This window comes from Oculina patagonica, chromosome 4 (assembly GCF_052425735.1).
Source record: "Oculina patagonica isolate OP01 chromosome 4, crgOcupat, whole genome shotgun sequence".
In the NCBI taxonomy this organism is placed as follows: Eukaryota; Metazoa; Cnidaria; class Anthozoa; order Scleractinia; family Oculinidae; genus Oculina; species Oculina patagonica.
In genome coordinates this window covers 8,955,892-9,023,015 of record NC_135761.1, presented here as the reverse complement: position 1 = coordinate 9,023,015, position 67,124 = coordinate 8,955,892, and the positions used below count along the sequence as shown (strand labels likewise).

Here is a 67,124-nt window from a genome sequence, read left to right as displayed (position 1 = left end):
TACTAAAATATAGTTTGCTTCGAGAACGAAACAATCTAGTTGTTAAATTAATGTGATTTACCCGTCAAAACATCTGGCCAAGTGATAAGTTTATTGCCGAGGAAAGGTATCGAGATACCCCCTGAGGCACTTTGTTATGAGTGTCACGCGATGATTTTAATCTGAAATAAATACTGGATACACGAATAACAAATTCAGAGTTGCTTACAGACGGAAGCGCTTTTGAAATGAGTAATAATGCCGTATAATCCAGACATGAGCCTGCTCGATTCCTCTTTGCTTTGCGAGTTCTTGACAGACTGTGATCTCCCTGCAACTGTTCAAATTGTCGAAGGATACGATCATGAATACGAGGAACAATCGTGGTCTCAAGGCGAAATTGTTTACTTGCACGCCATGAAGGATGTACCTCAGGTTCTAGCTCTTGACAAGAAAGGAAATCGCTTTTGTATCCCTTTAAACTACCCGGAGAAAATATTTGAGAGTATTCCGAACAGATGCGGCGACGAGTACAAAACTGTTGAAGAGCTTATTGCTGAATTTCCGAAATATGTTCGCTCGCTTGGGAACATATCTCGAAGTGGGGTCAAAGTCGGGGACATACTTCGTCTTGTAGAGACATCACCAAATGCTGCTGGCGTCATGGAGCTAAAGTGCTGGGTAAAAGGATCAACTCGTTCAATAACCCTCTCTGGTGACCAGGTTGGACCTTTTGAAACTCTTGAAGACATTAATCCGACTACTATGCGAGATGTCATTGATCAACACCTCCTTCCTACACGAGTGCGAGTTCGAGTTGGAACACAACCACTCGGTGAAACAAACATAAACAAGAGGACGATGTTAGAAGGACTTGTTACTTTAAAAGAAATAGTACAGGAAAAAGTTTTAATAGTTTCTACCTTGGTTGGAAAGGATTTAAGAGTTGTGAAACTTCCGATTGACTTGGAATTAAGAGTCCAAAAAGAGAGTTTAAACCTTGACCAAAAGCTGTTCACCGAAATTTGTCTACTAATCGAAGAGAAAGTGAAAATTGAGTCGACAATCTTAAGCGGAAACGGAGAAGCATCTTGGAACTTTGATATTGCAGATATCAAACGAGACATCGAGGAACCACAAGCTGACGACATCTACGAAGAGCTTATTCCTCCTGTTCCACCTAGAGCACCATTGAAATTAAATGAATCAAACTTAAAGCAAAATACAAAATTAAAAACAACAGACAGCGAAACTCGATATGCTCCATCTCCCAAGCGAAAACCTCCAAAAAACACTGCAAGTTCTGAAGTTCAAAAAGGAACTGAGAAACCGGGTCCTCCTCCTCCAGTTGCCAAAAAGCCCAATGTACACAAAGAGAAACCTCATCAATCAATTCCGCCATTGGCAATTGCCAACACAACAAACACCACGCCACAAAACATCGAACAACACAATGAACCCCCAAACTCAGAAGTAACATCTCACCACAACAGACCTGATGAGGCAGGAGACCACACCGGATGTATCAGTGGTACCCAATCTGTTTCACCTTCTAAGCTAAAAACTGCAAATAAACCTATCAAACCTGCTGTTCCAAAGGAAAGCGCGAAACCGGTTTCCTCTCCACTTGTCAAACCGAAACCAAATGGCTCCAGGCAAAAAGCACTAGAACGGGAACAGCCACCAAGCTCCCACCACTGCACTGCACCACCAACAGTAATAAACAACAACAACGGACCTGATGAAACAGAGGAGTACTACGACAGTATCGAGAATATTCAATTTGCTTCACCTCCAAAGGCAAACTCTCCAAGTAATTCTGTAAGTCCTGCCGTTTCGCTGAAGGAAAGCTTGAAAAGCGCTCCTCTTCCACACGGCAAACTAACGCCAAATGTGATCAAACAGAAATCAGAAGAGAAACAGCTGCCAAGAGCCCAGAACCCTGCTCCGCCATTGCAAAATTCCAGCAGTTTCAAGACATGCGAAAGTAAAGACAACCCAGACAACCCAACTAAGTTGACTTCGCAAAACGCCGAATCACATAGTAAAGCAGAAATGTCAGCAGTAAGCGAGCGACTTGATAAGGCAGAACGCGATGCTGGAGTGGTGCAAGACAAAGGCAAAGAACATTTGAAGGACATCTCGGTGTCCGAAGTCTCCGGATGGCTAATGAAGCTTGGCTTAAGCGCGTATGTGGATAGATTTGTGAAGGAGTCGATTGACGGCAACTTTTTACTAGAGCTGGATACGGAAATGATGCAGTACCTTGGAATTTCAAATCCATTGCACAAAAAGAAGCTCATGATGTTTATCCAGAAAGGTTGGACTCCAAAAAAATAAGCTAAAACTTTATTTGTTTCACTGACATTGTTTTGTAGAGAAAAATCAAAGTTCTTGCTGCACCGATGTTAATTATGCAGTTGGCATTCGTAGAAGTTGGTTGTTAAAAATATTTAGATAGCGCTTATCCAGGCCTGCTTTAGGCGCTTTATTGACAAAGAAAATGTTGACAGTTGTGTTTGAAAAAATCTATTCTGGGATAATAATTGAAAAAATCTATTCTGCACAATGCCGAGTTAGCTATCTTTTTATATCGTACTGCCAGTAGCTATAGAGATCATAAAGCCGAATTACTAGGATTGTTTCGGATTGTTATTATCTCAACAACTCATCCACTTATTCAATAATCATTGAAGTTCCACACAGTGCTAGCTAAATTTTTTTCGTTTCAGCTCACTTAGTTCGAAAGAAATTACTGAATTAGGCAAGAATTGTCATATGGCCGAATGGTCATGATAAAGACGGGGGGAGAGGGGAAGGGCGAGGGTTGATGGGTTGGGGGAGGGGGTGTAGGAGAAGCGGAATGACAGTAGAGGTGTACAATATATGTTTGATCAGACATGATTTGATTCAACAAAACTCTTTCTTATTGTGGTTTAACAACAAGATCGTATGGTTTATTTCCTCAAGTAAAAGATCAGACAGACACAAAATTTTGATGAGGCAAAAAAAAGCGTGAGACCCCCGGAAGCAATATTTTGATTGACGTACGCGGTCAATATTGAAAGGCTTAGATATAATTATGGTACCGATTGGTCAGTTGACAAAGACGTTATTGCGCAGCATGGTGGACCGCTGTTGCGGAACGTCTTGACTTTTGGACTGACTTGAGAAAATATCTGTTGAGGTTTAATTTACTTTGAAGGATCCTGAGAAGCTGGTAAAGCTTTTTTGATTATTTCTTGTAATAATGTGCGACCTATAAATATGACCAAAGTTACTGTATATACTAAACAAGGAGAATGTATGTTCAGTATAGTTTGTCCATTGCATAATAATGTAAAGTAAGCTAATTATGCAGTTGAAACATCAGTTTTTTTCAAATAGGCTTGTGTAATCGTATCTAGCTTTGAGTATCATTTCATTAAGTTAACTTTCTATCCGCAATTTAGAGATTATTAAATCTATATTCACCTTGTTTTTACTTAATTACAAGTAGCAACACTTAATCTAAGTGAGGATGATTCATTTCCAATTGCTTAAACACAGCTTAGTAAGTTTTCTGATGTGTTATTAACTTGTACTATAACATTTCTACTCTCTACAGATATTCCATTACCAATGGCAATATGCATTCAAATATGTTTATACGATTTATCGACTTGAACTTATCAGCTAGGAGATCTCAGTTGCAATACAGGAAATAAATAGACATGCTGCATAGCTGAACAATATAAAGAAAGAATTAAAACTACACTAAAATAGCTAGCAAAATATTCAGTGAACTAGAAAAGTGGTAGCCAAAATAAACATTGTAAATGAAATTCTATAGAAATTGAGGAAGTAGGGTAACACTTAAACTGTACTTCATTAGAAGGTTTTAAACTAATAAACAGATTTCACTTACGACATAAATGTATTTTGTTTACTAGAAACACAAAGGTATATCTGGGTCGCTAATAAATCATATTTGGAAGCTGTTCACAAACTAAAATGCAGATATATCAACAAAACATTTAAGAGAATCCAGAATTGGAACCTATACGCTAATCTAATATGTGAATGGTATTTTTAAACTATTTTGCCTACGTGATAAAGAAATCAAAGGCATACATACAGTTTTCGTCAGAAATCACTCTTTTAAAAGACGTTCACAAGGAGATACATTGAAAGGTATAAACAAAATGCAGAAAGTTTTGGCTAAACGATCAAACACTTTTATCTAGCATCATGTTGAATAAACTTGGCTAATCGCTTAGCCGCGGCCCTAGTTCGAACACTTTCATTCAACACTTAGAAGAAAAAAAAATACTTTGATCATTTTGCTAGGGCAAAGACAAAGCGAAATTAAATTACATCTGTATATGCCAAATTAACACAAAAATCATCGACTGAAGTATAACATAAGAAATTGTTTGCTGATCGATAGAGACACCGTACATCAACAAGGTCTCTTTTAAACGTGTCAGCATTCGTAAGTCTTCTAAGCCCTGATAACCTTTTACTCCTGACAAGAAAATAGGCGGAAGAAAGGTATATACAGTCTTCACTGTTAATGCTAGGATGATATCAGACCCGAGAAACAGTATCTGCAGACTGTACGCTGGCCATGCCATACTTCAGACAATGGTCGAGACCGACGAGACCGGCGTGTTGGAGCAACTGCGGCTTGAGAAGTCCTGGATTAATTGCCTGTGAACACGCTCTCTGGTCGAGGATTAGGTGAAAACCCTTCTTCTTCAGATTGGGAGCCTGCACGCAGGCTATGGATCAACGATAGGCAAAAGGGTCCGAGGGTAGTTTAAAGAGGTCTTTTTGAAAATATTTCGAATAAGGCTTGTTAGAGATTTTCTTCTTTAAGTTTTACCTCGGTTGCGCTTTTCTTGCTGACGTTTGGGTGCGTTTTCACTGGTTATCTTTATAGCGGCTAAGTGATTCAACTCGACGAGGGCGAGGTGGTGGTGTCTCGTCATCAGCGTCAATATTGGATGGGTAGATTTGCTCATTATGTATCGGTTCAACAAAGATATAATCTTCGTCAGAGTCACAATCTGAACTAGGGTATGTATCTTCCTCGTCATCTTCTACATTATATTTGCTGTCTTCCTTACAATCATGAGGTGATGCCCCTTCATAATTGGATGGGCCTTCTTTCGGTGCCTCTAACACATCGTCATTCATCAGGTTTTCATACGTTGGAACAGGCCTGCGATTTGGCTTAGGCTTGGGTTTTGGTGGCAGAGGCTTTACGCTTTCGTACTCATGGTCAACATCCACCACAGGGTCTTCAGTGGGTTCTTCAAAAGATTTACAACCATTTTCATAGAGGTTTACCTTTGTGTGCTCAGTTCCGTGGTGGATTTCTTCGCAGATTCTGTCATAGTCTTCATTGCCTATCACAGCTTCACGTGCAGGACACACATTTACATCCATATCTATTGGGATCGTTAAATCTGCGACCGGTGTCATATCGACGTCACGAAGTGTTGCAATAATTGCTGTCGGAGTGCCCTGTTGAAGTTCTTGTAAAAAAACTGGGCCGAGTGACTGGAAGTCAATGTTGTTGCTGTTTGCATCTTGTGTCGTGGTGTCGCAGGATGAAGTGAATTTCACTCGAACAGGAAGCTCAAACGAGTGCAGGATGTCTTCGAACTGGACTGGTTCTCTACTGGCTAAGGGTTCAAAAGCAGCTTTGACATTGAAAGGAAGATTCACAAGGTACTCAGTCCGGCCATAAAACACACATTGTAGAAACTTTACATGGTTTTCTGTGACGGTCCTTCTCGGTTCCAAGATGTCTCCTGCTCTAATGCGCAACGAAGGTGAACAAGAATAAACTTTAGCGACACGAATGAACTTGAAATCAGCCGAATGAGTCCAGGAATCCACAACATCTTCCACGCTGTCATACCTGTCCTGGCATAGTTTAGGAAGTATTTCAACTTTACAGGGACTATTAAGTGGTAGAAGATACTCCTTGTGATTGGCGTCTTTTACGATTAGGTTTTGAGTTCGTTTTATGGAGTGTAGCATAAGAATGTCATCTGCTGAAAGTGTCTCACCATCGTCCTCGCTATAGAATCCGTCTTCGACTTTTACCAGTTGTGGAAGATTGTAACGGGTTACAAAAGTCTTCAGGGTACAAGGTTGATCACTCCAGCCGATAGTTTCAGTCTTAAAACCTTCCATACTGCAAACTCGTCAAGTCAGACAATAAAAACTAGGACTCGGCTCATTCACGTCAGTCATCTGTGAAGATGGCAATGTATGCGCATTTTAAAATTGGTAAACAATTTTTATCACGCACTGGTGATCAGTAGTCAAAACAGTACTGTTCTAGTTGCAAGTCGGGAGAGAGAGAGCTACGTTGTTTCACTGCATGTGCTCGGTCATGGTTTTAGTTATGAAGTAGCACTGTTATGCCTAAAAAGAGTGGCAATACAGAATTATGCCGTACTCAACATTACTCAGTTTAATCAGTTAACGAAATTGAAAAAACGTTGCCAATAATAATGTGCTAAATATTGATCCTTTTTTCCCATCTGTCTCGTAATGAAATTGCTGAGAGGATAGAAAGATGTTTTAGGTGTTTCTTTGTTTCGATGGAATGCACGTTTTCATGTACAAGATTTACTTGTAGGTGATAAATAAGTGTGAGTTTGCCAGCTAATATCAAGATCTGTATGAATTTTGATCACGTGACAAATATACTCGAGATAACGCAAGGTGAATACTAAAATATAGTTTGCTTTGAGGACGAAACAATCTAGTTGTTAAATTAATGTGATTTACCCGTCAAAACATCTGGCCAAGTGATAAGTTTATTGCCGAGAAAAGGTATCGGGACACCCCCTGAAGCATTTTGTTATGAGTGTCACGCGATGATTATAATCTGAAATAAATACTGGATACACGAATAACAAATTCAGAGTTGCTTACAGACGGAAGCGCTTTTGAAATGAGTAATAATGCCTTATAATCCAGACATGAGCCTGCTCGATTCCTCTTTGCTTTGTGAGTTCTTGACAGACTGTGATCTCCCTGCAACTGTACAAATTGTCGAAGGATACGATCATGAATACGAGGAACAATCGTGGTCTCAAGGCGAAATTGTCCACTTGCACGCCATGAAGGATGTACCTCAGGTTCTAGCTCTTGACAAGAAAGGAAATCGCTTTTGTATCCCTTTAAACTACCCGGAGAAAATATTTGAGAGTATTCCGAACAGATGCGGCGACGAGTACAAAACTGTTGAAGAGCTTATTGCTGACTTTCCGAAATATGTTCGCTCGCTTGGGAACATATCTCGAAGTGGGGTCAAAGTCGGGGACATACTTCGTCTTGTAGAGACATCGCCAAATGCTGCTGGCTACATGGATCTCAAGTGCAGTGTACAAGGAACAACTCGTTCAATAACCCTCTCTGGTGACCAGGTTGGACCTTTTGAAACTCTTGAAGACGTTAATCCGACTACTATGCGAGATGTCATTGATCAACACCTCCTTCCTACACGAGTGCGAGTTCGAGTTGGAACACAACCACTCGGTGAAACAAACATAAACAAGAGGACGATGTTAGAAGGACTTGTTACTTTAAAAGAAATAGTACAGGAAAAAGTTTTAATAGTTTCTACCTTGGTTGGAAAGGATTTAAGAGTTGTGAAACTTCCGATTGACTTGGAATTAAGAGTCCAAAAGGAGAGTTTAAACCTTGACCAAAAGCTGTTCACCGAAATTTGTCTACTAATCGAAGAGAAAGTGAAAATTGAGTCGACAATCTTAAGCGGAAACGGAGAAGCATCTTGGAACTTTGATATTGCAGATATCAAACGAGACATCGAGGAACCACAAGCTGACGACATCTACGAAGAGCTTATTCCTCCTGTTCCACCTAGAGCACCATTGAAATTAAATGAATCAAACTTAAAGCAAAATACAAAATTAAAAACAACAGACAGCGAAACTCGATATGCTCCATCTCCCAAGCGAAAACCTCCAAAAAACACTGCAAGTTCTGAAGTTCAAAAAGGAACTGAGAAACCGGGTCCTCCTCCTCCAGTTGCCAAAAAGCCCAATGTACACAAAGAGAAACCTCATCAATCAATTCCGCCATTGGCAATTGCCAACACAACAAACACCACGCCACAAAACATCGAACAACACAATGAACCCCCAAACTCAGAAGTAACATCTCACCACAACAGACCTGATTTGGCAGGAGACCACACAGGATGTATCAGTGGTACCCAATCTGTTTCACCTTCTAAGCCAACACCTACAAATAAACCTATCAAGCCTGTTGTTCCAAAGGAAAGCGCGAAACCGGTTTCTTCTCCACTTGTCAAACCGAAACCAAATGGCTCTAGACAAAAATCAATAGAACGGGAACAGCCACCAAGCTCCCACCACTGCACTGCACCGCCAACAGTAATAAACAACAACACCGGACCTGATGAAACAGAGGAGTACTACGACAGTATCGAGAATATTCAATTTGCTTCACCTCCAAAGGCAAACTCTCCAAGTAATTCTGTCAGTCCTGCCGTTTCGGTGAAGGAAAGCGTGAAAAGCGCTCCTCTTCCACACGGCAAACTAACGCCAAATGTGATCAAACAGAAATCAGAAGAGAAACAGCTGCTAAGAGCCCAGAACCCTGCTTCACCATTGCAAAATTCCAGCAGTTTCAAGACATGCGAAAGTAAAGACAACCCAGACAACCCAACTAAGTTGACTTCGCAAAACGCCGAATCACTTAGTAAAGCGGAAATGTCAGCAGTAAGCGAGCGACCTGATAAGGCAGAACGCAATGCTGGAGTGGTGCGGGACAAAGGCAAAGAACTTTTGAAGGACATCTCGGTGTCCGAAGTCTCCGGATGGCTAATGAAGCTTGGCTTAAGCGCGTATGTGGATAGATTTGTGGAGGAGTCGATTGATGGCAACTTTTTACTAGAGCTGGATACGGAAATGATGCAGTACCTTGGAATTTCAAATCCATTGCACAAAAAGAAGCTCATGATGTTTATTCAGAAAGGTTGGACTCCAAAAAAATAAGCTAAAACTTTATTTGTTTCACTGACATTATTTTGTGTAGAAAAATCAAAGTTCTTACCACACCGATGTTAATTATGCAGTTGGCATTCGTAGAAGTTGGTTGTTATCGTATAGACCGAAAAAACAACATCCAAGCCTGCACAATGCCGAGTTAGCTATTTTTTTATAACGTACTGCGAGTAGCTATAAAGATCATAAAGCCGAATTACTAGGATTGTTTCGGATTGTTATTATCTCAACAACTCATCCACTTATTCAATAATCATTGAAGTTCCACACAGTGCTAGCTAAATGTTTTTCGTTTCAGCTCACTTAGTTCGAAAGAAATTACTGAATTAGGCAAGAATTGTCATATGGCCGAATGGTCATAATAAAGACGGGGGGAGAGGGGAAGGGCGAGGGTTGATGGGTTGGGGGAGGGGGTGTAGGAGAAGCGGAATGACAATAGAGGTGTACAATATATGTTTGATCAGACATGATTTGATTCAACAAAACTCTTTCTTATTGTGGTTTAACAACAAGATCGAATGGTTTATTCCTCAAGTAAAAGATCAGACAGACACAAAATTTTGATGAGACAAAAAAAAAAGCGTGAGACCCCCGGAAGCAATATTTTGATTGACGTACGCGGTCAATATTGAAAGGCTTAGATATAAATATGGTACCGATTGGTCAGTTGACAAAGACGTTATTGCGCAGCATGGTGGACCGCTGTTGCGGAACCTTTTGACTTTTGGACTGACTTGAGAAAATGTCTGTCGAGGTTTAATTTACTTTGAAGGATTCCTGAGAAGCTGGTAAAGCTTTTTTTGATTATTTCATGTAATAATGTGCGACCTATAAATATGACCAAAGTTACTGTATATACTAAACAAGGAGAATGTATGTTCAGTATAGTTTGTCCATTGCATAATAATGTAAAGTAAGCTAATTATGCAGTTGAAACATCAGTTTTTTTCAAATAGGCTTGTGTAATCGTATCTAGCTTTGAGTATCATTTCACTAAGTTAACTTTCTATCCGCAATTTAGAGATTATTAAATCTATATTCACCTTGTTTTTACTTAATTACAAGTAGCAACACTTAAACTAAGTGAGGATGATTCATTTCCAATTGCTTAAACACAGCTTAGTAAGTTTTCTGATGTGTTATTAACTTGTACTATAACATTTCTACTCTCTACAGATATTCCATTACCAATGGCAATATGCATTCAAATATGTTTATACGATTTATCGACTTGAACTTATCAGCTAGGAGATCTCAGTTGCAATACAGGAAATAAATAGACATGCTGCATAGCTGAACAATATAAAGAAAGAATTAAAACTACACTAAAATAGCTAGCAAAATATTCAGTGAACTAGAAAAGTGGTAGCCAAAATAAACATTGTAAATGAAATTCTATAGAAATTGAGGAAGTAGGGTAACACTTAAACTGTACTTCATTAGAAGGTTTTAAACTAATAAACAGATTTCACTTACGACATAAATGTATTTTGTTTACTAGAAACACAAAGGTATATCTGGGTCGCTAATAAATCATATTTGGAAGCTGTTCACAAACTAAAATGCAGATATATCAACAAAACGTTTAAGAGAATCCAGAATTGGAACCTATACGCTAATCTAATATGTGAATGGTATTTTTAAACTATTTTGCCTACGTGGTAAAGAAATCAAAGGCATACATACAGTTTTCGTCAGAAATCACTCTTTTAAAAGACGCTCACAAGGAGATACATTGAAAGGAATAAACAAAATGCAGAAAGTTTTGGCTAAACGATCAAACACTTTTATCTAGCATCATGTTGAATAAACTTGGCTAATCGCTTAGCCGCGGCCCTAGTTCGAACACTTTCATTCAACACTTAGAAGAAAAAAAAATACTTTGATCATTTTGCTAGGGCAAAGAGAAAGCGAAATTAAATTACATCTGTATATGCCAAATTAACACAATAATCATCGACTGAAGTATAACATAAGAAATTGTTTGCTGATCGATAGAGACACCGTACATCAACAAGGTCTCTTTCAAACGTGTCAGCATTCTTAAGCCTTCTAAGCCCTGATAACCTTTTACTCCTGACAAGAAAATAGGCGGAAGAAAGGTATATACAGTCTTCACTGTTAATGCTAGGATGATATCAGACCCGAGAAACAGTATCTGCAGACTGTACGCTGGCCATGCCATACTTCAGACAATGGTCGAGACCGACGAGACCGGCGTGTTGGAGCAACTGCGGCTTGAGAAGTCCTGGATTAATTGCCTGTGAACACGCTCTCTGGTCGAGGATTAGGTGAAAACCCTTCTTCTTCAGATTGGGAGCCTGCACGCAGGCTATGGATCAACGATAGGCAAAAGGGTCCGAGGGTAGTTTAAAGAGGTCTTTTTGAAAATATTTCGAATAAGGCTTGTTAGAGATTTTCTTCTTTAAGTTTTACCTCGGTTGCGCTTTTCTTGCTGACGTTTGGGTGCGTTTTCACTGGTTATCTTTATAGCGGCTAAGTGATTCAACTCGACGAGGGCGAGGTGGTGGTGTCTCGTCATCAGCGTCAATATTGGATGGGTAGATTTGCTCATTATGTATCGGTTCAACAAAGATATAATCTTCGTCAGAGTCACTATCTGAACTAAGGTATGTATCTTCCTCGTCATCTTCTACATTGTATTTGCTGTCTTCCTTACAATCATGAGGTGATGCCCCCTCAAAATTGGATGGGCCTTCTTTCGGTGCCTCTAACACATCGTCATTCATCAGGTTTTCATACGTTGGAACAGGTCTGCGATTTGGCTTAGGCTGAGGCTTGGGTTTCGGTGGCAGAGGCTCTACTTCTTCGTACTCATGGTCAACATCCACCACAGGGTCTACAGTGGGTTCTTCAAAAGATTTACAACCATTTTCATAGAGGTTTACCTTTGTGTGCTCAGTTCCGTGGTGGATTTCTTCGCAGATTCTGTCATAGTCTTCATTGCCTATCACAGCTTCACGTGCAGGACACACATTTACATCCATATCTATTGGGATCGTTAAATCTGCGACCGGTGTCATATCGACGTCACGAAGTGTTGCAATAATTGCTGTCGGAGTGCCCTGTTGAAGTTCTTGTAAAAAAACTGGGCCGAGTGACTGGAAGTCAATGTTGTTGCTGTTTGCATCTTGTGTCGTGGTGTCGCAGGATGAAGTGAATTTCACTCGAACAGGAAGCTCAAACGAGTGCAGGATGTCTTCGAACTGGACTGGTTCTCTACTGGCTAAGGGTTCAAAAGCAGCTTTGACATTGAAAGGAAGATTCACAAGGTACTCAGTCCGGCCATAAAACACACATTGCAGAAACTTAACATGGTTTTCTGTGACGGTCCTTCTCGGTTCCAAGATGTCTCCTGCTCTAATGCGCAACGAAGGTGAACAAGAATAAACTTTAGCGACACGAATGAACTTGAAATCAGCCGAATGAGTCCAGGAATCCACAACATCTTCCACGCTGTCATACCTGTCCTGGCATAGTTTAGGAAGTATTTCAACTTTACAGGGACTATTAAGTGGTAGAAGATACTCCTTGTGCTCGGCGTCTTCTACGAGCAGGTTTTGAGTTCGTTTTATGGAGTGTAGCATAAGAATGTCATCTGCTGAAAGTGTCTCACCATCGTCCTCGCTATAGAATCCGTCTTCGACTTTTACCAGTTGCGGAAGATTGTAACGGGCTACAAAAGTCTTCAGGGTACAAGATTGATCACTCCAGCCGATAGTTTCAGTCTTAAAACCTTCCATACTGCAAACTCGTCAAGTCAGACAATAAAAACTAGGACTCGGCTCATTCACGTCAGTCATCTGTGAAGATGGCAATGTATGCGTCTGTCTGAGAATGCCGCTTTGATCGCAACCTCTATGACCCTTTTAAGCTTGATTGATTTTCCTTTATTACTTAAGTACATTGTACATTATCTGATGGGCAGGTGACGTGACCACAGCGCGTTTCAGCGCTGAAACGCTGCTGAATCGGTCACGTGGTTTTTTAAGGCTGTTGTTTTTCACAAAAGTGAAAGCAAAGTCATTACCTGTCGTTATTCACTTTAACGTGTGGCTGACTCCTTTCTAGCGTATTTCCCGCCCCCTTCTGTGCCTGTTGCCAGGATTTTCGTGGGTGCGTTAGTGCGGCGTATGCGCGAGGTTGTAGGGGAGGGGAGGGGAAGCGAAGGGGAGGGGGTTTGGGGTAACCTCTCCAGCCCGAAGAAGTTTGAAAGCTTTTAGAGCTTATTTTAGGACGGAAATTTGCGTTTTAAAAATCGCTGGGTTTCTATGCGGACGGACACTGTGTCTGAACAGCTAAAAGTTGTTTGGAGCATACAAGAATACCACATGGAAAAACTCTCACAAGTCCTTCAGTCGTTTGACAAACATTAAAGGTCTCTGCGCATTCTCTAACAACGTAAAATACAAAACAACCCAACAATATGGGCTTACACTCGGAAGGACTTTTGCGTCTGAGTTTTATGGGACATTATATTTGGGGTGGGGGGGGGGGGGGGGGGGGGGGAGGAGGCCTATTTCGATATATAATAATTCTTACGTGGCTTCGAAGGAGAATAAAACAAAAGAAATCACATCGAGGTCCACAGATAAAAAAATATATTTTTTATTTTTTTTCTTCGGTCAAGTTAGAATTTTGCTGTTTTGACATTCACCTATAATGAAACAAGATTTAAGTACATAGCAAACACGGCCAGGAGACGCGTTAAAATCGACACGGTGTCTTTGGACAAATTCCACCCACTTATTTCGTACTACCGGATTAGATGAAAATTGGTGCATGTCGATTCTATCTGTGTAAGAGTTGTTCTTACAACTAGTGTTTTTTCTGCGCTCCTGTAACGCAGTATCTTCCGCCGCTTTTCTTTTTACTTGAACTCGCTGTACTGCTTTCCGCACTGTCGTCCACGTTGGTTTCGAAGGCCAAGGCTAAATGATACCATGCTCAACTATATGAACTTGAGATTCTTCCGGCTTTGTGAGTATCACATGAAAACGTAAAGGGGACAAGGCCTTTTTTATTGGTTTAGAAAAACATACTTACAGCTACGAGACTTATGTATTTACATTCGGCGGAACTAAACTGTGAGTGGTATGAACGCATGTGAGCCGTTATGGCGTTAATTGACTCTATTGTTGTAACGTATATAGGGATTGATAATCGAGCAATGTATGTATCTCAGCTCTCGAACTTTACAACTTTTGTTTTATACACTTTTGTTATCTTTGTACTTTACCTTTAATAACCCCCAAAGGTTCACGCGCCTGCGTTTGGTCGGGGAGTACTTTGCAATTTTCCCCAATAGGTTTTTGGGTTTTTGTACCAGGCGGCACATAGGCTTGTAGTCCGAGTAGTGTTTCAGTTATGTGTGTTTGAGCAATGTACTTGATGAGGACGGCATTAAATACTCGGACATATAGTACGAGCTGCACACCCGCTTTGTTTGTTTTATGGTCGTGATTATAAATAAGAATACAGTAGAACCCCGGTAACTCGAACTCGGATAACTCGAACAACCCCGCTAACTCGAACTAACTTCCATTTCCCTTGGATTTCACAACACTTTTCAGTCATTTTTACCCGGTTAACTCGAACTCGGATAACTCGAAAACCCCGCTAACTCGAACTAAATTTCGTTTCCCTTGATCAAAATTTGGGTCAAATTTACCCCGATAACTCGAATTCCGGTTCTTGCAACTCACCACGGTGGCCCATTGATTTATAGAGCAACGAACCGATCACGTATTTGACAGCCATTTGCCACTCTTATCATAAGAATTTATGATCATGTTAGAGTTTCTGATGAGATTAGTTTAATTTGCACTGTACTGTATACTGAAGTGCTGAAAAATCAGTTAACTTTCAATTATTAACTTGGCAAATTAATTATTCAAATGACCCCGATAACTCTAAACCCCGCTAACTCGAACTGTTTTTCGTTTCCCTTCAGAGTTCGAGTTATCGGGGTTCTACTGTACTTCTTTTACAACTGTAACCGTATCATTTCATTTGCGCCATTTCGTAAGCCTATAAAAAGGCTGACTGTTTCTTTAAAAAAATATTTCAGCTAAAATGACGACGTAGAAAGTAACCTTGCATAATTTATTTCCTACATGCATAATTAAATAGGAATCGCGTTTTGAAAATTTAGGAAGGATTCCCTGAAACGTTAGATGTAGAGAAAATCTATCTATGGATGGAAACTATTCAATAGATAACTTCCTTTTTAGCAGGGCAATTCTTTCATCTTAACAAACACCGTTTCTAAACAGAAGCCCTATCAATCTATGACCACCTGTCATAGGTTAGAGCCAAAATGGCTAAAAATGGTAAGGAAAAAACTGACAATTGCAAACTTTTCAATATGGAAAAAGCGTTTCGAAAATAACTGGTTATCATATTTCAGTTTCGAAACTTTTAAGGAAGACAACAGCATTTGTTTCAAAAACGACTCGTCGATCTTGACAAGAAACCAGTTTCATTTCGAACGGAAGTCGAGTTGAGGCAATTTAACAGTAAGAAGACTTAATAGCTCCATGGAGTTCGTCTTCCCTTCACGAGGCAGCGTTAGCATGCAAAGCTTAGGCTCCGGTCACTGAAGAAGAAGAAGCGTAATATTACTAAGACATTAGCAGGTACCTAATTCCACCGATGTGCGACTTTCGAATGATTAATTCCGTTTCAGCAAGTAACACTGGCTCATACTCACTGAGAGATTTTCTAGATAAGTTTACTCTCCCTCAACTAGTGAAGGTGCAGGATGGATATTACGACGAGTTACAGTGCACAACTATTGGAGCGGATACTGTCTACAACTTGTTGACGATCGAAAGCGTCGAAACTGTGTTGTTTGAAGACGCAGAAGGCGAAGAAAGTCGTATTCCGCTTGGCTACCCTTGTACTGTGGAACGGGTAGCAGAAGAGAGATTTCAACAGAAGCTCAGGCTTCAAGACCTGGGCCATGATAGCTCGGCTATAAAATTCGTGCGCGTTATTGAGACCGATCCCAACTACGAAACTGTCATAAAGAATGGCGACAAACTCAAGATTAAAAAGAAAAAGTCTCGTGAAAACTTTGTGGCTTTCAAAAAAGTTAGCGACAAGGGGAAACCTCTGTTGAAAGTTCCAGCGAGTTGTCAAGCGAAATTTCAAGCGCTCTGGGACGGTGAAGAGTTACCACTTGCCAAATTTGTAAAGAAGAATAAGCTCCCCGTCTATGTGAGATTTATTGATACAATTACAAACGAGGATACTGCGGAAAAAGAGGAAATACGCGGACCTTCAAAAAGAGATTCTTACCCAGTTTTGCCTGAAGGTGTTGTCAAATTGAAGGGGATTCTGGCAGACTCATTCGTGACGGCTACAACGGAAGTCCAAGGCGTGACCTCAAAGTTCTCATTTCCCAAGACGCTACCGATCAGCGTCGTGCCTTTAACAATGAAAGCTATACCTAAGTCACCGGATGTTTCCTTGAAGTTTATATCGACGAAGAACGAAGCTGGTAACGATATCAAAGAATTTCTCGACGACGAAAATCAGTATGAAGACATGTCTGGCTTCAAACCACTGCCAAGCTCGTCTCAGCCAAAAAGAGGAGTTACATTTAAAGGAGACAGCGAAATCAGTGGCAAGTGCATGACAATCGCACAGTTGGGTCACGACGGGTTAGGAGCCCGCCATAATACTTATTCACCGGTGCCTCCCAAAAGAGTGTTAAGAAGCAAAAGTGTGACACTTCCTGGTAAAGGAACTGTTTTATTACAAAGGACTAACAGCGAATTACAACTACAAGCAAACGTCATGGACAGCAAGGAACACGTTTACGACGACTTGAATTTTAGCGCACGGCCAGAAGCGAAACACAATCCTTTGTTAATGGAGAGAAGAAGAAGCGACTCGAGCACTCATCAAGTATCGAAACAGAATTTAAACAAACTGATGCACGTAATGGATCAAACCTCGGAAGATTCTGAGAGCTGTCAACATCAAGGTGAAGTGGTTTCGTTGAAGATTTCGAAAATGTCCCCGACCTTAATGTCATGCACGAAGATGAAAACGTTCGGAAGGAAGGAAAAAGTGGCCGAAACTGAAAGTGCTCCCGGCGGCGCAGACAATTTTATCGTCCAGAGCTGTGCTAGCCAATCACTGAATAGGAATCCGTTGCCGCAAACGACAACTTCGTCGGCAAAGAAAAACCTGTTTTATGGCTCTGAGGAGACGGAGTCAGAGACAACTGTTGCCTTAAACCAAAACATCTTGCTTGTACCGAAGGTGACTCGTTCAAGCGGTGATGCACTTCCATCAGTTCCTTTTAAACAAGGAAGTTGTTCAGGGGGATCTCAATTGTCCAGCGGGGATCGTCCAGTGGGCACTAAACCGGAGGCAAACGGAAGACATAGCGTTAATGGTATGCGGGTACTGCCAACCAGCACAAACAAAACGGAAAGTCTGCCAGAACCTCCTCAAAGAAGTGACAAGGACGCGAATTCCAAGACCCAACAGCAAGGTACACTTGTGGCTGACACATCTGCAAGTAAAACGGTCAAAAAGGACCCCCCACCACGTCCTTCACGTATCAAACACACCGGGGAAGTTATACGTCCCGAGATTCCTCACAAAGCGACAAACGTATTAGGAGACAAAGTTGCAAGCTTCAAAGGCCGCCAACCTGTTCCATCCCCAAGGGTTAAGCCACGTTCTTTCTCGAAAACATCACAAGATGAAAGCCACTTGTCTCCGACTAATGAACAGAAACTTCAAGTCACTCCAGGCATCGGCCACGACACAACATCAAGACCTAAAACAGGGCAAGAGCCAACAACATCAGAAGAATTCCAGTCAACTGTGAAAGATGTTTCGAAGACCAGTTTTATTATTCCACAAGACTTAACTACTCTGAGAGTCACTGAAGTACTCGAGTGTTTAAAGAGCCTGAACATGCAACAATTTGAGAAGATTTTCAACGAGCGCCAGGTTGATGGCAGCATGCTCGTCTGCTTGGATGAAGAAGCTTTGGAGTCGTTTGGAATGGATCGCTTCCACCGTTTGAAACTTCTTAAAGTAATTGCTGGGTGGAGACCGCAGCTATAGCGGTTGGCAGGACACACATACCCCTTAAACTACGAGGGCCTAGACTCTGTTAAAAACGTGCAAAGGAACAGCCTGTTATATGTATTCTATAGGAGAACATTTAAACTGCTACTAGCGTGATGGAGCTTTGCTGTTTCACTATAGAGTCTTACAGGCTCTTTTCTGATATTTTATTTCTTAAATTTTTTTTTTTTTTTTACTTGCTCGTCGTTTCATGGCTGGCCACTGTGCAACGGCCGTTGGAAAACGTTTGACACGGATCTGACAAAGAATACCCATTGACCTAGAGAATATCAAAAATAATAACAATAATAACAGATTTATAGTGCGCTTTTCCTCAAAGATCCAAAAGCGCTATTACAAAAACAGTAAAGAAACGAAAAGGGCATGATGAAATTAGAGACTGGAGATGGTCCATTCTGAGGCCACTAGCATGTAACCTTGAGTTTTTATAGCAGTCAGTTAAATGTTTTGAAAATGAAAAGGGTGTTTACGAAGCCCTCATCCGACATATTTAGCTAAAAATGTTGGAATCGTTTGACCATCCTGTTGGGACATGTTGCAAAATGTTGGACAGAAGTTTGATGCATGTCAAACTTACAACATGTTCCAACATTTGCAAAATCGTTTGGAACAGTCCAACATGTTAGAACATGCTGTGTTCTTTTGGCAAAAACGCCCAATGATACTGTTAGATGCTGAATCCAAATATTGGGAACATTAATCTAAGGGTTTATAGCTCTTAAGTCACTTTTCCTAAAAGACGAAATCGAATGAGAAAGTACCTCGATATAACGATCGCGAAACCTCGTTATAGCGAACAAATTTTGTCAGTCCCTTGGCCCTTCGTTATATCGAGGTTCCACTGTACCCTACTAAGTTTTGCCTTCATGTGCCATACCGAAAATGTACTCGACTATTGTACAATACCGTGTCCATATGAATTCTTATCTTGTTTGCAAGGAGAATTTGAGAGTGGCGAGTTACTGTACTCACATTGTCCATACACTTACCATTATTGATATTTTAAAGAGAGAAATAAATAACTTATTGATCACTGTTAGGACTGCAAAAGGATAAACAGATATAAAACAAAAGATAAGAAGATGCTAAAAGGTATAAATACTTGTAAAAAGGCTATTTATCACAAGGCATTGCAGCGTGGTTCGAGGAGGCAGCGTGGCCGAGAGGTTGAAGATCTTGATTTCAAATTCCTGAGGTCCCGGATTCGTGTCTCCATTCCGACCACTTACTGGTGTAGTAATCACGGTCGGACCGCTCGGCTACACTTGTAAAATAGCTAACTGGTCTGCCTCATGCTAGTTGGGATTTTTATCCATGAACATTGTGTTCATTTGCAAAAAGCTATTTCAGTATTTGTTTGTATTTATAACGTTGCATGACTAAAAATAGAACTTAATAAAGCAATATCGAATATAACATCGTTAACATGACACGGGGTAATTCACGGGGTATGTTTCTAAATAGTGTTCTACAACATTCGATGTTGTCTAAAGACAATATTTGAGATAAATTCGGTCTGATGTGGACGTCCAACAAGATTTTCAGTCGCTGCTGGTGTAGCTTTCTTGTGTAAAAAGTCATTTAGATTCTACGAAACACCCTAAAAAGTGAGACATTTTTGGACGATTTTTGAAAAACTCTAGAACCCTTTGAGCAACACCCAAATATCTTTCACAGTTTTTGAAAGATCACTGGAAATTTTTACTGATTGTGAAGCTGTTCAACTTGTGGAAAGAAACGAAATTAGCCTGAAATAAACAACGACTGACTACTCATTTGACGGACATAAATCTCATTTTCTCAAGTGGCCTTCACGTAATGTGCTCATCAGTACTTTTTTGATCCATACGATGATACTTGTATAGGTCGAGGTATGTGAAACTGTCGTAACAATACGCGGAGGTGGTTCTTCCTTATTTCAGTTTTCCTTGTTACGTGATCGAAAAATAAATGCCTTGTTGTGTTCCTTGTTGTAGCTTAATTCTTTCACAGATGGACTGGACATTCTGTGGCCTGGGTTCTTGTCCTCAAATCTAGCCAGTACTGATGTCAATCTCGGTCATCTTGTCTGCCTTCTGCCAGTTGGGATTTTTAACCAAAAGCCTTTGTTTATTTGGAATATATAGATATTTCCGTGTTTGCTTACATCAGAACCTTTGACCAAAAATAGGAATTTGTCAATATTAGGTATAAAATGTGAAAATCGTGAACGTGACATCGAAAGCAACATTTAAGGGCATGTCGGATGTCAACTTCAGCTGGCGAAGCTTTCAAGGGTAAAGACAAAAAGAGACATTCAAAAGTGAGATATTTTCGGACATTTTCGAAAATCTCCAAAACTCATGAAGCAACGTATGGTAAGAAACTTTGCACGTTTTCGAAATATCGATGGAAATTTTCTTATAATTTCGAAACTTAGTTGTTCTGGATATGGACTATTTATAGAAAAAAAAAGAAATTAACCTTCACATTACTCACTAAGTGGACATCAATACCATTTTCTCAAGTGTTCTCTGCGTGATGTTCTCACGGTAATTTTTAGATCCATTAGATGATACTTGAGGTATGTGAAACTGTATGCGTAATAAAAACAAAGGCGGTACTTCCTTGTTTCGGTATTCCTTGTTATACGTGATCGGAAAAGTCAACATCTTCCACGCTGTCATACCTGTCCTGGCATAGTTTAGGAAGTATTTCAACTTTACAGGGACTATTAAGTGGTAGAAGATACTCCTTGTGCTCGGCGTCTTCTACGAGCAGGTTTTGAGTTCGTTTTATGGAGTGTAGCATAAGAATGTCATCTGCTGAAAGTGTCTCACCATCGTCCTCGCTATAGAATCCGTCTTCGACTTTTACCAGTTGCGGAAGATTGTAACGGGCTACAAAAGTCTTCAGGGTACAAGATTGATCACTCCAGCCGATAGTTTCAGTCTTAAAACCTTCCATACTGCAAACTCGTCAAGTCAGACAATAAAAACTAGGACTCGGCTCATTCACGTCAGTCATCTGTGAAGATGGCAATGTATGCGTCTGTCTGAGAATGCCGCTTTGATCGCAACCTCTATGACCCTTTTAAGCTTGATTGATTTTCCTTTATTACTTAAGTACATTGTACATTATCTGATGGGCAGGTGACGTGACCACAGCGCGTTTCAGCGCTGAAACGCTGCTGAATCGGTCACGTGGTTTTTTAAGGCTGTTGTTTTTCACAAAAGTGAAAGCAAAGTCATTACCTGTCGTTATTCACTTTAACGTGTGGCTGACTCCTTTCTAGCGTATTTCCCGCCCCCTTCTGTGGGGGGCGCCCCTTCATTCCCTGTTGCCAGGATTTTCGTGGGTGCGTTAGTGCGGCGTATGCGCGAGGTTGTAGGGGAGGGGAGGAGAAGCGAAGGGGAGGGGGTTTGGGGTAACCTCTCCAGCCCGAAGAAGTTTGAAAGCTTTTAGAGCTTATTTTAGGACGGAAATTTGCGTTTTAAAAATCGCTGGGTTTCTATGCGGACGGACACTGTGTCTGAACAGCTAAAAGTTGTTTGGAGCATACAAGAATACCACATGGAAAAACTCTCACAAGTCCTTCAGTCGTTTGACAAACATTAAAGGTCTCTGCGCATTCTCTAACAACGTAAAATACAAAAACAACCCAACAATATGGGCTTACACTCGGAAGGACTTTTGCGTCTGAGTTTTATGGGACATTATATTTGGGGTGGGGGGGGGGGGGGGGGGGGGGGGAGGAGGCCTATTTCGATATATAATAATTCTTACGTGGCTTCGAAGGAGAATAAAACAAAAGAAATCACATCGAGGTCCACAGATAAAAAAATATATTTTTTATTTTTTTTCTTCGGTCAAGTTAGAATTTTGCTGTTTTGACATTCACCTATAATGAAACAAGATTTAAGTACATAGCAAACACGGCCAGGAGACGCGTTAAAATCGACACGGTGTCTTTGGACAAATTCCACCCACTTATTTCGTACTACCGGATTAGATGAAAATTGGTGCATGTCGATTCTATCTGTGTAAGAGTTGTTCTTACAACTAGTGTTTTTTCTGCGCTCCTGTAACGCAGTATCTTCCGCCGCTTTTCTTTTTACTTGAACTCGCTGTACTGCTTTCCGCACTGTCGTCCACGTTGGTTTCGAAGGCCAAGGCTAAATGATACCATGCTCAACTATATGAACTTGAGATTCTTCCGGCTTTGTGAGTATCACATGAAAACGTAAAGGGGACAAGGCCTTTTTTATTGGTTTAGAAAAACATACTTACAGCTACGAGACTTATGTATTTACATTCGGCGGAACTAAACTGTGAGTGGTATGAAAATTTTTATTTATACGCATGTGAGCCGTTATGGCGTTAATTGACTCTATTGTTGTAACGTATATAGGGATTGATAATCGAGCAATGTATGTATCTCAGCTCTCGAACTTTACAACTTTTGTTTTATACACTTTTGTTATCTTTGTACTTTACCTTTAATAACCCCCAAAGGTTCACGCGCCTGCGTTTGGTCGGGGAGTACTTTGCAATTTTCCCCAATAGGTTTTTGGGTTTTTGTACCAGGCGGCACATAGGCTTGTAGTCCGAGTAGTGTTTCAGTTATGTGTGTTTGAGCAATGTACTTGATGAGGACGGCATTAAATACTCGGACATATAGTACGAGCTGCACACCCGCTTTGTTTGTTTTATGGTCGTGATTATAAATAAGAATACAGTAGAACCCCGGTAACTCGAACTCGGATAACTCGAACAACCCCGCTAACTCGAACTAACTTCCATTTCCCTTGGATTTCACAACACTTTTCAGTCATTTTTACCCGGTTAACTCGAACTCGGATAACTCGAAAACCCCGCTAACTCGAACTAAATTTCGTTTCCCTTGATCAAAATTTGGGTCAAATTTACCCCGATAACTCGAATTCCGGTTCTTGCAACTCACCACGGTGGCCCATTGATTTATAGAGCAACGAACCGATCACGTATTTGACAGCCATTTGCCACTCTTATCATAAGAATTTATGATCATGTTAGAGTTTCTGATGAGATTAGTTTAATTTGCACTGTACTGTATACTGAAGTGCTGAAAAATCAGTTAACTTTCAATTATTAACTTGGCAAATTAATTATTCAAATGACCCCGATAACTCTAAACCCCGCTAACTCGAACTGTTTTTCGTTTCCCTTCAGAGTTCGAGTTATCGGGGTTCTACTGTACTTCTTTTACAACTGTAACCGTATCATTTCATTTGCGCCATTTCGTAAGCCTATAAAAAGGCTGACTGTTTCTTTAAAAAAATATTTCAGCTAAAATGACGACGTAGAAAGTAACCTTGCATAATTTATTTCCTACATGCATAATTAAATAGGAATCGCGTTTTGAAAATTTAGGAAGGATTCCCTGAAACGTTAGATGTAGAGAAAATCTATCTATGGATGGAAACTATTCAATAGATAACTTCCTTTTTAGCAGGGCAATTCTTTCATCTTAACAAACACCGTTTCTAAACAGAAGCCCTATCAATCTATGACCACCTGTCATAGGTTAGAGCCAAAATGGCTAAAAATGGTAAGGAAAAAACTGACAATTGCAAACTTTTCAATATGGAAAAAGCGTTTCGAAAATAACTGGTTATCATATTTCAGTTTCGAAACTTTTAAGGAAGACAACAGCATTTGTTTCAAAAACGACTCGTCGATCTTGACAAGAAACCAGTTTCATTTCGAACGGAAGTCGAGTTGAGGCAATTTAACAGTAAGAAGACTTAATAGCTCCATGGAGTTCGTCTTCCCTTCACGAGGCAGCGTTAGCATGCAAAGCTTAGGCTCCGGTCACTGAAGAAGAAGAAGCGTAATATTACTAAGACATTAGCAGGTACCTAATTCCACCGATGTGCGACTTTCGAATGATTAATTCCGTTTCAGCAAGTAACACTGGCTCATACTCACTGAGAGATTTTCTAGATAAGTTTACTCTCCCTCAACTAGTGAAGGTGCAGGATGGATATTACGACGAGTTACAGTGCACAACTATTGGAGCGGATACTGTCTACAACTTGTTGACGATCGAAAGCGTCGAAACTGTGTTGTTTGAAGACGCAGAAGGCGAAGAAAGTCGTATTCCGCTTGGCTACCCTTGTACTGTGGAACGGGTAGCAGAAGAGAGATTTCAACAGAAGCTCAGGCTTCAAGACCTGGGCCATGATAGCTCGGCTATAAAATTCGTGCGCGTTATTGAGACCGATCCCAACTACGAAACTGTCATAAAGAATGGCGACAAACTCAAGATTAAAAAGAAAAAGTCTCGTGAAAACTTTGTGGCTTTCAAAAAAGTTAGCGACAAGGGGAAACCTCTGTTGAAAGTTCCAGCGAGTTGTCAAGCGAAATTTCAAGCGCTCTGGGACGGTGAAGAGTTACCACTTGCCAAATTTGTAAAGAAGAATAAGCTCCCCGTCTATGTGAGATTTATTGATACAATTACAAACGAGGATACTGCGGAAAAAGAGGAAATACGCGGACCTTCAAAAAGAGATTCTTACCCAGTTTTGCCTGAAGGTGTTGTCAAATTGAAGGGGATTCTGGCAGACTCATTCGTGACGGCTACAACGGAAGTCCAAGGCGTGACCTCAAAGTTCTCATTTCCCAAGACGCTACCGATCAGCGTCGTGCCTTTAACAATGAAAGCTATACCTAAGTCACCGGATGTTTCCTTGAAGTTTATATCGACGAAGAACGAAGCTGGTAACGATATCAAAGAATTTCTCGACGACGAAAATCAGTATGAAGACATGTCTGGCTTCAAACCACTGCCAAGCTCGTCTCAGCCAAAAAGAGGAGTTACATTTAAAGGAGACAGCGAAATCAGTGGCAAGTGCATGACAATCGCACAGTTGGGTCACGACGGGTTAGGAGCCCGCCATAATACTTATTCACCGGTGCCTCCCAAAAGAGTGTTAAGAAGCAAAAGTGTGACACTTCCTGGTAAAGGAACTGTTTTATTACAAAGGACTAACAGCGAATTACAACTACAAGCAAACGTCATGGACAGCAAGGAACACGTTTACGACGACTTGAATTTTAGCGCACGGCCAGAAGCGAAACACAATCCTTTGTTAATGGAGAGAAGAAGAAGCGACTCGAGCACTCATCAAGTATCGAAACAGAATTTAAACAAACTGATGCACGTAATGGATCAAACCTCGGAAGATTCTGAGAGCTGTCAACATCAAGGTGAAGTGGTTTCGTTGAAGATTTCGAAAATGTCCCCGACCTTAATGTCATGCACGAAGATGAAAACGTTCGGAAGGAAGGAAAAAGTGGCCGAAACTGAAAGTGCTCCCGGCGGCGCAGACAATTTTATCGTCCAGAGCTGTGCTAGCCAATCACTGAATAGGAATCCGTTGCCGCAAACGACAACTTCGTCGGCAAAGAAAAACCTGTTTTATGGCTCTGAGGAGACGGAGTCAGAGACAACTGTTGCCTTAAACCAAAACATCTTGCTTGTACCGAAGGTGACTCGTTCAAGCGGTGATGCACTTCCATCAGTTCCTTTTAAACAAGGAAGTTGTTCAGGGGGATCTCAATTGTCCAGCGGGGATCGTCCAGTGGGCACTAAACCGGAGGCAAACGGAAGACATAGCGTTAATGGTATGCGGGTACTGCCAACCAGCACAAACAAAACGGAAAGTCTGCCAGAACCTCCTCAAAGAAGTGACAAGGACGCGAATTCCAAGACCCAACAGCAAGGTACACTTGTGGCTGACACATCTGCAAGTAAAACGGTCAAAAAGGACCCCCCACCACGTCCTTCACGTATCAAACACACCGGGGAAGTTATACGTCCCGAGATTCCTCACAAAGCGACAAACGTATTAGGAGACAAAGTTGCAAGCTTCAAAGGCCGCCAACCTGTTCCATCCCCAAGGGTTAAGCCACGTTCTTTCTCGAAAACATCACAAGATGAAAGCCACTTGTCTCCGACTAATGAACAGAAACTTCAAGTCACTCCAGGCATCGGCCACGACACAACATCAAGACCTAAAACAGGGCAAGAGCCAACAACATCAGAAGAATTCCAGTCAACTGTGAAAGATGTTTCGAAGACCAGTTTTATTATTCCACAAGACTTAACTACTCTGAGAGTCACTGAAGTACTCGAGTGTTTAAAGAGCCTGAACATGCAACAATTTGAGAAGATTTTCAACGAGCGCCAGGTTGATGGCAGCATGCTCGTCTGCTTGGATGAAGAAGCTTTGGAGTCGTTTGGAATGGATCGCTTCCACCGTTTGAAACTTCTTAAAGTAATTGCTGGGTGGAGACCGCAGCTATAGCGGTTGGCAGGACACACATACCCCTTAAACTACGAGGGCCTAGACTCTGTTAAAAACGTGCAAAGGAACAGCCTGTTATATGTATTCTATAGGAGAACATTTAAACTGCTACTAGCGTGATGGAGCTTTGCTGTTTCACTATAGAGTCTTACAGGCTCTTTTCTGATATTTTATTTCTTAAATTTTTTTTTTTTTTTTACTTGCTCGTCGTTTCATGGCTGGCCACTGTGCAACGGCCGTTGGAAAACGTTTGACACGGATCTGACAAAGAATACCCATTGACCTAGAGAATATCAAAAATAATAACAATAATAACAGATTTATAGTGCGCTTTTCCTCAAAGATCCAAAAGCGCTATTACAAAAACAGTAAAGAAACGAAAAGGGCATGATGAAATTAGAGACTGGAGATGGTCCATTCTGAGGCCACTAGCATGTAACCTTGAGTTTTTATAGCAGTCAGTTAAATGTTTTGAAAATGAAAAGGGTGTTTACGAAGCCCTCATCCGACATATTTAGCTAAAAATGTTGGAATCGTTTGACCATCCTGTTGGGACATGTTGCAAAATGTTGGACAGAAGTTTGATGCATGTCAAACTTACAACATGTTCCAACATTTGCAAAATCGTTTGGAACAGTCCAACATGTTAGAACATGCTGTGTTCTTTTGGCAAAAACGCCCAATGATACTGTTAGATGCTGAATCCAAATATTGGGAACATTAATCTAAGGGTTTATAGCTCTTAAGTCACTTTTCCTAAAAAGACGAAATCGAATGAGAAAGTACCTCGATATAACGATCGCGAAACCTCGTTATAGCGAACAAATTTTGTCAGTCCCTTGGCCCTTCGTTATATCGAGGTTCCACTGTACCCTACTAAGTTTTGCCTTCATGTGCCATACCGAAAATGTACTCGACTATTGTACAATACCGTGTCCATATGAATTCTTATCTTGTTTGCAAGGAGAATTTGAGAGTGGCGAGTTACTGTACTCACATTGTCCATACACTTACCATTATTGATATTTTAAAGAGAGAAATAAATAACTTATTGATCACTGTTAGGACTGCAAAAGGATAAACAGATATAAAACAAAAGATAAGAAGATGCTAAAAGGTATAAATACTTGTAAAAAGGCTATTTATCACAAGGCATTGCAGCGTGGTTCGAGGAGGCAGCGTGGCCGAGAGGTTGAAGATCTTGATTTCAAATTCCTGAGGTCCCGGATTCGTGTCTCCATTCCGACCACTTACTGGTGTAGTAATCACGGTCGGACCGCTCGGCTACACTTGTAAAATAGCTAACTGGTCTGCCTCATGCTAGTTGGGATTTTTATCCATGAACATTGTGTTCATTTGCAAAAAGCTATTTCAGTATTTGTTTGTATTTATAACGTTGCATGACTAAAAATAGAACTTAATAAAGCAATATCGAATATAACATCGTTAACATGACACGGGGTAATTCACGGGGTATGTTTCTAAATAGTGTTCTACAACATTCGATGTTGTCTAAAGACAATATTTGAGATAAATTCGGTCTGATGTGGACGTCCAACAAGATTTTCAGTCGCTGCTGGTGTAGCTTTCTTGTGTAAAAAGTCATTTAGATTCTACGAAACACCCTAAAAAGTGAGACATTTTTGGACGATTTTTGAAAAACTCTAGAACCCTTTGAGCAACACCCAAATATCTTTCACAGTTTTTGAAAGATCACTGGAAATTTTTACTGATTGTGAAGCTGTTCAACTTGTGGAAAGAAACGAAATTAGCCTGAAATAAACAACGACTGACTACTCATTTGACGGACATAAATCTCATTTTCTCAAGTGGCCTTCACGTAATGTGCTCATCAGTACTTTTTTGATCCATACGATGATACTTGTATAGGTCGAGGTATGTGAAACTGTCGTAACAATACGCGGAGGTGGTTCTTCCTTATTTCAGTTTTCCTTGTTACGTGATCGAAAAATAAATGCCTTGTTGTGTTCCTTGTTGTAGCTTAATTCTTTCACAGATGGACTGGACATTCTGTGGCCTGGGTTCTTGTCCTCAAATCTAGCCAGTACTGATGTCAATCTCGGTCATCTTGTCTGCCTTCTGCCAGTTGGGATTTTTAACCAAAAGCCTTTGTTTATTTGGAATATATAGATATTTCCGTGTTTGCTTACATCAGAACCTTTGACCAAAAATAGGAATTTGTCAATATTAGGTATAAAATGTGAAAATCGTGAACGTGACATCGAAAGCAACATTTAAGGGCATGTCGGATGTCAACTTCAGCTGGCGAAGCTTTCAAGGGTAAAGACAAAAAGAGACATTCAAAAGTGAGATATTTTCGGACATTTTCGAAAATCTCCAAAACTCATGAAGCAACGTATGGTAAGAAACTTTGCACGTTTTCGAAATATCGATGGAAATTTTCTTATAATTTCGAAACTTAGTTGTTCTGGATATGGACTATTTATAGAAAAAAAAAAGAAATTAACCTTCACATTACTCACTAAGTGGACATCAATACCATTTTCTCAAGTGTTCTCTGCGTGATGTTCTCACGGTAATTTTTAGATCCATTAGATGATACTTGAGGTATGTGAAACTGTATGCGTAATAAAAACAAAGGCGGTACTTCCTTGTTTCGGTATTCCTTGTTATACGTGATCGGAAAAGTCGCCTTGTTGTGGTCGTTATTACAGTTTTAAAATGCTGTCTCAAAACTGAAAACGCAAAAAAAAAAAATCAGTTGGATCCCTGCAGTTTACCCAAAAAGGTTTTTATTTACGGACGATGAAACCCATAGGGCCTGCAGCGGGACGAAAACGCTTACGCGACAGATAATCTGCGTGCAGACACACAACAGCTTAAACAAAATTCTTCCTGTGTCGAAAATCGGGACAGAAAGGCGGAATTATTCGTCTGCACGCATTCAGTCTAGAGAACACTGTACGGAACATGGAAAGAGGACTCATTGATGGTGTAATTTGGCCACATTTTGCATTTCGAGAACAAGTGGCTACAAGCGCTATCACAATATTTACGGACCAAGAACTAACATTCTGTGCTTTTGATTCAAATAAATTGACGTAACATGCAATTACATGTACCAAACCTATGACGACCACAGGGATAAAGTATTTAGGAGTATTTTCCTCGCCAAAGGAAACTACAATATTTTCTCTTCATTATATATTTGTTTGATGCTGTGACGAATCACTTCTTTAATTAGTATTCACAACATATTGTTCGTAGGAGCATAGGATGGGAAAGGTTCAACTTGGAGCGTCTTTTAATGTTTATATATAATTAGTCAAAATAACACAGCTCGAAGATGATTTGGTTCCAGGAAGTGTTTTCGTGCACAGTGAATAAAATTCGAAAAAACTGTTTGAAGAGATAATGCTAACCAATATAACTTGCCCTTCGTTTTCGTGAGTTTATATAAATAGATTGAAGCCCAATACGTTCCTTGGCAAATGAAGTTATTTTGTAAAGGAGCTACGTCAAAGACAACGCATCTTGAAGAATTGGCAAGTTGTTTCAAGTTTGTCGATCATAATCCGTCTTTATCTTCGTCAGTCGAAACCAACGTTGTTTATTTTCGGGTTTTTACTTCTCCGTTGCTGTTTTTCTACGTTGAAAAACTATTATTTTGAGGTTTTCTTTAATTTAAAGGTAATCAGAAAAATAACTTAAAACACCGTGACATACTCCTTTGATTGTGTAAGATAAATGTCAGCTATCAACCGATATCAAGGGTTGGCGGTTATCCAATGTCACGCGACAGCAAAATAATCTTTCCGTTTATCCACTTGTTTTCGCCCGACTTCGTCAATATTGTTTTGCTTCGTGCAAGAGGAGCTACTAACTACGTTTCTTAAATAGAAACAACAAACTTGGCGGTATAGAGAAACTTATCGGGTGATATCGCGAGCAATATGAACCCATTTAAGACTAAATTGTAGACAGTAATTAATAGCCATCTACTTGTGACCCCATCTGATATCCGCTTTTGATGTTAAAACAACACAGAAGAGCCGAAACCGAATCAAAAATTTCGAATTACAAACAATCAAAAGAAACTACTCAACTGTCACTAACTCTAACTTATGCAATTTCCGACCACAAACGTGACGGGTCACCCATCTTCCTGTCTTCTACTGTCGTCTTCAGACGCTCGCTGAAGGCCAATACGCCTGGCAGGGATTCATCAGAACAAACCATTCACTGAATATTTTTAGTATGAATTTCACCAGGAAGGCCATGGCTACACCAGTCACCGATCTGTCTACGTTTATTGGACGACATGGCTCCACTCTTCCCAGGACAGTCAAGGTCGAGGAAGGCTTTTGTGGAACCAACGCTGAAGATACATTGGAAGCGGAACAAATACTTGTTTTCTTTAAAGTGGAGAGGCAGAGAATGATAATTGCACTTGATCAATTCAATCAAGAGCTCTGCGTGCCACGGGATACGAGAAATAAAGTTCAGGTTCTTCCGTTTGAATACTACTGCGAACATAACACAGTACAAGAATTGATCAATGCCCATCAGACGCCGTATCTCTGCGTTCTCGAAGACATTTCATCCCTGCAAATATCAGCAGAGACTACATTGAAACTGTTGAGCAACCGACCCATTCAAGGCGTCTTAAAATGTGAAGTAGTTGACTTATATGATGCTAAAGAGGTTCAACTGCCGTTGCAACTAGCAGGGAGATTTCAGCCGCTCCTGGACGCAAGGGAATACTACTTAGAAGAGGTTCTAGCGCAGTACGAACTACCAGTGAATATTCGATTTGTTTCTCAATCACGAGCCAATGATGACGTTTGCGCTCGTCCCTTGTCAAGTTTGGAAAACATCCATCTTGTGCGCGACACGGAAGTGGAAATGGTATTCGCAGCTTCAGTTGATGAAAAGTTATCACTAAACCTGTTCCCGAGAACATTGGACATAAGCGTTAGTTGCGGATTTAAAGTCACGGCTGATACTAGCAAGAAGATCAAAGGATGCAGACAGACCCTTGAGGCAGGCGCAAAAACTTTGAAACGACTCAACCAAATAGCAATCAATTCTTGCTATTTTACAGCTTGCCCAGTCAGACGTTTTAATTTCGAGTCACTTCAACCTCCCTCAATTTCTATTCGAAAAACAACTGGAGTGAGTCAAGCTGAGTTTTTGTCTACAGGCAAACAATGCGAAACCGCGGAGGAGGTATATATAAATAGAGATGTAACAAAGCGTGACCTTGCACAGTGTCTACAATCAGCCTCCAAATCAGGCGTTTCTTTTGAAGTTGAAGCAGCTGACTATGAAAATTGTGATATTGATGCCATCTTTAATAATTCCGATGTTTCAAAAACAACCGAGAAATACACAGACGAAGCGCCTCCTCTTCCACCCAAGATGAGATCGAGGTCGACAACAGAAGACGCTACCACGCAACCTAGTCCACAGAATTCTTGTCGACCAGTCCCTAAGCCTAGAAAGCGAGTGGGTACACCAAACAAAGGCAATAAAGAGAATGTCGCTGCAACGCTAACAAAATCACATACTGGAAACTCCTTTGAAGATGATGCCAAGGGGACTTGCCCCGAATCACCACCCAGGCCCGAATTTCTAAACGAAAGTGGTATCGACGACAAAGAAGATATCAGTGTTTCAAGAGAAGACGACACACCACGACTAACTCCTGGCACGTCTTCTCAAGATGATGCCGAGGGGACCTGCCCCGAATCACCACCCAGGCCCAAATTTCTAAACGAAAACGGTATCGATGAGAAAGAAGATATCAATGTTTCAAGAGAAGGTCCACCACCACTAACTCCTGGCACATCTTCTGATGATGATGCTGAAGAGACGTACCCCGAATTACCACCCAGGCCCGCATTTCTAATAGCAAGCGGTATCGATGACAAAGAACATATCAATGTTTCAAGAGAAGAGGGTCCACCATCACTAACTTCTGCCACGTCTTCTGAAGACGATGCTGAAGAGACGCGCCCTGAATTACCACCCAGGCCCCCATTTCTATTAGCAAGCCGTATCGAGGATTTAGAAGATAATGACCTTTCAAGGAGCGATCGTCCACCACCACTACCTCCAAGGTGCCCAGGACCGTCGGACTTCGGTTACCCAGCGTACTTAGTAGTTGATGTTGCTGACTGGAGGGCTGTTGAAGAGAAAGCTTTGAACCGCATTAAAGACGATGGTGTGTACAGCGAGGCGAAAGACGATGGAGGCGTTTTTAAACAAGACGACCCTCAAACATCTTGATTTGTCCCTGATGTATCCACCAGATGAGAGAAGTTCTGACGTTGAGAACAGAAACTCAGAAGTGAGTGATAGTCCTTACGTTGATTTTGAACGCCCTGAGAGGGAAGGAGTGAATGGTAGACCGTACGTTGACATGGAATCCCATGAGAGAATAGGAGTGAATGGAATACGGCGTGACCGAGAAAATTCCCATCCAGTGGATGTTATTCGGCCAGGTGAAAACAGAGCTTCTGAACAACTAAAAAGCCCACGATTTCGAGAGGCTGCTCGAGCAAACGAAGGCGACGTAGCCAGGAAATTCGAAGAAGAAAGTAGCGAGGAAGACTGGCCTTACGAAGAAGTAGACGTCCAGCGCCCATCCTCGCCAAAAGGGCATCGGAGTAAGGAAAATACAGTGAATGAGGAGAAAGCAGAACCCGGAAGCTCCTCCAAGAATCTAAGGAGTAAAAAAACACAAGGTTCTTCGGATGCCAGACCACACCGTGCGGTAATCCCCTTTCGTCACAGGAATCCAAGTGACATGATCATCTCTAATCGCCGAGAAGAAGACTGGATGGATTTTAGAGACATTGACCAGCTTTTTAAACTTAAGAAACAGCTAGATGAAGCTCTTGTGAAACAAGCCGATGTTCAAAAGCAGGTAAACGTAACAAAAGAAACCCTCACCTTCGACGAAAGCCAAACACAGCAACCTCCAGCGAACACTGGTTCAGCTTCCGAGCATATCGGGAGTGCACAATACCTGGATATGAACATCTGGGACAAGAATCAAAATCGACTTGACTCATCCGACACGTTTTGCAAACCGCAGCCCCCCAAAAGCACCCAAGTTGCAACAAGATCTAAAAGTCCTTTGTTTAACAAAAAAGCAGTCGATCCAGAAAAGAAAGTAGAGGAGAAAACACCTCGGAGTAAATCTCCGCTCTCATCTCTCGCGCCTGAGAATAACGGCCCTGCAAATACAACTTATGGTCGAGAATGCTCCGCTCTCACTAGTGTCCAAGAACGGGGCGAATTTGAAAAGCCCCACGTTACAATTTCAGACGACGACGATGACTACGAAGAATGTTTCGACCGAAAATATGTCAATCATCAAACAGGGATCAGAAGTTCATTTGCAAATGAGTCTCACTACTTGCAGCTTGAGAACCCGAGCGACGACAAAGACGAAGAAGTTTACGTGAATGTCGACGCGGAGGAGAGCGATAAAATGCTTGGAACTGATGAGCCCAATGCCCAAAAAGCGACTGTTATTCTCGAGAATTCTGGTCTTAAGGAACCTCCTCCTCTTCCACCAAAAAAGCGGGCTTCATCGTTGCGTGACGCAGAATGACAAACAAGAACAAATTCCTCGGAAATAAGCGAAAATAGTTTTGTTTTGGACGTCCTTTTGATGGAAGTTGGTGTCACGGAACTTATAACAATCCGCAGACAAACTGCACGAAAGTCTTGAAATCACAAATATCGGGCTTCATCGTTGCGTGACGCAGAATGCAGAATTCCTCGGAATGCGAAATATTTTGGACGTCCTTTTGATGGAAGTGGTATCCGGAACTTAAACAATTGATTCACGCACAGTCTTTCCGGCTTTCGCGCGTCGGCGATGTCCGTGAGTGGTGTACTCATCTTGTCTGGCCGCGCCCGCGCTCCTCGACGAGAAAAAAAACCTTAGAAAAACGAAAACAATTTCTTTTTTTCATGTCCTGATGACGGAAGTAAGTGTCACGGAACTTACAACACTGATATTCATGCACGCGTGAGTTTCTGCAGACAAAAACTGGATGAAAGTTCTGAAATCAAAATCAATAGCCATGCTTAGAACCTTTAAGTCACGCCGAAAACTAGTTTAGGATAGTTAATTTGTTGGTACAGTTTGTACAGTTCGTACGCCTTGTAGTGGTGGCCATCAGTCTTGAACTTCGAAGGAGGTGAAGCTAAATGAACAAAAGACGTAGCTAAATGTTTTAAGGTTAGTTAAAAGTTACAAAAGAGAATACACCCTTTTCATTTTATAAGAATTTAGTTTAAAATCGGGCACGATTTTTTAGTGTAGTCCGGGCTGACTTTTGAGTGATTTTTTTATTCTACATAAAATTTTAGTTAGGTCCTCTTTCATCTATCTATGGGATGCTTTTTGTCTGACGCGACATCTTGTCCGCGCACGAAAGCGATGGAACACGTGCACCATGTAACACGATACAGGTCTGGACACCAAACACTTGTGATTGATACCATACTTGCTAAAACGGAAATGTCAAACGGTATTTTCTTAGAAGTATAAAATATTTCCCTTCGGCAGAAAAAAGAATATCGCTGGGTCGGAAACTGCATGCATGTATTGATTGCTAAATACGTACAATCAAACATTATTCGATTTAAAGTGTAACCACGATGACTGATGTATCGTGCACGTGATGCTTGCCAGTTATAAGCATAACTACAAAAGAAAATTACTTTTCATTTTAACCTAGTTTATTGGCATTTGGGATGAACAGCACTGAAGTTGTCTTTGAAGAAGTCTTATCGTAGTGCGTGTAATTCACGGAACCGTTCACTTCACTAGCGCATGCTCGTATATCGTAGAATCGAGAAATCGTTATGACTATGTATTCCTTTGAGAAAAATCTAGCGAATGACTCAGAAAACGGTCTGCTTATTCTATATCCGTGTACCTCTTATAAAGGGGTTCCACTGTAAATGCAAATGCTGAAACTTTAAGTTATTTTTCGGTTTCCCGTTTGTAAAAACCGAATCTAGTTTATCGCAGAATAACAATGATGTATTTGCCTTTTCGTTAGTTGGTTTGACTTATCATGTTCACATGACCTCTGTCCATTATGAGTAATCATAACAACTTGGATGTCATTTTGGCAGTGTAATGTAACTCACAAGCTGTTTAAATCACTCTTTACAGAAGTTTCTAGGAATAAAAATAACGAAAATTGCGCCGTTACAACTTCCGTTTCAACTTCGTTTAAGTTCTGTGGAATACTGAGAAAAGACCAAAATGGCAGTGAACAAGGTTTTGACGAAATTGAAACAGTCCAACCATATTCCTTGTTCCCTTGAAACAACTACCGTGTTCCCTTGTTCCCAAAAACCTCTACTAGGAGGCCCCAACAACTGGAAAATAAATTCAGTCGAAATAAACTATAATGACCTATGTTTTTACGTCCGGCTCAAACCTTTAGGCGGAAGGTTTTCTCTTTGAAGGCGAGAAAATAAAGTTGTCAAGCTTTTCAGTCGCTCTCTCAAAATACATATTAATCCTCCTTACCGAACACCATACATTTCTTAAAATGTTGATTCTGAGAGTTTAGTGTTTCATCAGGATAGTACCAGCTAGTTGACATTCTTGTCAACCAGTTCTTTGACAATGTATCGGGAAATTGTTTCACCTTTGGGAGTTTTAGGTTTAATCACTGTTTATTTGTTTTTATTTTATATTTGTTCTTAATTCCATTGTTTAAATTAAAAACAATGACAAGGTGACAATATGTTCCCTTTTATACAAACAAAATAAACTTTACGAACACAGTATCGTCCAAAAGACGCTACTTAAAGACGCAACGGTTCCACGAATTACATGCACTATGCTCAAGACAACTTCAAAGACAACTTTGTTCATCCCAAATACCTATAAACTAGCTTAAAATGAACAAATAATTCTCTTTTGGGGTTAACACAGTCCCCTTTATAAACACAACACTTGAATTGATAAAGCAAATGCTTTCTTGGAATCGAATTCGCTTCCGGCCATTGTTCTTTCGTCCTGCCCAGACGGGTGAAAAATCTTTTACTATCACTGTGGTTATTTTAAAAGGTTTGGAACAGGGTACGGTCTAGATAAAGTCAGCATTGTCGAAATGTACTACAAATAACAAAACAGTAATTAACGTTCTCTAAAAAGAAGAAATGAAAGTGTTGATAAATTGACGTGTTTACTTCCCAATTACCCTGTCTTTCCTTTAATCGCGGGCTAATGTTTCCAAGAATTTGAACTCTGACTCGTAATGCTTTCTATATAAAGCCCCTGTAGGCGCTTCATAGCCCAAACAAAGCGGGCGAGGACTGATTGGTTATATTACATTACTCCGAAATGAAAACAACTTAACGCCATTAATATACAAGTGGGTAGAACTTAACGGTTTGTAAACAGCGAACTTTTCACTTCAAATCGTACAGTGCATCGTTTAACGTGTGCAAGAATCGCCACATCACTAACAAGAATGGCAAAACCATCGGCAACGGCAAGCTGCGAGACGCGTTTTCACCGACTGAACAAATTTATCACACTGCACGGATCCGAGCTACCTCAGATTGTCAAAGTTGGAAAGGGTTTTAATGGAACTTCGGTGGATCAAAGCATCGAGACAGAAGAGATTCTGATCATCTTCAAAGTGGAAAGAGAGAAGAAAATCCTGGCACGCCAATTAAGCAGCGGAAGAAGGTTTTGCTTCCCGAAAACAAGCGACTTGAAAGTGGAGTTGGTTTCAGATCCTTCTCAAGACGTGTACGGCACGTTGGACGCAGTTGTAAAAGTTCCCTCTCGCTACGCCCGTGTCCTTGAGAATATCTCATCGTTCGGTCTTCTCGCTGGAGACGTTCTGAAGCTAAGTCCGTATTCAAACGAATGCCATGTCCGTTGCCTAATCGTAAGTTTGAAAGATCCTGTATACGTTGATTTACCCGTGAGAGTGGAAGGAAAGTTTCAGGCCCTCTCAAACTACGTAAGTCCTTTCCATTGATGAAGTTCTCAAAGAGTGTTCACTTCCGGTTGACGTATGCGTCGTCTCTGAGAATCAAACTACTAGAGATACTTGTTCCAAACACGCTACGTCACTGCCAATAGGGAAAGTTGGAAATATTCAAATCGAGTGCGAAATCGAAGAGGAAACAGTTTTCGCAATTTCTGCTCTCAAAAACAACAGATATCTAATCTTCCCAAAAACTTTGGACATTTCTGTTGCAGAATACATGGCTCAGCGGGACTTTATGTCTCGCAGTGGAACTGAATACAAACAACTTGTAAACGCAATAATGAATGACAAAGTTCTACATGAAAAGTTGAAATCGGATTGTGTTTATTTTACAAGCGATCCTGTGAAGGGGTACTCTTTGGAAATGTTACAATTTGTTTCTTTCCCTTTCGAAAGAAAACAAAGGGTTGTAACAACCGGATGCAGAGATGCAACGGAGGGAAAAACAAGACCAGTTTTGCCTGGGGCTTGATTCTACACCTCAACAACAAATGGCCACACTTAGAAGTGAAGGCATCGGGCCAAACAGTTTCCCGGAAAACGAGGCACCTCCTCTTCCACCAAAGATGACCTTGATTGCAACACAATGCCATGTTTCTTCCATGGTGGATCAAGTTCGCGATATCGAAAGTAAATTGGAAAGAGAAAAACAATGCAATTTCTCCGATGTACACGGTCGACAGGAAGCACCCTCTTGCTATTTACAGACTGATTTTAATGATCATAGTTTATTTAAGTCCTGTGATCACTCCCGCCGCGAAAACACACCGTTGCAGCAAGGATCAAAACAAAGAGACGCAACTTCCACAATGCACATCTTAGGCGCCAGTTTCTCTGAAAGTGAAGATGTCTTCCAGGCATCTTATTCGAAAGGAACGGCTTACGAACCACAAGTTGACGTAAATGCAAATTTGTCTTTCACCCCAGGTGTACTTACGGACAACAAACCAAAACAAACCTTAGTTGACTTGTTACACTCGACGGACACACCGTGTCATCTGTCCCGCAGTCTTCCGGGAGTTAAACCTGAAACAGGGGACGAAAAACCGGGAGCTCACCTGCAAGGCAAGCCTTTGGTATTCATGGAAAACGACCTCAGTCAAGACTTCGCCGCTGAAACCAGCGAGAAAACCGGACAAAGAGAAGAATACCCGAGGCAAAAGTACGATAGGTCATCCCCTACAAAGCGACGACTTCAATGAAGAAAACAATAACAGTGATAACCTCGACCTCGACTACCCTGAAGAGTTTTCTGATGGTTACCACTCAAACGTGCAGTATGGGCGTCAGGGTAGTGCCGAAACTACAGAACGTGATGGGCAAGGAGAGTTAAAAAGTCCTGGGGGAAGTACCGAAGGGGATCAGTGTCGCACAAACGGAGACAACCCGAAGAAAAAGTTTTTTCACTCTCTGACTCGGAAGCCAAGATGGTTTCGTCAAGATTCGAGCAAGCCGGCCAAAAAGGACAAAACGCAGACGTTGAAAACAAAAAGCAGGAATGTGAAGATTCCACCGAGACACGCCGCTTCATGTGAAGACATTTTGATATCAAGCCCACGAGAAGACGACTTTGAGTGCATGACAAGCATTACAAAGTATCTGGAAACACAAGAGAAACTGGCAAAAGCCCTTGTCCATATATCTCGTTTGCAAAATCAAGGACAAAAGGATGTAGAAAAGACCTCCAAACCCGAGGGCAACACAGAGTTCGCCAACGCCCAAGAAAAGAGCTCTAACGAAAGCGTAAAAGCCTGGCAACGAAAAGAAAGCGAGGTCGAGACACAAGGCAGTCAGACCCGGGACAAGACGCTACCTTTCACACCAGCTAATACACCAGAAGATTCCGAATTATCTGGATTGCCAGCGCCACATTTCCTCGCCCTAAAACAAAGCGCAACAACTTGGCAAAACCAGAATCTACGCGAACAAGGGAAAAGTGAAAATCGCCGCGGCGAAACCAACGGTAGAAGACTTGGAATGTTTATCGAAGGACCTGTACGCGCTGCCACTGACGCAAATGACTCAGAATCAATGTTTCCACCTAGCTATAGCTTCCAGCGTGACAATGGTCCTGACAGTGGCACACGAGAAATTGAAGGCAGATCAAGAGAACCACGTCATGAAGATTTCAACAAAACATGTCCGTACTGTCGATACCATTTCTCCGACACCTTCAGCGAGGAACTATCGGAGAGCGCGGCTAAAAATGAGCTGAAGAAGGCTATTCTGCAAACGAACTGGTCGGAGGATGAATGGATGGAGTTGACTGAAATTGTGAATAGGAAAATCCGTGACATTAAACGCATTCGCGTTCCATACGTCAATTGGGCCGCGCCCCATGAAAGCCCTGAAAATCTTCCTATGGATCTCACTACTGTCGAAAGTTCACGCTACCCCAAGTCGAATGAGGATGGTAGGAGACTGGGAATGCCTCCGTACGTGAACATCGATCAAGGTTCCTGGAGACCAGCTACGCCTCCATATCAGAATATCGCTCGAGATCCCACACAGGCATCTCCTTACAACGTGCAAAGGCTGGCCAGTCGCTCTCAAGGAAAGCCCCCGATACCAACGCCAAGGGGCGAAAGGTCTTCAATATAAATAACATGTAAATACATAAGTGAACTTTTCTGATCGTTTTCGCCCCAGAAGAGTAGCAAGAGACTTACCCAAAAAAAGTAACCACGCCCTTGGAGGAAAGCACCATGACGGTGCTTGAATATTGCGACAGCCATGGCAAAATCTTGAAGAGAACTCATAGAGATAACAATTACCCTAAAGAAAGGCTAACGCTACTTAATTCAGAATGGGTTGAGCTGCAAAACGTTTCTGGAGCACACAGACTAGGTGTGTTTCAATCGCGGAGGCAGCGTAGCCGAGTGGTTAAGGCGCTGGCGTTAAAATGCGCAAGTCCCAGATTTGACCCCTTCGCCCGATCGCTAGCTTGATTTGTTCTCTGTAGTCCCGAGTTAAACTACTCGGCTACGCTTTGTAAATAACCAGCTAGTAAGCCTCCAGCCAGTTGGGATTTTTAAGCATGCTGTGTGTAAATATTTCTCTCCTGTTCCACCGAACAATACACGTCCATTTTAACAAAACAATTTTTTTTATTTGAAAGTCTTGGTTCTCAGGGCACTTCCATTAAGTCGTTTTCGATGGCTCATGGTCCCAAGACCTTACTGTACATTTGTAGTACACTTATGCAAAACTTAAAACTGTGCGAATAGTAGATTAAGGCATTAAAATATGGAAGTACCCTATAAGAATCTAACCGAAGTGTATAGAATAAGGACTCGCATCTCTCGTAAACTAAAAAGACGAATGGCGTTTCGTCATTAATTATTATCAGCATACAATCATGTACATTTAACATCAGACACTGGTTTCTTGGATTTTTAAAAATATACTTTTATAAACTTCGATGCGTACAGTGAAAAAGTTAGCACGGAAAAATGTTTTTTTTTTGGGTCCATTTTGGTTAAGATATAAGAAAATAGAAATCTTCCAACATGACTTAGCCCCGAGGCTTTCTATCGTGATAGCCTTCTCCAACAGCCATTTGGGTCGTGAATGTCACGCCATGCGTGATGAGGTCCATTTATAAGAAAATAGAAATCTTCCCAATGTTAACCAACATGACTTGGCCTCGAGGCTTTCTATCGTGATAGTCTTCTCAACAGTCACTTGGGTCGTCAATGTCACGCCATGAGTGACGAGGAGAATTGCGTGACAACCAAAATAGGGAGCTGAATCAGTTTCGCAAGGCTGATTCAGTTACGCAATTGCAACAGATTCAAGAGCAAATATATATATTTTTTTATTAAATTATCAAAGACTAGAAACTGTACAGTAGCGTTAAGATTACAAAGAGTTAGTTCCATTAGAGAAGTATAGAAATTTTGTTTCCAGCTTACATTAAATTGTATCTGTACCAGAACCGTTTAGACCTCGTCTCTTTCAAAACATCTTAAATCTCCTGTTTTCCACACATTTTCCATAGTTATCATTAGGAGAATATGGTTTTGTTTTGAGATAAACAGAGGCTTTTTTCTCACAACCTGTAGTTGATCACGGTAGGAGACTGGACTCGCTCACGTGATCTTTATCTATCCGTTCTCGCCGCGTGCTATTCTCCACTAGAAAATCTGCGGGGAGACTTTGTACCAGCTTGTCAAAATAAACTCTTTCGGTAAGAAGCGTCAGTTCATCAGAACTTCCATCTGAACGAGACGTGCATTCGTGTCGCCGGGAAGACGGTACGGGATCAATCCCGCGAACGTTATCAAGGCTCGGGCTTGGCGCCTCAAAATGTCCCGAAACTGAAAAGAAATCAAGTGACTTTAGCAATTGCTTAGGAGTACTGAGTAGTTGGTTTAATTACTGTGCACGTGTTCTGTCGCCGAACATGGTTGCCACCCACGAAGGGAACAAAAATTACTTGACTTTTCACCGACGAGAAAAAAATCTTCAGTGATATTAATACAAAGACGGTTGTTGTCAACACTTCTGATCGAAACCAGAGAAATCATCCCTGATTTCGACAAGAAATTTAGAATTTCCCAGAACGAAAAATTAAATTCCATGTCTTTCCCATGACCTGTGGCAGTCATGATTGAAACATTCGTGCAGGTAAAGGCAGATGCCCTGAAGAAAATAAAACACATCTTGACTATTTTCTTTTACCCTTATCACCTGCATGCTCAAACATGACAATGTGGGGAGAATTAACCTCATTGGCAAACCATTACGTGGGCGTTTGGTTCGATTTGAAGGTAATTTTGAAAATAACAAATTTAAAAAATGACATTCTTTAACAAATAATATCATTTCTTCAACATCCTTACCCTTTCTTGGCCTCCGTCATCTCTTTGACTTTCAATTAAAGGGCTCTGGGTACTTCCTCTGAAGACAAATGTGCAGCAAAAAAAGTCAATTTGTAAAGCCTCAAAACAGTGAAAAAATGAAACAAGAGACAAACAGTAAATGTATATTAGAGCAGTTTTCAATTGAGTGTCGTAAAACCAAAACCAAAGTTATCACTCCAGCCAATCACAATAAACACAGACAATCCAGTAAACCAATCAAAACTCGAAGCAAATACATGTAGCCGGCACGAAGCGCGGGAAAAGGTGCGCGAGTGAGTCACAATTGGTTTTGGTTTTACTTCTGATTGGCTGAGAAAGTGGCGCGAGGATTTTAAACCAATCACAAAGCGTAGTAATGCAAAACCAAAGCAAACGCTAATTACTTTAGACACTCAAGTGAAAACCACTCTGTCCAAGCTACTAACCTTGTGTTGCGATACTTTGTGTAAAGTATGTTCATTGTTGCCAGGAGCACATCTGGTAAGTTCCGCCGAATCTGTATCACGTACAGAATAAAGAAATGGATGAATAAATGGATCACAACCAAGCAAAAGTGACCCAAGCTTTTCTACATAAATTAAAAGTAACAGATCATTACAGCAAATCCTTGTACAGCAACTGTTCTCCAACTTTGTTATGGCAAATCTTGCGAAGGGGTGCAGGGGGGCTGGTCTCCCTCCTTTTTTGGTAAAAGACATCTTCATTTAATGACTTCCTCTGCTACAAATTAAGTTTAAGGTCTGGATCCGCCAATAATAAAACAAGTACCTATTCTATTCTTTACCTCATCATTATACTGTCTAAAGGCTGCCACTCTTTCCTCCACTGACTCACTTCCCAGTGGAACAAGTCTAAGCTTATGCATCACCTGCAATGAATTCCACACAAAAACAGTCACTTGACAAAAAATCGTTTAACAAATTACAGTAAAGTAAATTGTCTTGCCCACAAACACAACACAAGAGCAATTTGTTGTGGAGAAGAGATGTGCAATGGCGAGAGTACTCGCCTCCCACCAATGAGGCCTTGGGTTCTTTACTGGCCAGGTGCCACATGTGGGCTGAGTTTGTTGTTGGTTCTTGTCTTCCCCTGAGGGTTTTTCTCCTGAAACTTCGGTTTTCCTGTCTCATAAATAATCAACATTTGCAATTCGGCCTGAATAGAGGCCCACATGAAAACCAGCTCGAGCTGACGTGGCTTCCTCTCTACATCATGTTTTGCAAATATTGTAATTTAAGAGTTAACTTATAGACCCATGTGCCTTGGTGTGCAAGTTAATAACAACCGAAAATGTACAAAAAGTCTAGTGGAACTTACATCCAAAGCAGTGTCCAACTGACCAGCATGATACAGGTCAAAGAACTGCATCAGATCCAACAGTAAAAAAAACGTACTTATTCTACTCTGACTTGCTGTATGACCTAGCGTTCTGTATCTAAAGAAGAAAAATATAAAGAGAAACTCATCAGACAGGAACATAGTCATTTTCAAATAAACTTCACTTGAGATCAACAGATATGTCCAGGATTGAACGCTAATGAGATGCGCGTTCCTCATGACAGGCATCACAAAGTGTCCTTACTAATAAAAATGCATCAAAACACACTAAATTTTGTCAAATATGAAGTAATATGGAAATGTCAGATAACACAGTCAAACATGAAGTACTTATTAAACAATACCTGCGTTCAATCCTGGACATAAGTGGAGATCAACTGAACATGTGTACGGCACAAAGTAATTTAGCACATCATATCACTTAATTTAACGGATGAATTGAACTATCAAACTTTATTTTGCAAGTATTTATGTATAATGTTACCTTGTTCAGCGGATATGCCGCATTCATTGCTCATGCCCTACCTTAATGACTATGTTATATAAAGCTTGAACAAATGTTGAATAATGTTGAAATCTAAAAACTCATGTTCACTTGCTCTTCACAAGCTGTAACAACCTTCTCCCTATTTTTTGGAACTTCATGTAGCAATTTAATTGGTTCCATTGATATGAAAGTCATTAAAGGCACCCTGGTAGACCTGTTATCTAAATAATCATACAGCTTGGTACCTCTGTGCTAAATCTACTGCCATGGTCAGAAGTCTGTCCCGTGGAGACTGGAGACCACTAGATGTTGACACCACCTGAATTGTGGGGAAAAGAACAGTGTTTTCATTAAATAATTATATTGACATTTAATATATAACTGTCAGATAAACATTAATTTAAGTTCAAGTCATACAATGTGTATTTGTGAGCTTCTATGAGCAGCTATGTCTCCTAAGTGGACACTTTCTGGTATCAAGGGTGTCCACTTACGGGCAGTGACTGAATTCAGTTATAATATTGTACCTGACTTAACAGCTTGTTCAGGATTACCAACGCTTTTTCGTGATTCTGCAGTAAAGAAAACAGCCAAACAAAGAAGTCAATGAACACCAAGAGGGACCAAGCCAAAGAACCATTAAGCAAACTACTGTCTGCTGACATGTACACACTTACTTTGGCGAGATCAAAGAGTTTGACTGCCTCTTCAGATAGACCCTTCTCAGCAGAATCCTTTGCCACAAGCTCTATAATTTTTTGTGTATCTTTGTGAAACTTGTCGATACAACCAGGCTAAAACATCAACAAAAGAAAAATTATTAACAAAAATAATGAAAGGGAATCTTGCAGAGAGAAGTAAACCATAAGTTAACTGCCATTTTTCTACAAAATAAAGGCAATTTCGCACCTTCCTCTTTCCATTCGGTTCAAGGCGTCCAAGCAACATTTCAAACTGTAAAAAAAAACAAAAGGGCAATCAATCAATTAATCAATCAATAATTGATTAGTTTGTTGGTCAGTCAAGAGTGAATCACAACTAATGTTTGAACATGCATGCAGACATACATTCATGGACCGATGAAGCAATCATTAAACCTGACTTGCTTAACTTACCTCTCTAGTTTCCAAAACCAGTTCACTTATACAAGACATAAACAGGTCTTCACCCTGTGGCCCATTCATTCCCCTAAAATTCAGTAGGATAAATATGGTACAATAGTTATAAAGTAATGCCAATGCCTGTGACCTGTGACCAATGTCTGCCAATTGATAACATATGTTGTAGGTCAAGTTGGTTTTCAGTTTATTCTATTTTAACCTGAGGATAACACTCTTTCAATGTGTGGTTCCAGAAAATGTCCATACTCCCCCACAGAAGGGATTGGAAATTCCTGGTGGTTGGGGGTCTCAGAGACCAAAAACATTGAAGGAAATGTATAAAACTGAATTGGAATTTGCAGATGGGTGGAGGGGAGTGAAAGGGGTCTTAGGAATTATCACTTCCGTGGGGAGGTACAGCAAATATGGATGATTTTTGGAACTACACAATGACATAAAACAATTTGAATTATTAAAATAAATGGTAATTAATAAATTCAAATTGTTTAAATGATTAAAAGAGTGTTTTTCTCAGGTTGAAACAGATTTAACCAGAAAACCAATATGATATTAATAATAATAATTTATTAATTTATTATTATGCTCTTGATATTAGACTCATGATTGTATAAAAGAACATAGCCACTCAAATGTTCATTAGTTTAATTTTCTTAATACATTATTTAAGAACAGTGAGAAGAACACAATTCTCATTTGAATTTACCTCAGTAAAAAGAAATATTGAAGAGCCTCTCGAGGATCTGTAACTTCAAATTTCCGAGTGTACGACATGATAAGACGGGCAAAGTTTAATCTTCTACTGGGTGGAGGATCTCCAGAAAAAGTCGTCACTGTAATGAACAAAAACATTAACAGTATAAACAAGAAATGCATGAAACCTTTGTTTGTAAAATGTGGTCAATATTAGCTTTTGATCAGTTTGATACAATAGGATGTGTTGCATTTAAATACAGTAGAATCCCAATTTCTTGAACCTCTAGGGGAAACGGAAATTGCTTTGAGAAACTGGGGGTAAAATTACAGAGAAGTACAGGTACAGTAGAACCCCGGTAACTCGAACTCGGATAACTGGAACAACCCCGTTAACTCGAACAAAGTTCCATTTCCCTTGGATTTGAACCCACATTTCAGTCATTTTTACTTGGTTAACTCGAACTCGGATAACTCAAAAATCCCGCTAACTCGAACTAAATTTCGTTTCACTTGATCAAAATTTGGGTCAAATTTACCCCGATAACTCGAATTGTGGTTCTTGCTCTCGCCATGTATGTCCATTGATATCCCATAAGCTCTTCTTGTCGTGAAATTGGATTTAAACACTAAAACGAATACTACAGCAATTTGATTTTAATTAGAGCAACGAATAGATCACGTATCTGGGAGTCATTTTTCCACTCTTATCACAAAAATGTATGAACGTGTGAGAGTTCCGTGTACTGAAGTGCTGAAAAATCAATAAGCTATTAATTATTAACTTGGCAAATTGAATATTTAATCGACCCCGATAACTCGAAACCCCGCTAACTCGAACTATTTTTCGTTTCAAATGAAAATTGGTTTGAGAAATCAGGAGTTTCAAGAAACTGAGGGTATGAGAAATCAGGAGTCTACTGTATTTTAATAAAAACTTGTGGGCAAATGTGTGAATAATAATGGTGATGACGATGATAATGATGATGATCATGGTGGTGGTGGTGGAGGTGATGATGATAATACTACATGGCTAGAACTGAAAGGCCTATTTATTAGAGAGAACACCTAGGAAGATCCAAGTTAATTAACAAAATACGTACAAAGTTGAGCTTGAATTGAATCTGGTAACAGAAGAAGCTGCATCTTAAAGAGTGAAATGGCAAAGTGCACAGCATGACTCCTAAAGGTCTCAGCACGGGATAAGAACTCTATGGCCTGTTAAGAGAAAATAATGGTGGTCAAAGTATTGTTTGTTCTGTCTGGTTCTTAGCTTTCTCACTTACACCTAATCCTTAATTTGTGCCATTTTGAAACAATAAAATTGACCTGTCAACAAGCGATCTTTCTTCCTTAAACCTACATGTACTTCTCATACTGCAAAATAGAACATTGACAACTGAAATGTGTGAAAGTGAGAGAAGCACGAGGAATTGGATAGCAAGCTTCTAGTCCTGCTTCACTACACTAAGCTGTACTTTGCATGTCTCCTTCCCATTTCCAGTTGCTCTGTGATGGAAAGATGGAATGTAATGGTCAAACTGCTGTCACTAACACCTTTAAAATGGTTACTAAACTTAAGATTGATTTATATCTACAGCTTACACTTTTCCTGTACACACAAGTAATACAGTTGAGCCAGTAAGGTCCTATGCTGTATCTTGAGTCAAAAGAATTATTGATCATGGCAGTTCATGATGAAATTGTGGGCATACCCCCAAAAAAAAAAAAATCCCCCTTATATTAATAAAAAAAAAAAAAAAAAAAAAAAAAAAAAAAAAAATTTTTGCAAAATAAAAAAAAAAAAACCCCCCCAAAAACCCCCAAAGGCAAAAAATTAAAAAAACCGCGGCGCTTATTCGAGTAAATACGGTATAATTATTTCATTAAAAAAGGAACACTTACAGCTTCAAACTGGCCAGTCAGAAACAGGACTTGAAAGTACAACAATGGCTTTTGATATGCATTGAAGTGAGCTTCTCCTGTAGGAAAGAAGCAGTAAATTAGAAATGAATAATACAGCTACACATATCAATAGAAAATACAATTTTAAAGAACTGTATAATAATATTTAAGTAATGTCAGAATAATTTGATGCCTAGACTGACGATTAAATCAGTTTTTAAATTAATAAATTTTATAAAAAAAGCATTCAAATCTAAATTTGACAATAAAAATAAGCTACAAAAATACACAAAGTTTCGATGTCATCCTGACATCATTTTTAAAATGGTTACTAATGGTTTACATCTCCGCAATCGGGAAGCATTTAAAGAACGATCACGGCCTTAATAACATCGGCGACCTTACCAGTAATTTTTCCGTCCAAAAGAAATGCAGCGGAAAACTGGATTGCTTGATTTACAAAATGTTGTTTATCAGAAAGAAGACACCTAGCCTGAACACGCAATCGGATTCTATCCGCGCGAAACTATTTGTTTAAAACAAATATGTTAATGAAACATCACACCTCTAACCGCATATATTACACTGTTGAACCGTTATTTTACTTGTCACTTGAAAATGATGTCAGGATGACATCGAAACGTTGTGTATTTTTGTCGCTTATTTTTATTGTCAAATGTTTATCTAAATTTAGTCTTATTCAAATCCAAATTACATGTATTTTAGTAATTTTTTGATGTTCAAAACCAACAATCACAACAAAAAAAGAATTCTCACCAAACTGTTCCAGCAACATGGTCTGTAGCCGTTGGAATGTAAGGCTGTCATTGCTTCCTTCTTCATCCACAGTCACTTGATTGAGCTTCACAATAAAAAAATAATAACATGATATTAGCCAGGTAAAGTCTGTGTTCGCGCCTAGTGGTACATCAGGCCAAACCTATTCTGGTTTCTGTAGCATAAAGTGACTGGGAGTATTTCTACTTCTTCCAGGATGGGATCCTAGTCCATCACAGGTTTATCCCCCGCCATTACCAGTAACCTGCAGGGCTCGAGACTAACTTTTTCACTACAAGGCTAGTGAAGCTTGATATCATTCTCTTTAGGGGGGGGGGGGGGGAAAAATGTCGATTACCTAACCGATGTTCATTTTCCTTTTGGGCTTGTTCTTCACAAAATCTTGCGTGTCAATAGATTTCACTTCACATTCTATATGTCAGTTCGTTTTCTTGGAGCGGCCACTCCTATTTTACTCATTGGTGAGGCAAAACCTACTAGCCAAAACTGCATTTTCTCGCCCGTTAGTCTTGAGCCCTGAACTGAATCTGTCAGTCAAATCTGACCTTGGTTATGGGGTTTGTGTAGAGAACTGTCGTGAACAGTAAAAATTCAGGCAGTGAGTGAGTTAGCCAGACATATATCAATGAGGTGACCTCATACAGTACAGTTTAACCTCCCCAAGACAAGATCTTGATGCATTTCACAGTATCTGTGTGTACCTTAAGCCACAAGTAATCTTCAGTTTTGTTGGCGACTTCCTGATGAGAATCTGTCAACACATCACAGTGACCAATCAGACAATACACTGCCCTGTCAATCAAAGAAACCACACAGAAAACAGTGTAACTAGATGTCATTATTACATACCAAGGCAGTTACACAGTCTGCAATTATCCTGTTACAAGAAACGTATCAACTACATGTGCTCTGTAGGGTACAGAGCAAATACAAATACAAAGCAATCATTAAGAAGAATTTTATTGTGATCTTTGGAGTGACTCAAATGTTACCTTTTAAAGGGATCTTGGCTGGTGCGGATAGATCGTCTGTACTGCAGCCGTAGCTTGCTTTCTGAACTGGGACTAAGCCTGAGGAACAATAATAATAATAAAATAAATTTACACATACATGCTTAAAAAAAAAGGGAAAATGTACTTTCATGCTTAGGTTCATGCTTACTTTTCTAGTGACAACAACTTGTAGTCATCTACAATTGAATAGCTTGATGCAAAACTATGCTAAGTGACTTTTAGGATGAAAAATCGTTTTTCCTTCAAACGTGCCCGAATTTTTGCATTGGTCTTCTTGGAAAACATTGTCCTCGATTAAAATTTCTGGTTTGCACCTTGTCTTCGAGAAACTAGAACTATGGTCACTTTAAACAATAACACGCGGCAAAGAGAAGAGGATTAAACTTAGTAGTTACAGTAAAGTAAAGAGGGTCAGCTGTGTTAGGTTAGGGTTAAGTCTGTTATATAAACATTGAACTTGGTACCTTGAGCGACTGAACAGTGAAAAGAAGTGAAAAAATAAGCAAAATGAACGAGAAATCTTAAAAAAAACGATACGCCGGCCCTTTCCTCTCCCCTTCTCATCCTCCAATTTCTTCTTTTCGTCACAATAGGCTGCTAAGGTTATCATAATTTTTCGCCCCCATTCTCCTTAGGCGCCAAATCTACGTCACAATATTTAAAACATCCATCCCGTTTTTGGCGGCGTAAATTCCCCCCCCCCCCCCCCAACAAGACAGTTATTTTCGGACACACCAAAAATCCACTTTGAGCAAATTCAGCGCGTTTGAAGGAAAAAACGATTTTTCATCTTAAAATCACTTAGCATAGTTTTGCATCAAGCTATTCAATAGAGCCTGTAGTCGCATAAATTATTATTGCAGACACTGTTGTCTCCGAACAATGGTTTTCGACGCGCTTAAGTGAACTCAGTAATAAAATCGAATCACTGAACCATTCAGTCTGAGAGAATATTATTGTTCAGTTATTGCAACAGCTCTTCTCATCTGACACTGTGACTACTTCAGTCAAATGTATAAAACCCATATCTTAGACTAGTAGACATTTCCATGTGCAATATTGCTATAATTGAATCTTTTGTTATGTTAAGCTGTAGTTTTTCAAGCCTTTAGGGCAAGTTTAATATAAATGACCAGTCCAAATGTTCAAACTACAGTAATACTACACACTAAAATGTCTATTGTCCAATGTTCAAAAAGACTTTGAAGAGTGTTTTGTGCGACGAGAACAAGAGATTAGTTGAAAGGGAGTTCAACTATTCTGCTTATTTTGATTTATCTACATGTATCGCGTACTTGATTCCATTGTTTTTTTTTTTTGTAATCAACTGAGTAGAGCTGGATGATAGAAGTACCTACCTTCTCTCTTTGCTGTTCATGTACTCAGCAAAAAAGTCTCTAAATTCTGCCAAATGCTGTCTGCAATGTCAAAAAAAATTGTTATTGATACGTTAATGAATCATTCTGACAACTTTGTTATAGGTGGGGGGGGGCAGTAAAAAAAAAAAAAAAAAATTTTTTTTCGGGCCGAAAAAAAAAAAAAAAAAAAAAAAAAAAAAAAAAAAAAAAAAGAAAGGCCAAAACTACAGAGCGCCGTAAGAGAGCTTAGACTTAATACTTAAAATTTATGTGGAACTCAGTTTGGGCAGGGTTTTCAAGTTTGTACAATGTTTGATGTAATTATTTTTTTTTCACTTACGGCACATGTTGTACTGCCTGTAAAGCTGCCTTTGGGTCTCCACATCGCAGGCAATAGTAAATTAGAGGCCATAATGGCGTACCATCAACATCACCATCCTATCAGAAACACAGAGTAAACAATTTGTGAACAAGCCATGTGGTAGTTACTTTTATAATTTTTTTTAGCGTGTAATATCACGGTAAATTATACAAAAATTATAATTTATTTTATAAGTCTTGCAGTATTTTGGCAAGCGTAAAAAGCAAGTCAAAATACAAACAATGAGTAAACAATGCACAGTGATACTACACACTGTAAGTACATGTACAGTAAAAACCCGCGTGTAAGAACCTACTTTTTTCAGAGTTTGGCAAAACAGGTTCTTGTATTATGGGGTACTTATTGACAGTTTAGGCTAAGTAGGTTCTTAATCAGGTTCTTAATTTCTACAGAGTAGACATTGTTGTTGATTATCAGAAAATAGTATAAAATCTGGTCTGTTCTTCATTATAAATATTTATTAATGCACCCTGTTGCCAAAGTCAACAAATACTGTATATACCCCAGTAACATCACCTTTCTGGTTTTTGGTAAAAAATAAAAATTAAATAGTTAAACCCTACATATAAGAACCTGTAGGAATTTGTTTGGCTAAACAGGTTCTTATATTTTGGGGTATTATAAAAGCAAATTTCTGCCAGAAGGTTCTTAAATTCCTAGGTTCTTACACGCGGGTTTTTACTGTACTACACACCGAATGTCGACTAATAAGAGATTGATAATATTATCCAATGTTTTTTGCCTCTAAAATCCAGCTTTGAACTGTGTTTTGTGCCGAAGACATCAAAAGAACTAAGAGGACTACAAGTAACCTGTGGAACCAGTTTCCTAACATTGTTTGCAAATTTAGATATTCTCCAAGAAATGACTCTTCTTTGTTATGATTCTGGACAAATGAAATTTGTTGACCTGTCATTACTGTATAGGTTTCAACTGTGTGGATGCCACACTCAGAAATACCTCTAATCCTTGCACAACTGATGGAAGTTTAATCTTCAGGAAGCTCTTGACCAGGTGCAATGTTCCTGGCACTCCTCCTAACTTTGCTTGATGTAGATTGTCATAAACAGTATCCTGAACAAACTTTTTGTATCTGAAGGAAGAGGCAGAAATAGCAAAGGAGTGTGTTTAATGAGCCACTTCAAGCACTTGATTATGGTTTCCACAAAACAGATGCTTCGATCAGATTTTGGTAAAGTGTGAAGTTTCATAGTACTAATAATGCAAATTTGAAAGAAATTTGTAGTAGGATTCTACTAATTAAAGAAATCAGATTATTTGCTCTTAATTTCTATGCAGCGGTAGTTTATTTGGCTTCATGAACATAGGTTATCAACAAACTATATATCACATCATCTCATTGAAATTTCAAGCTCATAATCATACATAGAGGATATTACATAGCTGCACGGAGATATGAAATTTATCTTCGAGTGTTCAAATCGATATCCCACTCGTTCCTGCGCTCAATCGTGAGATATCGATTTTAACACGAGAAGATAAATTTCATATCTCCAAGCAACCATGTACACTGTAATATTCTGTTTATTATATAAACCTACTAATTATGATGTTTTTGACGATTTTCCGAAGATTGCCGACCATTTTCAGAAGATTTCCGAAGATTTGCAAAATGTTGTCCAAAGGTCGTACGAATGTTTCCGAACATTTTCCGAAAATTTCCGAAGATTGCTGAGGAAGATCAGAAGATGTTTCGACTTAATATCGATTTACGTTGGCTCATTCAGCATTGAAACAGGGCAAACTTGTCAGAAAATGTTTCCAAATCGATATCTTCACATGTGAAAATATGATTTTTTCGCGTGAAAGATTTCCTGGTATTTCACTGATGTTTATATAATAAAATGTACTAAGTCTTTAACTATCATAACATATACCTTCTCTCAAGGAAACTTCTGGCCATTTCAATAAATGCCATCTGAAAATCAAGGGAAAACCTGAAAAATAAAACATAGAAAGAAAAGATCAATCAGAGAAGTCTGAGTAACAATTTGTTCTTGCACGTGTTTATGGTTATTAGCCTACTATGCTGTTCATCCAGAAAAATGTTGAAGCTAGGCATTTCAAAGGATTGGATTATAAGGATAGGGTCTTTAGTTTCTTGGCAAACGACAGACAGCCAGTGAGGAAGTCTTTCTTAGTCAGCCACGTTGCTTCATTATTTATCCAAAATTCAGCGACCTTCATTTTAACTTCAGGTATTGTCATCAGCACTACTGTACCAACACTAGCTTCGGTGTCAGGACTTAAGAAATACTCACCTAACTTTCTCTGGCAGGATCTGAGAGGAACCATGAGATCTTTGAAGTTCTTCTCCAAGTTCTTTAATAAAACTCCACATGTCCTTGATAATCTAAACAAAAGAACAAAACAATTTTATCCTTGGTACCAGCAATCTGTGTTTTTTTTTGTTTTATACTCATTATCATATTATTACGGTAACCATACACCAGAACAAATGAAAATACCAAATTGTATCAAAGGTAAAATTGAACCACAACATAACCATAATGCCTAATGCAGTAACAATAATATTGGTATTCACCGGATCTTCAAATCTTTCTGTCAATTCTAGGAAGCCATCAACCACATTGTGCCTCGCTGACTGAATCAGAGCTTCGTTATGAATATAAACCTGTAAACAATTTGAAAATAAAAAGAAAGAGAAACATTAGTCCACAATACATTCAACTGGAAACTACAGTATGTACTAAATAATTATCTGGGAAACAATATCCAGGAATGTAGCTAAGAAAACACTAAGCCAGCTCATCAACAAGCCCAGCTGGCTTTTCTGGCCTTGGCAGCTCTAAAAGCCAGATTTAACTTCTATTTCAGCCGGCTAAATTAGCTGGCAGCCAGCCCGTAGCGACATCCCTGAATATTTATTTTAGACTCACCTGTCTAGCATAAGCCAGTTCAGTAGCATCAAGAGCACTTCTTCCTTGTAAACTCAATGAACTGGTGGTGAATACCTGGGTACAAAAATCAAAAATATCAAATCCATCAAAAAAAAATTTGGTACGCTGTTCAAGGCATTGGGTTAGTTGGGGAGCCGTGCAAAGAATGCCGAGTCAAAAGAAAGGGCAAGGGTCAAATGAAGTGACGCACAAAAGAATAACCACACCAAAACCCCCCACACCACACCTACAAGTTCTTTTGCTCCCTCGTCCCTTGCCATTTTGTCCTCTCTTTCTCACAATCTCTTTTTCGCACTGCTCCCCTATGGGAGAAGTGCCAAAAGGAGAAAAGGAGAAAAAAAACACATTTTTATATTTACAGAGTAAAGAGTTAAATCAAACCTCAGCCTCTGCAGAGAAGTCTAATGTCTCCTGCCCAGCTCCTAGCAGTGAGTTAAGAATCTTTTCCTTCTCTTTTTCCCATTCATTCTCCATGCAGGACCACTGATGCCTCTCTGCCTGGTTAAATGTCTATAAGAACAAACAAAGAAAACTCCAGTTTCGAACAAAAACATCTATACGTCATCCTAAGCAAAAATAATATCTGCCATTACTTGACGTGATGAATGTACATCACTCTCTCTATATAATTTATATATATGAATATGAGGATAAATAAAATTACAGTTATTGGCACTCACATTTTTTCGAGCTTCTTCTATGGCAGCTAAAATAGCATTTTCTCTTTCATTTCGAAGAAAACCCTGAAAAAAATTTCACACTTTACATCCAAGCTGCTTATACACTGTGGCACCTCTAAAGCAATGCAACAATTTCCAGATCCACAGCACACAACACACATGTACCTGAATGTCAGTCTCTCTGACAGGCTCAAGAGGTTCAAATGTCTTTGCTGTGTCCAAACGATCAAGTTTTTCTGATAGTCGTGGGACGTCAAAGCCTTTGGTTCCCAGTAAAATGGAACTGTGATGAAAAATAGGTATAGAACTGTACAATGCATCTCACTGATTTCTTGAGGAAAAACATTGTCTGAATACACTAGATTATTTTTTATTTTCTGTGAGGACAAGCATTGTTAACAAAAGCAGTTAGGCATGTTAACTAGAGTTATGAGAGAGATATCCCATTTAAGATTCCACCCTCCCCCCATGGATTAAATCAATTCCTACTAGAACCCCTTAGAAAAACTTTCCTGCTCCACACATTTCTTGTCATGAAACATTCAAACATGGGGGCCATTCCATTTTATATCCACACCCCCTATTTCTGAAGGGGTAGCCCTGTTGGCGTTTAAGGTGGCTGAATACAGTTTTTACGTGGCTCAAGGGCCCGCGCTACGATTTTCTGCCTGACGTCATTATTGCTCGCGCGGGATAAAATGACGCTAGCAACTCAAAACAGAAACGAAAAAGAGTTCCATCTGTTTTACTGCTCTTTACCAAATTTGTATACAAAAGAAATCTTCAAAATACTTTCAGATAAATCTTAAAACCTGGGACGGAAAACAATACGACAAAAAAGGTGGATAAACATCCAGAGAAGTTCTAATTCTGTCTTTCATTATCGCTCGCTACGCATGGCGTCATATTAGCGCGCGCTCGCACACGCAATTTGATGCACTTCCGGAGGTCGTAAAAGCCAGATTTTGAGCCAGATTTTCTCGAAAACCTACCGTACAACCTATTATGAAACTTTCACGATTAAATTTAAGGGGTGAACCACGTCCGCAGCCAAAATGTTGAAAAAATCTGTAAGACAGATTTTAAGCTATTTAAAAAATCGGCAAAAAATCACATTTTTTTACTTTGCGAAAAATCTGTCTTACAGATTTTTATATTATTTTGCATGAATGATAAATCAAACCCAATTTCTTATTTCTGAAATTTTGAGGTAGGGTCGTACGGGTAGATTTTGAGAAAAACGTCGTTTAAACTACTAGTGCCAGTCCCCTCTTAAGCACTTGGCCGTTCATTTAAGCTGTTTTTTAGCATTTTTATTTTCCAAATGTCGCATTAGATGGTTTTAGGATGTAACAAACAGCGTTAAGAGATAATGAACCTTTTTTGAAGACTGTACAAGAGAGTTAAAGATTGGACTGATTTGCCCTCTCAAAACTGTATTAAGCCACCTTAAGCGCTTTTGATCTTTTGAATATTTCTGAAGGGGTTAGGGAAAAGTTGGCTTTTTTCTAAAGGGGTTTTGAAAAATTGGATTATTTCTGAAGGGGGGTACCATGTTAGCACTTTGATCTTTTTTCTTACGGGGAAAATTTCGAGTTACCTCATGAATCAATGGGGGGGGGGGGTGGATATAAAATGGAATGGCCCCATGTACATCTGTACAGGTACACATAATTTCAGGCTTTTAATAAACACTACATAAACAAAAGCAAAGTTGGTATTGTTTCCACAAGAGGCGAGAATACAAATAAATCGTAAACCTTAACTTGGAGATTTTCATATAATTTGCCGCCAAATTATCGTGACCTTCTCAGAACTAACATTTTCTACCTGAATGTCGGTATATTTTTGAGCGGTATTTGCTAGCTTATGGAATGATTCAGTACCACTCAGCGACCATACTTACGCCTTGACCTGAGCATTATCTCCAGCAGTACCAGTAGTTTGTGACCACAATCTCTGCCCAGCCTCGGCTAGCTGGTGAAGGTTCCTCTCTACGCGCGGAAGCTCCCAGCCACTGTCCATGTCGGCCGTCAATTGCTCGGCCTGCTGCAGCAAATCGCCAAAACTCGACGACATGATTGAAGGTGTAAAACGCCAAAATATTCGAGTTTTTCCTTAAGATAAGTATTACTCCTTGGTTTGCTTAGTAAATCAACAAGAACCACAGGTCAATGTAGCATTTTCGTAAAACCCGCCATGTTGCCTTTCCTCCATGTGTCACTTGCCTCTAAAGCGCATGACAACGTTATGAGTTTTCCGACGGCTGGTCTAGGGAAACGCGGGCTCTAGAAACGAGAATGGCTCGCTCAGAAACGGACTGCGCGGGGACTGCGCTGTTCTTTTGGGCTCGTCACGCGTTTCCCGGCCCCCCGCGTAACGAGTCCAAAGAACGTCTGCGAAAGAGGCTAATAGACCCCGAGATCGACGTATCGTAAAACTCCTTGTTTGATGATCCGAATGGCCGAAAACGTTTAGTCCCTCCCCAGGGGGGGTACTCCGGCTTGTAAATGACGGGGATGATCAAAAAAATCCCTTAGTCTTCCAACATTACCCCAAAAAAATCCCTGGCCCAAAAATAACCCCCAAAAAAGTCCCTTGTCAAATTACCCCTAAATTGCCAGGAGGGGCAATAACATAACACAAAGAACGCTCGTTTTGTTTATTTATCATACCATAAATACGCCAAGGCCGCGCCAAGGCACTTAAGTTCGTTTTTAAAACCCCCAAAAACTCCCTTTCTAAAACAAGTGACCCAAAAAAATACTTGCTAAATTTTCCAACCCAAAAAAATCCCGGAATCAAAAATTTCAAACCCAAAAAAATCCTTCGATCATCCCCGTCATTAACAAGCCGGAGTACCCCCCCTGGGAGCCCCTCTCCAGCTACCTCTCTACCCCCGGGGTCTACCCCCGCCTGTACCGTTATTAGAAACTGAAAGGGCCAACATGCCCTCTGGTACTCATCTCTTTTCATGTCTTTTTTTAAAGCAAGAAATGACTTATCTTCATGGACGGTAATTATCACAAAAAAAAAACAACAAAAAAAGCCCAGTTGGTAAGAGCGCTGCACTTGTATTATATCGCAGAGGTCACTTCTTAAGTTGAGTACATTACTGCGATGATCCTTCGTTTGCTTAAAATGTAATATATCAATTTCATATATTCATTTCATAACAAAAAAAAAATATTTAAAAAAAATTCAGGAGAGCTCTGATCTAGATAATAAAACAAGCAGCTTATTCGTTTCTATGACAACTAATTTGAATAGCAGACGCTAGCGCAAGCGCACTAATGCCGTAAACACTCTCTGGAATTTCAAAATGGCGCCTGGAAAGAAGCAGAAAAAGTCCAAGTCAAAACGATCAAAAGATAGCCCTTCTGGATTGGTAAGCAAAGATCATAGGGTTTCATTTTAAATTTGCCGAGATCATAAAAGTTTTAAATGCAATCTTTTGTAAATTTTCAGAGCCATATTGCGTCCACGCTCGTTCCAAGCGCGATTTTTGCAGCAGTTCCAAGAACACCGTCAAATTTATCTCAAACATGGCCTCGACGAACACCCTCGCCGATCGCTCAGGCGCTAGGTGAAGCAGGTAACATTGGCAGGGTTTTGATCGGTGATTTATCAAAACGTCCACCGGCCGAACTCCCTGCAAACGAAGGAGAAGGCGATCATACCGTCCCTGAACATGCAAACGGACATGATCGCGAAGAAAGGTTAGAGAACGAAGAAGTTGGGTACGAAACTGTGCAAGATGGAACGCGATTTGATAAGACTACGAAATATTTTAGGATGTCTCGAGGTGAAAGTTCTTCTGCTCCTAAGGAGGAAGTGGAAGGAGCGACAGCTGAAGGGGACCCATCACAACATTTTTATCATATTCTGGATCACGAACATGGTCAAGTCATCGAACCTGTGTATTCTAGAGTGGACAAGAGAAAGAAGGGTGCATCAAGGCAATCTGCTGATGGAGACAAAGATGAGGTACGAGAGGTTAAGTCTGTCTTTTTGTCATGAAGGAGTATTAAGTTTTTTTATTTTTACTGATCAATACAAAATTGTACACAATATTGCAGAAATAATATTGTCGTAGGCATAATTAGCATAATCAGCATGCATACATAAACGATGACATCACGCGAAATACAGTAACTACTGGAAAACAGACATTTTAGAGTAAAACACATCACTGTCACTTAATTTGTCAATCAGAAGGACTTATAATTTACATAATACTTTATCACTGAAACATAGATTGTCTCAAATTTTATCACACTCTTATTAATGCCATCCATTATCTTTTGTGGCCACTTGTTTAATGATACAGTCGAAGCTCTCGTTAGCGGACACCCCCGGGACGTAAAAAAAGTGTCCGTAACTGGAGCTGGCTGCTTACGAGAATGGAACTCGTTAGTGGCCACTACAAGTGTAGGGGATAGATGGCCGCTTACGGGAGCTTACCCAGCTAACAATAACCGGACAGACGTGGATGACGACAAAATAAACAGTGAAATATGATACTTTAATTACTGTAAAATCATTGTTAAGAACGGCGATGTGAAGTTGACTGATAAAAACAAGATACAGAGGTTGTTAATAGGATTTTTGTAAGTCTAATTCGTAATCTCTGAAAGTGTCTGCGGCCGTTTGTGGGAATGTCCGCTTACGAGAATGTAAAAATACAGAGTTTGTATGGGAGGTAAAACGGGGTTTCAACCAAGGCGGCCATAAGTAGAGCTTTCCGCTTACAAGAGTGTCCGTTAAGATAGCTTCAACTGTATTTAACAAGGTTACTAACAGTTATGAAGGAGCTGGGGGGTGGGGGGGACTGGGGATTTCAAGTGATGGGGATGATGGAAGGATTTTCTAGGTTTAAAATTTTGATTCCGAATTTTTTTGGTAGCGTTAGGAACATTTGGCATGTACTATTTTTGGTGACTATTTTTGGTGGCTTGATTTAAGTAGGGATTTTTTTGGGTATTAAAAACAACCTAATGATTTGTGGTAGTGCCTTGGCTGCAAAGTAGTAGTGTTTTCATTTGTGTTATATCATTTCCCCTTTCTGAAATTTAAGGGGTAGAAATTTGCCATGGGATTTTTGGGGGCTAATTTTTGGTCCAGGGATTTTTTTGGGGTTTTGTTGGAAGCCCTAGAGATTGTTGCGTTCGACGGTAGGAGAACGCATCCTAATCTTGCGGTGGCCTGTGGCCCCGTGGTTGTCCTGTGAACGCACAAGCGAAAGAGGTTCTATGTGTGGTATTATGTATGTCGGTATGTGGCAAGTTGGCCTCGATCTCATGTGATTAGACATTAGAAAGCAATTATTTGCGTCACAGCAACGTCAACAAAGACAGCGCGCGCAAAAACAATTCATGGAGCCGAAAACGCTAGTCTGTAAACAATTTTTGTGTTCAACGGTAGGAAAACAAATCCTAATCTTGTGGTGGCGTGTGGTCCCGTGGCTGTCCAGTGAAAGTCGTTTTATGTGTCGTTCTATGTATCTTGGTATGTGGCAGGTTGGCTAATTAATGAGGTCGCAGTTTTTTTGCGAGAGACCCTGGGAGCGAGGTTGATTCGTTCTAACGATCTTCTTCGGTTTGCGTTTGTGAGTTTGCCCTGTAAGTTGTGCTGAAAAATAAACGTTTCGGTAGTCCTCCTTTTAACAGTAGTAAAAAAATTGCTGTGCTGCCTCGTGCACTGTTGGATTGATATTGTTTCTCTGATAGTTTCAAGTGATGTTGGATGCGCGCTTTATGTTGCACACGCTTTCGTTTTAAATTTGTATGACGATATAAACAGTCGTGTAACTCGGATTACGTTTGCTAGGCTGCCTTATAATGTGTATCTATCTTGGGTCGAATGCACTCCAATAATCTCTGATTATTACTAGTTTTAGTTGTTGATTTTAGCCCCTCTTCGATCATCGTTCTCCCGTCAGTTGAAATCCCGAGTACCGTCTTGGGGTGAAGGGGTTTCCTGAAAGTCTGACTGTTTCAATACAGCCCTCATAACTTCATTCAAAATTTCTATTACATGCATCAGCATTATTTTCTGAGGGCTATGCATCATTTTTTTTTTTTTTTGCTGAGGTCACAAAAGGCAGTGCAGGGCAGGCCCTTTTCAAATAGGCAAAATCCTGTTAAGAAAATTAAGACCCAAATTGATGAAATAACACTTTTATTTTGCTTGTTTGCAATAGGAGTCGGTGAGTGAATACAGCAGTAGTGATGAGCTGACAGATGTCACCAGTCATGATGAAGAGAGTACCACAACAAGTGGAGGACGAAGACACAGTAGAAAAGGGAGTAAAAAGGGAAAACAAGAAGGTCAGGATTCTGTCGATGGACCACCATCTCACAGGAAGAAAACAAGCACTAAGAGAAGAACCCCTGACACAATTCAGGAAGTGTCTGAAGACGCTGCTCAAGAGGAGGATGGCGAGACCCCTCCTCCCATCCCACCTTACTTAGGAGAATCAAGCCCAGAAGCTCCTACACGTAATAGGAAGAAAGGGCAAAGATCTGCGCAGGATCAGCTGGATGGCCCGGGAGAGCCCCTGCCTCCTGTACCTTCAGACCCACCAGAGAACAGGCTTACAGACGAGCAGAGAAGAGCACTGAAGGTTGTGGAGAGGCTGGGATTTGAGGGAGTCTCACAGAAACTTGCACTGAGCGATCTCTCTGAAGATTCTGAGAGCTATATGTCACCAGTAGTCCCGAAGAATACAATTGATTTTAATGGAAGAACTACTTTTGAACGGGAACAGTTTAATGACACCTTGACGGAAAGTAATATTCCAGTATCTGAAGCAGCCATTGAGGAAGCACACCTTAGCTTAAGTCATACATTTGCAGGGCTTGATGGTTTTGAACCTCAAGAAGATCTGCAATCCCCAAATGAACAAACACAACAAGACCGTCATCATCCAAGTTTCAAAACACAGGCGAGAAAAGCTAACAAGGTTTCTTCTTTTGTGCACCTGCTCAATGAGCAAGAAAGGCACAGACGAGCTGAAGTGGCTGCACAAGTGCCAAAAGGAAGAAGAGACCCCAGCCCTAACCAGTCTGTTGGAAGTAGCAGAGATAGTCAAGGGTTAGCTGACCCAGCTTTAATACAGAGACTAGAGGAAGCAAGACAAGCAAATGAAACATCATTCTTGGAAAGACAAAGACAGTTAGAGACACTTGTGGAACAACAACAACATCTGTATGAAGAACAGTTAGAACAGCAGAGAATTCAACAGCAGCAACAACAGGAGGTTGTAAGACAGCAATGGAAGCTGCAGGAACAACTCAGGGCTTTGGAAAAAATGCAGCAAGAATTTAACGAGGTAAGAAGAGAGTTTATACATAGTCATGTGTAGAGCTCAGAGCACTACATGTACAGCTGTAGTTACACTGTAGTTCAAACAGACTATAATAATAATAATAATAATAATAATAATAATAATAAAACCTTTATTTGAGTGTCAAAAACTAAAATAGCAGTAATTAAACCACTAAATGGGGACACTTTAAACTAATGCATGCATGCTCTCGCACTAGGATACAATTCAGTTCACTTCAGTTCTAACACTTGCCCCTCGCATGTACACTGTATTGTTTATTGTGTCTTACTCTGTTATACTAGTTTTGACTGGTCCTATGGAAAACTAGTTAAAAAGAGTTTTGCTTCCTCTTTAATGAGTGTTGAGATTTAATTTGATTAACACTGAATCTGAAACTGTTTCCCTTGGGTCTAGTCGTCAAGTCTCCATGCATATTATTGACCAACTTCGAATTTCTCCCTATATTATTAGTGATATCAAAAATGCATTATAATTATCAATGAGCAAGAAGCTGCACATAACATTCACTAATTCTCTTTGGCTGTGTGAGCCAATTGTTGTCCCAGTACATCAGTGTTGCATATTTTTACCCTGTAGGCATTCTGTGCTTTCTCTATCAATTCATCTTTCCATTAAGCTAATTTACAGTGTCCTGTACTGCAGCAGTATTTTCAGTTCTTATGCAGGTACATGTAACAGATTAAACTGAAATTTGTTTTGTCAGAATGCTGATCTGTCTCCACGAGGCCCAGCAGTCAGTGAATCTGATGTGAGACTCCAACGAGAGCTTGTGCGGCAACAACAAGAATTCCTTCAACAGCAGCAAGAGCAAGTGAGGCAATCTCAGGATCAACAGACACGAGCTGTTGAACAACAGGAGAAGCTTTGTGAGCAGATCAGGCTGCTAGGTATAATCATAATTAAAAAGTTTTTGCAATTTGATTTTTTTTAAAATCTCATGAGAAATTTTGTTTTCCTTTCTTTAACCAGCTGTACACCTGTACGTACTTGACGATTTGGTCATATACTATAACTGTGCAACAAACATTTAATTCTTTACAAAGTTCATCCCTGTAGTTTTCACCTGTCCACAAGAACCTTGTATTTTTATACTTAACAATCATGTACATGAGGGGGGGGGGGGGCAGAGGAGCAGGAACCTGGGCAAATAGGGGGGGGGAATGGATATGGGAGGTAGGAGATGAAAGGGTGGAAAGGGGTATTCTCAAAGTGGCAGAAACTGGAGAAACAGAAAATATTTTGCTCACTGCATATTTTGCAGTATAAACGGCACACAGAGTTGGGAACTACTACCTAAAGGAAGGGGTACAACAAGCAGTAAAAGATATGGGAAGTGGGATGTTCAGATGTCCCTGTCCCTCCCCACTAACATCTGCTTCCCTATGATACAATGTAACCACATCTGTACAATTTTGACTTCATCCTGATGACTGACTGATCTTTACATTTGCAAGTTGTTGAGACCACAACACAACTTCTGGCAATAAGTTTTCAAGATTTATCCCATTTTCATTTTTTTCACCAGAGGAACAACAAAAGCAGCTACAGTCCAGTGTAAGTATGTTGAGCCCAGCTGGTGAAGATCTGGCTGAGATTAAACAGCAGGAGCAACAAATTGTCAATCTCCTGAATGAACAGCGACGACAGGAGAGTGAGCTTCAGAGGCTGCACTTGCTACAACAGCAAAGACTTGAGGAACAAAGCAACAGCTTTACACACGAGAGAAAGGTTTGTAACATTCATGTTAGTCGAATTGAATGTGCAGTTGCCATGAAGCACACCTCTCACTGGCTGATACCACTTAAAAAGAGAATACTTACCACAAGATATATAATTTTATACGCCACTCAGCCCATAGTCCAGCACACTAACAATTAGCCCACCATTTCTCCCACAAATGTGACACCTCCCGCTTACTAGTACCTCCCATGTACGAAGCACCATTACTTCCCAGAGGGGTACACGTCCTATAGGGGGACACCTTTCATAAAGGGGAACTCCTACAAACAATGACACATCTCAAAGGGCACATCTTCCATATATTTAATTTAACATGTCCCTAAGGCAGCAACTCTCAAAACGTCGTTGGTAGCATCTCCCTAAAGATACATGTAACATCCCCCAGAAGGGGACACCTCCTATTGAGAACACCTTCAATGAAGGACACATCCCGTATGGAGACAACTTCCATAACGGGATACCTCCCATGAGGCAATATCTCGCATGGCGAACACTCCTATGTGGCAACAATCCCTATTAAGAGGGTACGTGTACTTCCCATAATGTTGGTTAGAAAGAACTTTGCAAAAAAGCTTTACACGATTTTTTTGGCTTTGGCAGGCTTTAGAGCAAAACCAAGAAATGCTTCAAGGGAAAATTACAGAACAGGAGACCAGAAGGAGACAACTGGAGGATGAGCTTGAAGAAATGAGGAGAAAACACGCAGAATCCGAGGCACAGTGGAAGGAGAGAATAAGTTCCATGAATTTGGAAACAACAGATAGCAAACGAAAAGAGGGGCTGGACACAAGGGATGAGCAGGGTCAACTTAACAGGTCGTATTACGATAAGGACAGACTGGACAAAAGAGAAGTCCAGGTTAATGTTAACACTTCATATTACGATAAAGAAGGAAAAACAAGACATCGTGCATCTGACGAGTCTTTGCAATTTGATGAGGCGAGGCGTGAGCGAAGAAGCCAAAGCTCGGACTTGTCTTATCGCGATGAAGTCGAGGGAAGGCATAGTAGGAATAGGCGACATGGTTCGGATAGTTCACGACATGCTGATACAAAGGGAAGAATGAGGGATGAGAGAGAAGAGAGTCCGCGACGTGAAGAGAGAGGTGGTAGGAAAGCACATGAAAAATCTGAAAGAAAATCAAGAAGAACTCGTGAAAGGGATGTTGAATTTGAAACAGTGATCAAGAAAACTGATGCAACAGTGACTAAGGTGCAAGTTGTACGAGATGACGAGGTTTATCGTTTGTCTAAAGGACGAATTGAACTGCTGGAGTCAGAAAAGTCGGCCTTGATGGAGCTGAATACGTCGTTACAAGAAGAAAACAAGGCTTTAAAGCAACTGGCGCTTTCTCTCCAAAAGGGGACAGGTTAGATTCGTTAAACAATTTAATGTCTTTTCAGTTTGGAAGTTACGGATTCAATCATTTTGTCAAGTGGTCAGGTTTGTGTGACTCAACTATTAAAGGGGCTATGTCACGCAATTTTAATGAATTTCGGCACTGACCAACTGGTCATAGAATTAACTGAAATATCACAATAACGGCTTAAAACTGTAGAATAACTCAAAAGAAACACAGAAAGGCCAAAAAGGGGCATGGATGGGCAAAATTCGCGAAGATTAAAACGGATTGCGTACGGGTAAACTTACATGTAAAAAACGACTTTTTTCAAGTTTGTCTCAATTTGTATGAAAGTGCCATTTACAATGCTCGAAAATCATCCTTGTTTGTTATGTGGCCGCGATTTAGCCAATAAAAGACTTGCTCTGCCAATTTGAAGTTTAGAGCTCTTAAATAACGAAAATAAATAAAATTACGTAGTAAAATACCGTGACATAGCCCCTTTAACATTATAAGGAATGTAGACAGAAAGTTTGAAGAATTACATGTAATCTTTGGACTTGGAATTGAAAGTAGTAATGAACCTCTGAATTTTGTTTCCACTATACACAGGTGTTTCTTCCGTAGTTTTGCAAAAACAAATCAAAGACTTGCACCAAGAACAGAAAGTTCTGCGAGATACAGGTTTGATATATTAACTGTTTCTTTTGCCTTTGTTTTGAAAGTACATGTTGTGTTTATCAGTGACAAATACCGGTATACCTTTTCTAAGTTTTCCCTGGCTTTAGTGTGTCACTTGTATGGAAAAAAATATCAGAACCCGTAACTTCTAACTGGTGATTCAGATATTTTCGCATTTCTGTCCCCGTACAGTTCATCGACTAAATGTGGAACTTAGCAGATACCAAGCCAAATATCGACCAGTGTCATTTGAGGTATCGTAACTACAAAAATTTGATCGCATTTCACAGTTGTGATTCAGATTTAAGAACGTATTTATCTCTTGCAGGAGGTAGAAGGCTTGGCATTGCCTCATAAGAAAGAAGCCGCCCCATGGCTGGTAGGTATCAAATGTGACACCTCTCTATCACGGACAATCTCCGATGTCCCGACAAAATTCTCGCATATTTTCTTTAGAAATAGCCTCTATAATATGGACTCTCTCTAATACGGACAACGGACACTAAATCTCTGCCCCAGGGAGCAAATTCATAAAAAGTTAACTGCTTTATTACGGACACCCCTGTGATCAGGTGATGATAGTTCAGTTTGTTAATGTAACACAGTTTTCTGTTTGTGGTTACAAAAACAACAACGGTATTTTCACCTTAGACGTTTTCAGAATTGTGCTTAACCTTTTTTTACGACTGAATTTGTAATTCAAGAAGTTTAGTAGCTAGCCATGGTTGACATGGTTGGTTGGTCCATCATCTGTAGACTTTTCATTGCAACTTCGCTGACCAGCAGATATACTAGTAAAAAGAGTGTAGCAAGGCAGCCGTATAAAGGCGGCTTTTTAAATTTAAAGAGGATTACAAGAAAAACAAGAAGCAAAGAAACAACATATGGCTAA

The 67,124-nt window shown here is 40.2% G+C and overlaps 6 protein-coding genes and 1 pseudogene across 6 annotated transcripts in view; 6 read left to right on the top strand and 1 right to left on the bottom strand.

Annotated features, from left to right (window-relative positions):
• Nucleotides 1–177: 177 nt before the first annotated feature.
• On the top strand, nucleotides 178–3,894 carry LOC144649385 (uncharacterized). Its single transcript, XM_078508871.1, has one exon. It carries the CDS (start codon nucleotides 238–240, stop codon nucleotides 2,317–2,319), a length of 2,082 nt encoding a protein of 693 aa, XP_078364997.1. The 5' UTR covers nucleotides 178–237; the 3' UTR covers nucleotides 2,320–3,894.
• Nucleotides 3,895–6,392: 2,498 nt separating this feature from the next.
• LOC144649386 (uncharacterized) lies at nucleotides 6,393–10,522 on the top strand. Its single transcript, XM_078508872.1, has one exon. The coding sequence runs from the start codon at nucleotides 6,948–6,950 to the stop codon at nucleotides 9,027–9,029; it is 2,082 nt and encodes a 693-aa protein (XP_078364998.1). The 5' UTR covers nucleotides 6,393–6,947; the 3' UTR covers nucleotides 9,030–10,522.
• Nucleotides 10,523–15,513: 4,991 nt separating this feature from the next.
• Nucleotides 15,514–18,282, top strand: LOC144649381 (uncharacterized). Its single transcript, XM_078508869.1, has one exon. The coding sequence runs from the start codon at nucleotides 15,714–15,716 to the stop codon at nucleotides 18,150–18,152; it is 2,439 nt and encodes an 812-aa protein (XP_078364995.1). The 5' UTR covers nucleotides 15,514–15,713; the 3' UTR covers nucleotides 18,153–18,282.
• A 5,585-nt stretch (nucleotides 18,283–23,867) lies between these two features.
• On the top strand, nucleotides 23,868–26,636 carry LOC144649382 (uncharacterized). Its single transcript, XM_078508870.1, has one exon. The coding sequence runs from the start codon at nucleotides 24,068–24,070 to the stop codon at nucleotides 26,504–26,506; it is 2,439 nt and encodes an 812-aa protein (XP_078364996.1). The 5' UTR covers nucleotides 23,868–24,067; the 3' UTR covers nucleotides 26,507–26,636.
• Nucleotides 26,637–30,545: 3,909 nt separating this feature from the next.
• On the top strand, nucleotides 30,546–34,265 carry LOC144649384 (uncharacterized; annotated as a pseudogene).
• A 6,361-nt stretch (nucleotides 34,266–40,626) lies between these two features.
• Nucleotides 40,627–57,334, bottom strand: LOC144649409 (nuclear pore complex protein Nup93-like). Its single transcript, XM_078508899.1, has 27 exons — nucleotides 57,025–57,334; nucleotides 55,284–55,401; nucleotides 55,119–55,181; nucleotides 54,820–54,948; nucleotides 54,418–54,492; nucleotides 54,063–54,152; nucleotides 53,779–53,870; nucleotides 53,395–53,454; nucleotides 52,457–52,589; nucleotides 51,455–51,552; nucleotides 51,115–51,174; nucleotides 49,736–49,813; nucleotides 49,445–49,535; nucleotides 48,723–48,807; nucleotides 47,946–48,022; nucleotides 47,144–47,258; nucleotides 46,054–46,180; nucleotides 45,345–45,417; nucleotides 45,139–45,183; nucleotides 44,907–45,023; nucleotides 44,757–44,801; nucleotides 44,475–44,548; nucleotides 43,722–43,839; nucleotides 43,189–43,272; nucleotides 42,830–42,900; nucleotides 42,384–42,441; nucleotides 40,627–41,858 (listed from the first exon to the last, which is right to left on the bottom strand). The coding sequence occupies exons 1-27, from the start codon at nucleotides 57,195–57,197 to the stop codon at nucleotides 41,739–41,741; spliced, it is 2,469 nt and encodes an 822-aa protein (XP_078365025.1). The 5' UTR covers nucleotides 57,198–57,334; the 3' UTR covers nucleotides 40,627–41,738.
• A 1,060-nt stretch (nucleotides 57,335–58,394) lies between these two features.
• The window catches only part of LOC144649403 (uncharacterized), an 18,179-nt gene continuing 9,449 nt past the window's right edge, over nucleotides 58,395–67,124 (top strand). Inside the window, exons 1-9 of the mRNA XM_078508890.1 lie at nucleotides 58,395–58,506; nucleotides 58,587–59,105; nucleotides 61,321–62,451; nucleotides 63,173–63,356; nucleotides 63,995–64,197; nucleotides 64,810–65,578; nucleotides 66,164–66,235; nucleotides 66,425–66,486; nucleotides 66,561–66,611. Coding sequence (XP_078365016.1) covers nucleotides 58,441–58,506; nucleotides 58,587–59,105; nucleotides 61,321–62,451; nucleotides 63,173–63,356; nucleotides 63,995–64,197; nucleotides 64,810–65,578; nucleotides 66,164–66,235; nucleotides 66,425–66,486; nucleotides 66,561–66,611 — 3,057 coding nt within the window. The 5' untranslated portion in view covers nucleotides 58,395–58,440. The remainder of the gene's footprint in view (nucleotides 58,507–58,586; nucleotides 59,106–61,320; nucleotides 62,452–63,172; nucleotides 63,357–63,994; nucleotides 64,198–64,809; nucleotides 65,579–66,163; nucleotides 66,236–66,424; nucleotides 66,487–66,560; nucleotides 66,612–67,124) is intronic.

Bases quoted from the DNA above. Each gene is read 5' to 3' on its own strand.
- LOC144649385 (XM_078508871.1), top strand. From the start codon at position 238: ATGCCGTATAATCCAGACATGAGCCTGCTCGATTCCTCTTTGCTTTGC.
- LOC144649386 (XM_078508872.1), top strand. From the start codon at position 6,948: ATGCCTTATAATCCAGACATGAGCCTGCTCGATTCCTCTTTGCTTTGT.
- LOC144649381 (XM_078508869.1), top strand. From the start codon at position 15,714: ATGTGCGACTTTCGAATGATTAATTCCGTTTCAGCAAGTAACACTGGC.
- LOC144649382 (XM_078508870.1), top strand. From the start codon at position 24,068: ATGTGCGACTTTCGAATGATTAATTCCGTTTCAGCAAGTAACACTGGC.
- LOC144649409 (XM_078508899.1), bottom strand. From the start codon at position 57,197: ATGTCGTCGAGTTTTGGCGATTTGCTGCAGCAGGCCGAGCAATTGACG. The intron at 51,175-51,454 runs GTAAGTGAAAAA...TTGACATTGCAG, and splicing joins CAGGCAGTACAACATGTGCC to ACAGCATTTGGCAGAATTTA. The intron at 47,259-47,945 runs GTAAGTGTTCCT...TTCTCTTAACAG, and splicing joins TGACTGGCCAGTTTGAAGCT to GCCATAGAGTTCTTATCCCG.